Source organism: Schistocerca nitens, unplaced genomic scaffold (genome assembly GCF_023898315.1).
Source record: "Schistocerca nitens isolate TAMUIC-IGC-003100 unplaced genomic scaffold, iqSchNite1.1 HiC_scaffold_153, whole genome shotgun sequence".
Classification (NCBI taxonomy): Eukaryota; Metazoa; Arthropoda; class Insecta; order Orthoptera; family Acrididae; genus Schistocerca; species Schistocerca nitens.
In genome coordinates this window covers 6764-78852 of record NW_026045694.1, presented here as the reverse complement: position 1 = coordinate 78852, position 72089 = coordinate 6764, and the positions used below count along the sequence as shown (strand labels likewise).

The 72089-nt window shown below is 43.0% G+C and overlaps 1 protein-coding gene across 1 annotated transcript; it reads left to right on the top strand.

Moving 5' to 3' along the window:
- The first annotated feature begins 31658 nt into the window (after positions 1-31658).
- On the top strand, positions 31659-32837 carry LOC126219088 (serine protease HtrA-like). The gene has a single exon (XM_049942137.1). It carries the CDS (start codon positions 31659-31661, stop codon positions 32835-32837), a length of 1179 nt encoding a protein of 392 aa, XP_049798094.1.
- Positions 32838-72089: the final 39252 nt, after the last annotated feature.

Below are 72089 nucleotides of genomic sequence, written 5' to 3'. Positions count from 1 at the left end.
TGATAAATGCTCTGATTCGCCCATTTTCGTTTGAATATGGGATAAAATATCCATGGCATCTTCTGTATTCTGACATTCTAGTGCATTATGAACACAGTACTGCCCACCGCTAGTGTACAGAACCTTAGTTTTTATCGATTTGAGACTTTGACCTTTACTTTTTCGCAATACCTACCATGACATGCTGTTTTCCTTAAGAAACTTACAACTTGTTCCGTTCAGAAGGTCGATCTTTGCGTCCCCTCTTCGCAGAAATCCCATGCCTACCAGACAGGAAACAGACAAATTCTTGACAGTGAGAAACGTTGAGCCCGGGCCGAATAACGCTGCGCGAACGGCTGGGCACGTCTGGGGAGAGTGGTGGTGGTGGTGGTGGTGGGGCGGGGGGGGGGGGGGGGTTACGGGCACGCCCTGTAGAGGAACTTTAGAGCGCTGGAGGTGTAGTGCGTTCTAAACTGAAGCGTACGCTCAAAATTTTCGTTTAGTATTAAGTGGAGCCCTCACTTGTATGGTGACCATTCGAAAAGTTCTGCCACCTCTGCTTTCGTTAATATCAAAAAAGAATTCCGCTGAATTGGTTTTCGCCTGGTTTATTAACCATTTGTAATTTTCAGAGAAGCATCATGAGTGCCGAATTTTAATAAAACCTGCACTTTTAACTTGTTGCCCTGTTAAAACTTGCTTCTTTTGCCAGAACACAAGAGTTTACAGTTTCACCTCACAAACCTGTTGTGCAGAGACAATTCCGAAACAGTGGCTTATGAAGTTTAAGTAAGGAACTGGGGAAAGAGTAAGATCGGTAGCTTATGAAAAAGCACATCCGCGGTATAAAAATAAACGTATAATGTCTTTACTTATGTTGTTCCGAAACCTATAGCAAGTTCTTTCTTCAAAAAAAGTCTGTAGTTAGTGGAATAACACGGTAAATGAAGAAGTTCTGCATAATAAACATAAGGAAAAATAGTCTCCTCTTTTCGTTTTATCATTTGCCAAAATCTCATTTCGATATCTCAAACAGTTGAGGAAATATAAGAGATGATGTAGATATTACACTGTGGCTTCATTGATAAGTCAGAGCAGTTTTTTCGAGATCGATGACAGACACAAAGTCCCTAAGTCTAAAGAAAAATTCGGTATGTTAGCTAAATTTAATACATCACTATAATATAATGTAGTATGCACCGAACGTAACATCATAGCGACTCGTGTTTTTCAATGCAAACTTTTTTGAAATTCGTGCAGCGCCTTACTTCCAAGCAAATATGCAACTATGACTATTATGGAAATGATGTGCACATTATCATGCAGATGATACTACTGTTCGGACCTCACATTCCACAGTCACCTAACTACCTAACTGATTGTCCCTTTGCGCCAGTAGCACCGAAGACTACACAGTTTTGGAATGGCATCATCAGTACACGAGTTTTACTAGTTACACTTTTGAAAATTTCACGTCACGGACGTTAACACGTGCTCCTCTGCCCAGTACAACTGTCGTGGGTATGCTATCCACTACAGCATTCACTGCTGCCTCAACTAGTTCTTTAAGTTTCATGCACGATTTAAAATGTCCTCAGAGCTCTTATCGAATATCTGTATCCTCATTATATCGTAGCATATGAATCTTTTTATCAGGTTTGCTCGTAGGTATATATTCTCGGTGTTTACAAATTTTTAAATTCAGATAAATATGTGAGTGCGAAACTAATAGCATCAACTGTAAAGCAGTTATGCTTATCAAGATATTTGTACAACTTCCACTGCTGTCAATAATAATAATAATAATAATAATAATAATAATAATAATGGGGGCCCGGGAAAAGAATAGGCCTCCGGTATGTTCTGCCAGTCGTAAAAGGCGACGAAAAGAACAAACCACTAATAGGGCTAACCCCCCTTTTAGTGTGATTAGTTGGTTCAGGACAGAACTAAAGAAGCCTCGGACAAGCGCCGTCATGGTCGGGGACGACGCTTAAACCCTATGCCCGCCCACAATGGTAACGACACTGCTAGCCAACTGTAAAATGATTTAAATCCAAATAGAGGTGTTTTGCAGGATATGCTTCCTGAAACCACTCTAGAAGGAAAACAAAGACAGAGGATGAGGTGTTCAGATGAAGTTAATCGACACATGTTCTGTTATTACCAAGCAACAAACCTAGGAACCAACACAACTGGATACAGATCACAAGTATACACAACATTTATTACCAGATACCCAGAATTAAAATTTTTAACAGAACAACGACTAGCTGATCAGATCCGTGTAATAATAAAAAATAACAGGATACCCCAGTCAGAATTAGAAAACATCAAACAACAAGTACAACAAATACTGGAACAAAATAATGTGCAATCAGAAGAAGAAGAAAATACAGTTATGGAGTCAAACATCCCAGAGCAAACAAACAAAGAACAACACGCATCAATTAAACAATCAGAGGAAAAAGAAATCTTAAGACAGCCACCAGAACAAGCACAAATTGAACACAAAGTAACACACATGTTAGATATAGAAGAAAAATTTCAGCTGACATATATAGAATACAAAGACACAAATACAGACATTAGACCATTCTTGCATAGACCGCCAAATAACCCACATGCCGAAACAACAATAAAAACTGTCAACACAATCATACACAACAAAATAAATGAAAACACAACTATGGAAGAGTTACATCTACTGGTTTATATAGGAACACTCACTACACTAAATATACACACTAGGCACAGATCAGAACGAACCAACACACAGAAGAAACCCACAAAACCAGCATGGCAACACAGGCTACAGATCAGAATAGAAGAACTAAGAAAAGACATCGGACAGCTAACACAATTTATAAGAAATGAAACGGCAGAAAAAAAACGAAAAAGGTTAGGTAAAATCGAACAACAAGAAGCGATAGAGCAATTAGATGAAAAGAAGTAGAAATTACAAGCATTGGCCAAACGACTTAGGAGATACACAAAAAGTGAAAATAGAAGGAAACAAAACCAAACATTCAACACAAACCAAAAGAAATTTTACCAGACAGCAGATAACACACACATTAGAATAGACAATCCACCAAACACAACAGATATGGAACACTTCTGGAGCAACATATGGTCAAACCCGGTACAACAGAACAGGCATGCATGGTGGATACAAGCAGAAACAGACACATACAAGATGATACCACAAATGCCTGAAGTGATAATTTTGCAACATGAAGTCACCCAAGTAATTAATTCTACTCTCAATTGGAAAGCCCCTGGAAAAGATAAAATAGCAAATTTCTAGCTAAAGAAGTTCACCTCAACACATTCACATCTAACTAAATTATTTAACAGTTACATTGCAGACCCATACACATTCCCTAATACACTTACACATGGAATAACTTATCTGAAACCTAAAGATCAAGCAGACAGCAAACCTAGCAAAATATCGCCCCCTAACATGCCTACCAACAATATACAAAATATTAACTTCAGTCATTATACAGAAATTAATGACACATACAACGCAGAACAAAATTATAAATGAAGAACTGTTGCAAAGGAGCACGAGGATGTAAAGAGCAACTGATAATAGATGTAGAGGTGACATATCAAGCTAAAACTAAACAAAGGTTGAAAATATACAAAGTAGATCCTAAATTGATACAGTTCCTAAACATAGTAATGAAAAATTGGAAAACCACACTTAATATCCAAACAAATTCAAATAATATCACATCACAGCCAATACAGATTAATCGTGGAATATTCCAAGGAGACTCATTAAGTCCTCTCTGGTTCTGCCTTGCTCTGAACCCACTATCAAACATGCTAAATAATACAAATTATGGGTAAAATATTACTGGAACATACCCACACAAAATCATTCGTTCATTCCCATTTGCTGGATTATGTCTAGGGTTGGCCGGCCGAATTTCAACATCATGTGGGGCTCCGCCTACAATCCTACTCCCACCGTGTTCATCGTAGTAACGATGCTGGTTGCCGTACCTGTTGCGTTCACGATCTTGTCCCCATCCTCTATCATTTCTGTTGTTCCACCTGTGTTCGCGACTGTTACCCCAGTTTCTATACGGCCGGTCCCGATTATTGTTTCGTTCGCGTCGCGACGACCAGTCACGCCGTTGATTAGTAATACGGCCACGACTGCGATCGCGCTGCTGTGCCCTGTAATAACTTTGTGCCTGATTAGGCGGGCATTCTGCTGTATTGTATTCCAACTCTTGGAGAAGTGTTTTAAAGGTTTCCACGTCCTCTTTGCATCGTCCCGCAAGAATGACGTGCCGCAAGTGCATCGGCAATTTGGTGATGCATATCCTAATTAGTTCCGCAGGCCCGTATGGGTCGTATAAAAATTGATTTGCCTGCAGCATGTGGTCGAATAGGCGTGCAGGGCTGCCGAAACCAGACTGGTTCAAATTTGGCAGCATAATTATGCCATGTTTGACCCTATTTTGTGCCGCTTCCGACCAATATGCGGAGAGAAAGGCTTGTCGAAACTCCCGAGTGGAGTTGCAGTGACGCGCTGCCGACCTCATGCGACTCGCCGGTTCGCCTTCCAGATAGCCACACATATATTCTATCTTATGTGAACTTGCCCAGTCGGGAGGAAGACAGAACTCAAATTGCTCGAGCCATGCTCGTGGATGTATGCCTTTTTGAGAATTTCGGAATATCTCAAACTTTCTTACCGTAAGGAAATGTTTGAAATCAAATCCCCGCATTTCCTTCCGGCGAGGCCCTTGTATGTTTTTATTCGTCTCATGTCTGCCCCTTAAATTACATTCTTCCCTGTCGTCAAAATCTCCCTCGTGGCCGGAGTCCCTCTCTGCACTGTTCGTACGGCTATTTTTATTGCTATTGGCGAGTTCGAAATCACACGCCATGCGGTTTTCCAGATGCGCCACGCGTTCTTGTAAATCGCCTGTTACAGCTTTGTGCTGTCTGTTCACTTCAAACTGTCCCTTCTGAAATTTAAGAAGCGAACGCACTTCTTCGGTCTCTGCGGCCGCTACCGGTGTAGTATTGTTCTCGCTTTCCGTCAGCCTCATCGCGCCTACAATGTCCGCTAATGCCGCAATCTTCTCATCTATTTGTCTCTTGTCCTCCGCCCCAGTCTGCTTCAATTGTTCAACCTGCTGTTCCAACGCGTGGATCGCTAAACTGTTGTCCGCTATTGTGTTGCTAACGACCGTGGGACAATGCGTTTCCGCCTCTTGGACCCTCGAGAGTACCTGTTGGTGCTTCCTTTGGCATTCTTCTCTCAGCTCTTGGAAATTCCTAAGGAGCCGTTCTTCGCTTTCTTTAGATTCGGCCTCGCCACTCCGCTTACTCTGTTCTAAGGCTTGCAGACGATCATCGATTTGTTCAAATGTACGGCCTAATTCTTTCATAATATCACTTTTTATTTCACTTGCCAGATTGTTTATTCTTTGTGAGATATCATCGGACACTCTCTGCATCGACTTGTAGACTTTATTTGTCTGCTGGATTAGTTTTTCGTCTATTTGTTCGCCTAGCTCTCGGATCGATTTCTCAGATTTTTGCGTCATTTGTTCGCCTAGCTCGCGGATCGATTTTTCGGATGATTCTTTTTGTTCTCGGAACGATTTTTTTGATGCTTCTTTTTGTTCTCGGAACGATTTTTCTGATGCTTCTTTTTGTTCTCGGAACGATTTTTCAAATGATTCTTTATTTTGTTGCAATAAGGCTTTCATGAGTTCCGCCAAATCAATTTGGTTAGTTGGAGGCGAATTAATTTCTGGCTCTGATGTGAGCCCGTTCGTGCTGTTTTGCATTTCGTCTGAAGTATTCCCCATTGCATTTTCGGAACCGCCCGACGCGTTAATATTCGAAATCAAATTATCCCCTTGGTCCATGTTGCTTAAGTTGTCGGACCGCATACTTTTAGCTTGGTTACGTGTCAGCATTAGTGCAATTTACACCCAGTACGCAACACACTAATCACAATAAATGTGTCCCCCAAAAATTCCGACAGTCACACGAAAGATACCCAACCTAGTACGCACTTTTTCACACGCAAAACAAATTTTTATGTTTGATCGAAACAGTGGAATTTACAAGCGAGAGAAAAAAAACACACATATATAGAACAAACAAATATACAAAACAAAACAAGACAAACAACACAACGCCGCTCAACAACGCTGTGAATCTTTTGAACGTCTGCTCAGAAACAACGCAAAAGTTGTTTGAGCGCTGTAGGGAAAAAAAATTAAGATTATACAACGCTTGCAATCTAACGTTTCAGAGATTCCAGAGTCTAGCGGAATCACAGAACAGGGTCGCCATGTGTAATATTTTAGCTTTAAATTTTGGTATGCTGGAAGCGTTACTGCTAGCCAATAGATAATGAAAACGGGTTACAAGCCGTGAGCTGTCTGGGGAGAAGTTAATCTTGCATTACTAAGCAACTGTTTCACGACTGGGTATCTAGTCTAGGTTTACCACATTACCAATCTGACTAACATTGATTATAATCTTTTACAGTCATACAACAACCGGTAATATATATTTATAAAAGGGAGAATTTAAATAAAAAGAAAGAATTCAGTTTATATTTGCAAATTTATTTTAAAGATTGTTCATTGAAATTTCAGCATATTATACGTGAGTTATAACTGAGCTGGTGCCTTATTTACGATTGTGAAAATGTGAGATTGGAATCTTACTGAACACATAAAATATGGAGTCAAGATTGGGAGACTGGATACAAAACTGCATTCATAAAACAACACACAAAGAACATTCAAACACATGCAAGAGAAAGTTAATCACTACAAACAGATTCAAATTTTTACCCAAAGAATTTAAGTTCGTAGCACAATCCTGTCCGTCATGTAATTACCACACACTGGTATACTAAATTCATATTAACTCTTTGTGAAATCTTCCCAAGAAGAATAGCTGAGGGCTACTTTGAATTACACCACATGCTTCACGTGGTCAACTTGGTTTACACAAAGCGTATAACTCCACAGTAATTTTGATAATAAAATAAATTCGATCGAAAAGCAATTGACAAAAGAAAAACCTTGAACTGGTTACTAACGTCTTACTATTAACCTGATGGGTCAAACAGTTATATAAGCACGTGGTACTGGTCTCACAAAGTACACACCACGTGGGTTGAACATAAAGAAAAGTTGCTATATTAAAAATATTGTCAAGACGAGACGTTATAATCACACAAGCATTTGCATTTAAGATTGATCTTACTTAGAGTTACTGATCAACACGTGGTTCCACTTTACTCACAAAGTAGTAACAAAGCAACTCCCGGAAAATAATCTGAACTGGACACGAGAATTACACTCCGCTGCAATTAAAGATAACCTTCGATATTTTAGAGCTAACCCGAAATAAACGTGATTAAATTCTCAGTTAGGCTGAACTTAACAAATCCATTGTCCTATGGACTTAGCAGACACGCGCTTAGCCGGAGATCTTACCATTTCAGACGCTCGCTACCACCAGACTGCAACTGCCTACTACTCGGCTGCAACTCTCCAACTCCCACTACCCAGCGTGCTCCTGAGAGTCGCTCACCAAGACAAGCGGAAGGGGCCAGAGGGGCAGCTTCCTATACCAACATGACAAGGGACGGACCGGACCATACTAAGAATAAAAACCTCTCTGCTTTTAGGAACCGTAGCTACCTGTTCCGACGTTGGTCCTACTGTTCTCTAGCAGACAGCCTTGTCTGCTACCCTCAAGCATGCAACTACAAACACATTTGATCATTCATCCTCTCACACAGAAGGGAAGGGGGATGACAGTATCTTATCATATACAGTATACAAAAGAAAGCGGATGTAGGTTCCGTATGAGACTGTGTGACATGAATTACATATAAGAATTACATATAAACTGTGCTTTAAAGTGTAGTAGTGTGACAGATCGTTCTTGTTTACGTGTAAAAGTAACACGTTCCACTACTCAGTCTCCTCCCAGATAGTCAGAAACGCCACAGTAAATTTAGAAGAGGAATTTATTCCATAAAAGACAACAAATTTGAGAAATTAAACATGAAAGGAATCCAACAGAGACCTTTCACTATCAATAAATAACCATACTATAAAGACGGTGGCAAATTACGTTATTTCTGATGCATTCATCAAGTAAAACGTAAAGCCTCTTCCTCTCCTAATCTCCACTCAATCGTAATGACCGAAGCACATCGATTGTGTGCCTGAAACCCCCCTCCCGCGAATACCATTCATCTTTCTCACTCATCAGTGTAGTGTTTGAATGCTGTACCAGAGATGTTGTAAAATCTGTGGAACCTACACTTGAACGTGAAAAATATTCATTGTTTACTACGAAGTCAAAGATGTGCATTATTTCCAGCATAAAAATTGTTTCAAATTACACAACTAACGTACAGAATGATTGTGTATTTTATAATATACCTCCTTGTGTTTTTCTACCAATCCCAGGGAAGTAATAAAATTCCAAAATGATTGAAATAGATGAGTTTTATGCTTTATGCCCCACACAACGTTCAGTAAATGCTAAACGGTAGACATTAAGCATGTTATGGCAAATAGTAAATTCTACACAGCACAAACTTTGCAATAAATACTAAGTGGTAAACGTCAAACAGTGAACACTGAATGCTAATGGTACATACTAAATGCTAGACGGTAAATACTAAACCCTTAACTCTGACTGCTAAATGGTAGACACTAAATTGTAAATGCTGTATGGTAAACAGTAAACCTTGAACACCTAACGGTAAACACACAACGCTTAATTGTAAACACTAAACGGTAAATGCCCAACAGTAAATACTAAATGATGGACAATAAATGGTGAACTTTAAATGGTGAACATTAAATGCTTAGTGGTAAATGTTAAACACTGTTGAAATATCCGAGTGTAAGTACACATCTCTACGAAATTTATCATGCGTAAAAATTGTGTTTAAATTATTTCTATGAAGTCAGTGCTGTATGTGTACATTAACACACCTCTGGAATAATATTAAAAAGTGACTAGAAGATCAAAGTTACGCATATTTATGTACACACATATATCTGTATCTCTTATATAAAAAATGCTGTACTCTTGTGTCGCCACTATTGCAAAGTAATAATTTCATGTCTCTCTCCGACTGGCTCTCTCCCCATCTCTCTCTCTCTCTCTCTCTCTCTCTCTCTCTCTCTCTCTCTCCCCCTCACACTCTCTCTCTCTGTCTGTCACACACACACACACACACACACACACACACACACACACACACACACAAAGTGTGAGAGAGAGAGAGAGAGAGAGAGAGAGAGAGAGAGAGAGAGAGAGAGAGAGAGATAGGAACATAACTGTATAATAATTACTTTATTATTTAATAACAGATTACTGAGGACGAAAGGGAAAGACAGACAATATACTGAAGAGCTAAGAATTTTTTTAGATAAAAATTTTCTCAGAGAACTGTTACAATCTATAATGTTGGAATATAGGAATTTCATGCACATTATTCATCGTTTTCCACACTTTTTTCGTATTGTCTATGGTAAGCAGCAATTTCTTTCGGTCTGAGATCGTATTTGAATTAACTCGAGTAGGCATCCAGAATTTCACTGCTGGATCTACGTTAACGAAATCGAAACAGTACTGAATAGTATTTTGCGTGCAATCTGCGCACATTACAAATAACATATTTTAAATATCGGTATCAGCTAGCTACTTGTACTGGAACAGAAGCATTACTGTCGTTTGTAAGATCGTACTCTTCTAGAACAGCGCCGTACTTGGAATCAGTAAACCACTGCCCCTGAAGCGATTGTCTTATGTGCTCAGTGACTACTATAAGGGCTTTTAACTCACCAATGACCTTTTCTGTGAGACAGCCTCGTGAATAAAGGAAGGAGTCACGTCGGTCTTATCAGAGATCTAATATTAACATGTCTTATAGAGCGTAGTACTTTGTGAATAGAAACTGATATTTTCTGACAAAAAATTACCTAAAAAAATTTTCAAAATCGACTGCGCCTGTGTTTTTGTCTCTTCTACCATATATTATGCACAGTCTACCACTGTTGAAAAAGTATAGTTTAGTGACACTGATGATCGAAAATTTTGATGGCAGATACACCTTGCAATCCTTCAGATGAACCAGCACCGTTGCTCCAAATTAGTTGGCAACATGTTCTGTGCTCAATATTGTATGGCCCCGCCCTTTCTCCAATGCCGATAGGGCATACCGCACTCCTCAGACTCTTCCTGTTTTGTAATGTGTTACCCCTGTTTTCATGTATTACGATAAGTAGTCGATTAGCAAAGCGTATAAATTCTTATTAGTAGCAGGAAGGTTCAGCATCAGATGAAAACTTCCTAACGAATTTTTCCCGCATTTACCTTACGCCCTCCTCCTGAATCAGCATGAAAAATATGTGATTAAGAGGCATTAATCAGTCAGTTAATCACGATATCAAATAACGTTGCCATAGCTTCCGAACTGTTTGCGTTAGGACGTTAAAACTGCACGGCTGGCAGTGAGGCATGATTGGAATTAGTATGCGCTGTATGGTTTGGGTTAGTGACAAAGCCCGCTTTCATTTGGATGGGTTCGTCAATAAGCAAAAGTTGGCGCACTTGAGGGACTGAGAATCCGCATTTCGCGATCGAGAAATCTCGTCACGCTCAACGGGTGGCTGTGTGGTGTGCAATTTCCTGTCACGGAGTAGTCAGTGCGATATTCCTTGATCGAGCGGTAACTGCCGAAAGGTACGTGAAGGTTTTGGAAGATGATTTTATCTCCATTATACAAAGTGACCATGATTTCGACGAGATGTGTTTCACGCAAGAGGGAACTCGACCCCACCGAAGTAGGAGAGCGTCTGATGTCCTGGAGGAGCACCTTGGGGACCGCGCTCTGCCTCTGGGGTACCCAGAGGCCACTGCGATGGGCCTCGGTTGGCCGCCATATCCTTCGGATTTGAGCACATGCGACCCCTTTTTGTGGTGCTATATTAAAGACAAGGTGTACAGCAATAACCCTAAAACCACTGCTGAGCTGAAAACAGCCTTTCAGGAGGTCGTCGATAGCATCGATTTTCCGGCACTTCAGTGGGTCGTGAAGGATCTCGCTATATGTCTATGACACATCATCGCGAATGATGGTAGGCATATCGAATGTCATAATCTGCTGGTATATCCAAATACCTGTAGTGACGTTTACATGTTGACTAAAGTGTGTACCTGCCGTAGCTTGTAGCTAATTTACGTTTCTTTCATACAGTTCGATAATTGTCTCCCTGTACCATTCCCGGAGACGGAGTCTCTCTCTCTCTCTCTCTCTCTCTCTCTCTCTCTCTCTCTCTCTCTCTCTCTCTCTCTGTGTCTGTCTGTCTGTGTGTGTGTGTGTGTGTGTGTGTGTGTGTGTGTGTGTGTGTGTGTGTGTGTGTGTGTGTTGGAAGGGAAACCTAGTTAAGCAGACGGATTGTGATGGTCCAAAACAAAACCTTTTGTTAAAAAAGGTATTGCTACAAAGCATATTTTTAATTAGTACGCCATAACAATTGAAGTGGCAATGCACGTGTCGTAGGTTCGATGGTAATGTGATCCTACTCAGCATTCACTGCAGCCATGTGGCTGATAATTCTGCGGCGTAATCTCTTGCAATGACTGTAACCTTTTCTTGCTCACATATCTTGCCCTGTACAATGTAAACGTAATCCTGTCTCAACTGTTTGATTAACATTTTCAGTTCATTTGAAGAAGCAAATATGACCTCTCACACATTATCCAATCTAAATCCACACCTTTAATCTGTCTGTGAACCACTTTCAAATGCATGGTAGAGAATACGTCCTATTGCAACATTTATTAGTGTTCGTTCCCATTCCATTCACATACGGAATGTGTTAATAATTATTCTTTAAATAACTCATAATTCCTATTGGAGAGGTATGTGGATATGTAGGTATCATTTAGTTTTTTATTATTTTTAAAATTAAATATCGAGTGTTTTTAGCGAGCTATAATTTTTTCGTTATTTAATGGTTGTGCTCTTTTTATAGATGTGGTAATAACCTCTTTTTTCTATCCAGCACAGTTTAAGTGGTATTTTTGTCAGCTATTACTTCTTTCATTTGCTTTGCCATTGATTCTATAATCTGTGTTGAAAAACTTTCTCTGAAACGATTTTTTCGGTGTCTGTAAAATCCACTGACTTTAATATTTCTTTTCTACTTGCAAATGTTGGAAAGGTTCCTATTTGAGCATCATAATGCTTTGGTAGAGTAGGTAAAAGCCGTTCTAAACTTTTGTTATGCGTGGCAGTAATGTGATCAGATAACTGTTTAATTTTATTCTGCATTATTCGTGGGACTCCTTTAAACTGTTTCTCGGTAACATGGTTTTGAAACTATTTTCTGTTCTAGTTACTTCTACAGTCAGAAGACGATTTTTGTGGAGATTTGTTTTTAGCAATCTGACCCAAATTAATTCTAATTTACTTTTCACCTTTCCTGCAGTGTGAAACGTACTTTTAAGGTAAATTCTTGTTTAATTCGTCGTTAAGTTGCGTTTAGTACATACCTTGTTAAAAATAATGTGTAGGATACACTCCTTTATTTTCTGTTTCGTATCCTGTAATATATAGGGTTCCTACAGTACGTGATGGGGCATAACTTGATTGAATTTTCCTGCTTTGAGAATCCTGAAGGAGTGACTGTTATACTTGCTAAAAGCATACAACATCCTAGATCTCATAAAACACTTCTTTATTTACGACGACCAGTTTCGACAGACTTGCTGTCATCTTCAGGTCTGTAAGAAAGTACACATACATGGAATATGTCTCATAACATGAGTTGAGACGTAATATTTGACATAAAAGATTTAGTTTGGCATTACAGAAAACAGAAGTTGAACTGTACATTTACATACCTAAAACTCTTATTGTTGTGCAACGTTTTCATTTTACGTTGGACCTTACGCCAAGTTGTTATGTGGATAAAAATCAACACCTCAACAAATTAGGAGTCAAACTTAGACATAAAATAGAAGACCATGAGAATAAGTATAACTGCATAGGTGGCTATAAATTAAAATGTGGTAAATGCAAAAGATTTTGTGTCTTTGATATTTTACACAGGTTTGCGGAGCATAGTGGAAATCATAATACCACCAGCTTCAGTGAGCGCGTAAGAGAGTCCAAGCCCAGTATAGATAATATAGAGAATGACATGAAAATTTTACGCTATTCCCCTAAAGCGCGAAAATTAATTCTTTTAAAATTACAAGTATATAGCCGAGGAAAAAGACAAGCAAGTGATGTTCTTAATGAGCAGTTCGAATTTGTAGTTAACAATTTCTTCATCCTGTATAATCATGTATTCTAATACTTCCCATTAACACCAGCAGTTTTATGCCTTTTCTTATATGAGACATTAGTAACAGAGTATGATATAAATGACTAGCCTGAAAGCGACTTTACATTATATGATAATATTTGTCAGCACTTTCGATAATGATTGCTCTACCATCTTCCATATGTTGGAAAAACCCTTATCTTTTATTTTATTCATGTCACGTGGCACACAGAAACATAGTATAACGTAAGTACAGACTTTTAAAACTATGCTGTAATACAGGCATGCTGTATGTTGCTTACTACTTAAACTATATATAACATATCTAAAAATATTAAATACTTCTGGCGCCTATAAAATATGTTGCACTTTCACATTTTTAGCCTACCTTGAAATGTTATTTGTGGTTTTTGTCCACCACCCACCACAACGCACTATTACGTTCAGTAATAGTTTCACACGAATTTCTTTGATATGGTCTCTCCTTACAAATATGTTACATCTTGAAGTCATCTATGTAACTAATTTACAATTGCTGTAAAATCATACTACTGTGTGAACCAGTGAGAAGCAAGATATATCGAAATAATTTTTAGCCTATGTACTAGCTTCATCTAAAAACGGAAACTCCCTCTGACACCCCCTCAGTTTTAGTGATAAGATGGTCCAGTGAAAAGTCCGTCAAAATCTGAAGCCAGATCAAGCATGAAAATAAGAAGAAGGAATACTGAACAGTTAAGAAAAAGCAAAGTAGAAACAATGAGCTGTCCAAGCTTAACAAGTCCAATATTCAGCGAATATTTATAGCTGCGGCGTCGTGGTTAAGTGTTCAAGGGTTGGACTGTGTTCAAACCTCCATCAGCACAATTTTGTTCTCTGTATTCGCTGTATTCAAATTTGTGTACGTCTCGTGGTGTAACATCCATTTGCAACAGCGGGATGTAAGGAAGTGTCCCATAACGTAAGGTGTTATTATTGTATATTTATGTCAGTAATTTGCCATGTTCTAAAAAAATTAAAAAAAAATTTGACTGCACATAGGGAGAAAGCTATGTCAGCTGTTAGATTACACCATCTCCTAGTATCCATAATGTTACTATATGTACATTGATATTATGAGTACACCACATATCTCACAATGTAAAGATCTACCAAGACTCTTTATCTTAAATGAGTGTAATCTTATGTTTTTAATGTATGAGACTTTTTGCACAAATATAATGGCACTTTTTAGTTATACCTTTAATTACACATCTGCAGTTACCCTCTGCAGAAATGATATGCACCCCAAGTTGTCACTATGCTAAGATCATTATTCTTAGAAATATTGTACTCCAAACACAGAAATAGAAAAGCAGCCATGTTGCTACCTGCATAACATAAATAACAGGTACTATTAGTTTTTGTCATGGTTGATCACATACTGCTGTTTATGTGATAATTTCTCTGTCATACATATCCATATACATTTTCCTACATTGCAGTACAACACCTAAGTATGCACAGCCCCACATAGCAAAGTACCACTGGCGCCTGTCTATAGCAACTTTTGTGAAGAAAAACTCTTCCATCTAAAGGACGATTATCTATGTGGCATGCTTGAACTGTGGTTGTTTCTAGTCTCACCAGGCTCACAATATTAGCATTCTACGCTTTTACACATAGCTGTATGTGAATAATTATACCTCAAGGTCACAATAAACTAGTTGGAAAGATTTGTACATATTTTGTAGTTTGAGGGTATTTACTGAAACTATGCACTGCAAGTGCTACTCTATCATTGTTCAGGATATATCCTACCAAACTCACTCTCGCCCCACTCCCTCACCATCACCTGCAGCAATGGACCTGTGCGCTTTCGCGACTGTTGCTTTGCGGTATGGATGCGCGACAACAACAAAAATGAAGTAAACTGTTGCAAAGTAAATACCTTAATTTTTCTATTATGCATGCAGTGGTAATAACATGCGAATTGGAAAATATGAATAAAAATGTGATTCAGTTGTAAGTAAAGTGCAGTTTTATAATTGTTATTATTCTTAAAGGTCACTCATTAAAGTAGTTAAATCTAAAAGAGAAAAGAATATTATTTACAGTCTCTTACACGGTGCTGATGTAAGAGCCACCTAGCGATTGTAGGACGCTTTACAAATGTTATCTTTTGCAATGTTACCGGTCAGGTGTACATTATACGCCGTTTCAAGCGGATTTTCGCTGTTTAGATTACGTCAAGCTTACTTAAATAATGTGCTGCTGTGTTCTGCGTTCATGTGATCTAATATATTTGTTAGATCACATGAACGCAGAACACATCAGCTCATTATTTAAGTAAGCTTGACGTAATCTAAACAGTGAAAATGGCCATGTTGCCATTACTTATATATATATGTATATAAGTAATGGCAACATGGCCATTTGTTAAAGATGCTCTATGTTTTTTTAAAAATATTTTAGTTATGGCAAGCCTTTTATAATGTGCTGATTTTTATAAACATGACTCCTTCGCGTGACACGCAACATAAAATAAGCAAGTTTCAAAACAAAAAAATTTAAGATATGTAAATTTACAGTTCCACTCCCGTTTATGTAATGCCAAACACAAACGTTTATCACAAATGTTGTCTCTTAAATCATATTATGAGACACTTTCCATGTATATGATCTTTCATGCAGACCTGAAAACGATAGCAATGTCCGTCGGAACCGATTGCCTTAAATAAAGCGATGTTTTATATGGTGTGGGCTGTTATGAAGACACACTTGGTTAAAAGCGTTCGTGCATACTTCATCCGATTACTTCCATAATCCGACGCAGCAGAGGTGAGTACAGATTCACGTACTACTATGGGCTTTCACATGTTTTATTTGCTTATGCTTGCGTAGCTTTTCAGTATCACTTAAATAAGTGTGCTGAGTTCCAAAGTGGGTTTTAAACTGCATTATATACAGAATCATTGTGTCTCTTCTCAGGATCTTCTGTGTACGTTGACAATCAAATAGTTGCTGTGCAAGTATTTTGTTCTCACGCAACGTGAAGCTTAATGCAACACTACAATTATTTGTATAATAATATCTCTCTTTTGTGATTTTAGCAATGGAGCTATGTAACGAGATTTCTATATTCTTATAGTATTCGGTCATGTACTTAGTTACTTGGTTTAGTGGATTGATGTTTACATGTGAAATATCTCATAAAATAAAAACGTGTTTCTTTTCGTACAGGGCACCACTATACGACCTTTACTTGCACAGAAATTACGGTGTCTACGAAATAAGCGAAAATTACCAGAGCACAAATTGGGTAAACAAACCGTCCGCCGCGTACGCGAATCAAACATGGGGATCCAAGCATACACAACTAGAGAAATTTTGTGTAACTACGAGATTGACAAGATTCAATAAGCAATTCATTTCCTACATTTTTCTATTAGTACTATCGGCTTGCTTTATTTATGCAGAAAAATTCACTAGAAAAATACTTAATTACTGGTTCCTGCCAAAACTTAACAACTACGTTTGTAAAAATAAGCTAAATATAAGCCATACATATTTACAGGTTTGTGCCTTGCTTGCAAAGCTAACGATTTTTTATTTCTCTTGCTTGCTAGTATATTGTACCCATACTGGCTGTGCTTCCAGTAAAAGTGTGATTTTATAATGCACATTTTAATATTCATTCCCATACCATCTATCTCTGTCATAAATTAGTACTTTCCCAAATTATTTTGAATTAACTATTGTACTGTTCAGGACATATTTCAAATTGCTAGCTTTACACGCCACTGTGGTTAGTCTATGAAACAAAGCTGACTTCTACTGCTTCAAAGCTTGTGTCCAAATCTTCATCAGTTGTTATACAAATATATTTGCATATGTACATAGTCCATGAGATTAGTACAGCTGATGATCTGTCAGACTGTCACGAATTAAACAGAAATATTTACCATCTATAATTACAAGAAGTTTACTAAACTTTGAAGAATCATGCTTTAAAATTACACAGGTTTTTTTCATTTTTAGAAGAGAAATTCGCCGGACTGACTGACTACAAAATGCCATCATAACTATTAATACTATATATGAAGCTAAATTAAGTAGAAATACTAGATATTCTACGTGCATTTTGGCACCGCCACTTCTCAGGCCCAGGGAAAGCAACAGGTCACATGACAGTTCTGTATGTGCAGACGAAGTTGGTAGTCGGCGCAGTGACTGGTGTGAGTGACCTGAAGGCATTTCCCATTTACAGTTGCCACTGTGCGCGGTGTCAATTTAGTTTGCGCCTATAACACATCTGATAAGGGACTACCTGCGCATGATATTCGTACCCCTTGATGATGCCAGACTTATGTGATAAGACATTTTAATATTTATTAAGCAAATCAGTTCAGCCTTTTTTCTGATAAATGCTCTGATTCGCCCATTTTCGTTTGAATATGGGATAAAATATCCATGGCATCTTCTGTATTCTGACATTCTAGTGCATTATGAACACAGTACTGCCCACCGCTAGTGTACAGAACCTTAGTTTTTATCGATTTGAGACTTTGACCTTTACTTTTTCGCAATACCTACCATGACATGCTGTTTTCCTTAAGAAACTTACAACTTGTTCCGTTCAGAAGGTCGATCTTTGCGTCCCCTCTTCGCAGAAATCCCATGCCTACCAGACAGGAAACAGACAAATTCTTGACAGTGAGAAACGTTGAGCCCGGGCCGAATAACGCTGCGCGAACGGCTGGGCACGTCTGGGGAGAGTGGTGGTGGTGGTGGTGGTGGTGGGGCGGGGGGGGGGGGGGGGTTACGGGCACTCCCTGTAGAGGAACTTTAGAGCGCTGGAGGTGTAGTGCGTTCTAAACTGAAGCGTACGCTCAAAATTTTCGTTTAGTATTAAGTGGAGCCCTCACTTGTATGGTGACCATTCGAAAAGTTCTGCCACCTCTGCTTTCGTTAATATCAAAAAAGAATTCCGCTGAATTGGTTTTCGCCTGGTTTATTAACCATTTGTAATTTTCAGAGAAGCATCATGAGTGCCGAATTTTAATAAAACCTGCACTTTTAACTTGTTGCCCTGTTAAAACTTGCTTCTTTTGCCAGAACACAAGAGTTTACAGTTTCACCTCACAAACCTGTTGTGCAGAGACAATTCCGAAACAGTGGCTTATGAAGTTTAAGTAAGGAACTGGGGAAAGAGTAAGATCGGTAGCTTATGAAAAAGCACATCCGCGGTATAAAAATAAACGTATAATGTCTTTACTTATGTTGTTCCGAAACCTATAGCAAGTTCTTTCTTCAAAAAAAGTCTGTAGTTAGTGGAATAACACGGTAAATGAAGAAGTTCTGCATAATAAACATAAGGAAAAATAGTCTCCTCTTTTCGTTTTATCATTTGCCAAAATCTCATTTCGATATCTCAAACAGTTGAGGAAATATAAGAGATGATGTAGATATTACACTGTGGCTTCATTGATAAGTCAGAGCAGTTTTTTCGAGATCGATGACAGACACAAAGTCCCTAAGTCTAAAGAAAAATTCGGTATGTTAGCTAAATTTAATACATCACTATAATATAATGTAGTATGCACCGAACGTAACATCATAGCAACTCGTGTTTTTCAATGCAAACTTTTTTGAAATTCGTGCAGCGCCTTACTTCCAAGCAAATATGCAACTATGACTATTATGGAAATGATGTGCACATTATCATGCAGATGATACTACTGTTCGGACCTCACATTCCACAGTCACCTAACTACCTAACTGATTGTCCCTTTGCGCCAGTAGCACCGAAGACTACACAGTTTTGGAATGGCATCATCAGTACACGAGTTTTACTAGTTACACTTTTGAAAATTTCACGTCACGGACGTTAACACGTGCTCCTCTGCCCAGTACAACTGTCGTGGGTATGCTATCCACTACAGCATTCACTGCTGCCTGAACTAGTTCTTTAAGTTTCATGCACGATTTAAAATGTCCTCAGAGCTCTTATCGAATATCTGTATCCTCATTATATCGTAGCATATGAATCTTTTTATCAGGTTTGCTCGTAGGTATATATTCTCGGTGTTTACAAATTTTTAAATTCAGATAAATATGTGAGTGCGAAACTAATAGCATCAACTGTAAAGCAGTTATGCTTATCAAGATATTTGTACAACTTCCACTGCTGTCAATAATAATAATAATAATAATAATAATAATAATGGGGGCCCGGGAAAAGAATAGGCCTCCGGTATGTTCTGCCAGTCGTAAAAGGCGACGAAAAGAACAAACCACTAATAGGGCTAACCCCCCTTTTAGTGTGATTAGTTGGTTCAGGACAGAACTAAAGAAGCCTCGGACAAGCGCCGTCATGGTCGGGGACGACGCTTGAACCCTATGCCCGCCCACAATGGTAACGACACTGCTAGCCAACTGTAAAATGATTTAAATCCAAATAGAGGTGTTTTGCAGGATATGCTTCCTGAAACCACTCTAGAAGGAAAACAAAGACAGAGGATGAGGTGTTCAGATGAAGTTAATCGACACATGTTCTGTTATTACCAAGCAACAAACCTAGGAACCAACACAACTGGATACAGATCACAAGTATACACAACATTTATTACCAGATACCCAGAATTAAAATTTTTAACAGAACAACGACTAGCTGATCAGATCCGTGTAATAATAAAAAATAACAGGATACCCCAGTCAGAATTAGAAAACATCAAACAACAAGTACAACAAATACTGGAACAAAATAATGTGCAATCAGAAGAAGAAGAAAATACAGTTATGGAGTCAAACATCCCAGAGCAAACAAACAAAGAACAACACGCATCAATTAAACAATCAGAGGAAAAAGAAATCTTAAGACAGCCACCAGAACAAGCACAAATTGAACACAAAGTAACACACATGTTAGATATAGAAGAAAAATTTCAGCTGACATATATAGAATACAAAGACACAAATACAGACATTAGACCATTCTTGCATAGACCGCCAAATAACCCACATGCCGAAACAACAATAAAAACTGTCAACACAATCATACACAACAAAATAAATGAAAACACAACTATGGAAGAGTTACATCTACTGGTTTATATAGGAACACTCACTACACTAAATATACACACTAGGCACAGATCAGAACGAACCAACACACAGAAGAAACCCACAAAACCAGCATGGCAACACAGGCTACAGATCAGAATAGAAGAACTAAGAAAAGACATCGGACAGCTAACACAATTTATAAGAAATGAAACGGCAGAAAAAAAACGAAAAAGGTTAGGTAAAATCGAACAACAAGAAGCGATAGAGCAATTAGATGAAAAGAAGTAGAAATTACAAGCATTGGCCAAACGACTTAGGAGATACACAAAAAGTGAAAATAGAAGGAAACAAAACCAAACATTCAACACAAACCAAAAGAAATTTTACCAGACAGCAGATAACACACACATTAGAATAGACAATCCACCAAACACAACAGATATGGAACACTTCTGGAGCAACATATGGTCAAACCCGGTACAACAGAACAGGCATGCATGGTGGATACAAGCAGAAACAGACACATACAAGATGATACCACAAATGCCTGAAGTGATAATTTTGCAACATGAAGTCACCCAAGTAATTAATTCTACTCTCAATTGGAAAGCCCCTGGAAAAGATAAAATAGCAAATTTCTAGCTAAAGAAGTTCACCTCAACACATTCACATCTAACTAAATTATTTAACAGTTACATTGCAGACCCATACACATTCCCTAATACACTTACACATGGAATAACTTATCTGAAACCTAAAGATCAAGCAGACAGCAAACCTAGCAAAATATCGCCCCCTAACATGCCTACCAACAATATACAAAATATTAACTTCAGTCATTATACAGAAATTAATGACACATACAACGCAGAACAAAATTATAAATGAAGAACTGTTGCAAAGGAGCACGAGGATGTAAAGAGCAACTGATAATAGATGTAGAGGTGACATATCAAGCTAAAACTAAACAAAGGTTGAAAATATACAAAGTAGATCCTAAATTGATACAGTTCCTAAACATAGTAATGAAAAATTGGAAAACCACACTTAATATCCAAACAAATTCAAATAATATCACATCACAGCCAATACAGATTAATCGTGGAATATTCCAAGGAGACTCATTAAGTCCTCTCTGGTTCTGCCTTGCTCTGAACCCACTATCAAACATGCTAAATAATACAAATTATGGGTAAAATATTACTGGAACATACCCACACAAAATCACACATTTGCTATACATGGATGATCTAAAACTACTGGCAGCAACAAATCAACAACTCAACCAATTACTAAAGGTAACAGAAGTATTCAGCAGTGATATAAATATGGCTTTTGGAACAGACAAATGTAAGAAAAATAGCATAGTCAAGGGAAAACACACTAAACAGGAAGTTTACATATTGGATAACCACAGCGACTGCGTAGAAGCGATGGAAAAAACAGATGCCTATAAATATGTAGGATACAGACAAAAAATAGGAATAGATAATACAAATATTAAAGAAAAACTAAAAGAAAATTATAGAGAAAGACTAACAAAAATACTGAAAACAGAACTGACAGCAAGAAACAAGACAAAAGCTATAAATAATTATGCTATACCAATATTGACCTACTCATTTGGAATAGTGAAATTGAGTAACACAGACCTAGAAGCACTCAATACAATTACACTATCACAATGCCACAAATATAGAATACACCACATACATTCAGCAACAGAAAGATTCACATTAAGCAGAAAGGAAGGAGGTAGGGGATTGATCGACATAAAAAACCTACATTATGGTCATGTAGACAATTTAAGAAAATTCTTTCTAGAACGAGCAGAAACTAGCAAAATACACAAAGCAATCACTCATATAAATACATCGGCTACACCATTGCAATTTCATATCCACTCCTACAACCCTTTAGATCACATAACATCAACAGATACGAAGAATGTAAATCGGAAAAAGAAAATACTACATGGCAAGCACCCGTATCATCTAACACAGCCACACGTAGATCAAGACGCATCCAACACATGGCTAAGAAAAGGCAATATATACAGTGAGACGGAAGGATTCATGATTGCAATACAGGATCAAGCAATAAACACCAGATATTTCAGCAAGCATATTATTAAAGATCCCAACACCACAACAGATAAATGCAGACTTTGCAAACAACAAATAGAGACAGTAGATCACATCACAAGCGGATGGACAATACTAGCAAATACAGAATACACCAGAAGACATGACAATGTAGCAAAAATAATACATCAACAACTTGCCATACAACATAAACTAATAAAACAACACGTTCCCACATACAAGTATGCAGCACAAAATGTACTGGAGAATGATGAATACGAATTATACTGGAACAGAACCATTATAACAGATAAAACAAACAATACCACATAACAAACCTGACATCATACTCACCAATAAAAAGAAGAAATCAACACAACTAATCGAAAGATCCATACCCAATACAACAAATATACAGAAGAAAACAGGAGAAAAAATTGAAAAATACATCCAACTGGCTGAGGAAGTCAAGGACATGTGGCATCAAGTCAAAGTTGACATTATACCAATTATACTATCAACTACAGGAGTCATACCTCACAATATCCACCAGTACATCACCGCAATACAGCTACATCCAAACTTATATATACAACTACAGAAATCCGTAATTATTGATACATGTTCAATTACCCGAAAGTTCCTAAATGCAATAGAACATATACCGTACAGTTAAAAGGAAGTCACACTTGATCAAGGTCCATGTCACTTTGCATTTTTGACCAGACATAACGTCTGAGAAAAAGAAACAATAATATTCTCAACTTGTCTGAAAAAGGTTGTGTATGTGGAATTTTGTTGTTTTGTACATAATTTAGTGCAGTTGATGGCAGTTTTCGCGCCGTTCTTAGTTTTTCGGAAAAATGTACAAGATCATGTATGTACAATTCATGTATTAGTTAATGAATTGACTTCCAGGCCGATAATCTGGAATTATTACGTTGACCCCACACAACGTACGCTTATTATACACTTCTTTGTTAACTGTTCTCTTCTAGTCACGCTTATTTGATTTCCTCACTTTCTCAGACAACAGATGTGTTCTGAGAGGCCCTGCTTCCTTTGCGGCTAACTTTTCCTGGTGACTATTTTCTGTTAGCGCTTAATACAGGTGCAAGGGGCCCGGGTTGGGTTCCCAGCTGGAGCAGAAGATTTTCCTCCATTTAGGGACTGGGTACTGTGTTATCATTTCATCCCCATCTCCGACGCGCAAGTCGCCCAGTGTGGCGTCGAATGCAGTAAGTACTCGCCCTCGGCTGCCGAACTTCACGAATGGGGGACTCCCGGCTCACAATGCTGTACGCTCATTACGACAAGTTCAACAGAACCCATGTTGACACTGCACAAGAAAGCCGATTCTTGCGCAGTAAACAGCCAACTCCAAACACACATTGCCTTTCATGGAAATTATTATACTCAAATAGTGCCATCTACTAACGAGGTCACTTGACCAGAACACGAATGAGGCGCTGAGAGCCACGAGGGCCAAAAGCACACTGTCCTTGACCCCTAAATTTATGTGAATATTAGAGAAATCAGTGAGACAGCTTTCTTGAATGTTCAGATATACATGTAAAGTGGGCCTACAGTGCCGATGAACATGACTCACCGTAAGGTCAACAGACTTCAGAAGCATTGAATAAATGCTCCACTCTCACAATTGACAATCATGTGCTTTATGGTTCTGAGTGCCTCAAATGGATTACTGTTGGATAAAATCCAAAACTTATTGTACTATATCTCATTCAGAATCTCACAAAATAGGTGTTTTTGTCAGTATATCTATAAAATAAACTAATATCCGATCTAATGTTACCATATGGCGAGTGAATTGGCGTATCTGTGCAGTGTGCTAACTGCCTAGTGGGATTTATGCCACGCAAACGACTGCTGCAGTGCGCCGTCACCTGGTGGCATTGATGTAAACTTTTAGTCGAGTGCTGTGAACCGTGCACATTGCTTATCAAATCCGTGTGTATTTGGCCCGTGAATGTGCGCCCGTTATCGTGATCCAAAGTTTCAGTTTCACTGAGTCAGGGGAACAATGTAGCGCAGCGCGGTAGGTGCCATTTATTTCGGGTTACCCCATCTACATTATGTTTAAAGCGTTCAAAGAAAAATAACCAATAAAACTGCAAGGTGTCAGAAGTTACGGTATTCATGTACTCTTACCCAACAGCTGCCACTGCTCTTCATGCCGTCTATCACTTCCACTCCCCCCTTTTCAGACCGTCGCAGTGAGTACGATGGGGCGGTTTTAGTACGACCCGCCGGCGTTGCTTGAGGACCATTCCTGGGACACCTCTAAAGTGCTCACGGTATGATTTTGCGGGGGTGGCGTCCAGTTAGGCGCAGGCCCCGTGTTTTGTGCCGACATACTGCGTCCATTATTTCTGCAGTTATTCAGCGACGGTTTCCTAACATGTGATTGCCACCTATGAATTCAGTTCCGAGAGCAATTATACCCTGGAGTAAATCAACGTCCAATACTTTGGTTACGATGTTGGTCGTCTGCATGCAACGGTTGGTGTATATTTTTTTGTCTGTTGTGGCGTTCATTCGCGTGATATGGCACTGCGCCGTTGCCACACTCACTCTAACAGTATTTACAGTTAGTCCAGCAGAACTAGCATTCCAACCGGAAATAATTGCTACAAAAGATTTTATTGTTTTAGTGGCTTCGTTTGTGTCCCAGTATGACTATCCTAGCTTTTCCCCCGCGGCACAGTTGTGGAAAAGTGCTGGGGGCAAATACGTACCCGAGAAAGACATTTTTTCGGTTTGTGATTATCTAGTAAATGACTCACAAATCGAAAACATAGTGCAATTACAAATTGTAGAGCATGAAATTCTGCATTGAATGAGACCATCCGCATATTTTTTAGACCACCCGTTTCCATTTTAGTGCTCTTCAAAATTGGACAAATTTCACATGTTCATAAAAAATTTTCGTTTTAACCTCTGTTTTTTGGTAATATCGTTGAAACTAAGCCACCTATCAATAATGTCGTTCATAAAAAAGATATGGAGAGATAAATTTGGCATTCGATGAAACCAAAAGTGAATTTATTGAATCACCCATTTGTGTACTGCTCCTCATTACATTTGGACCATCTCTCATCAATTTCAAATGTAGATCTTCAGTAATTCTTATCTACACTCTTTTAAACACAGAACTATAGCAACCCATTGTCTTGTACTTATTTAATACAATAATAGAATAAAATATTAAAATTTTGTAAAATTTGGAAAATATTAAAAAGTGTTTCATATATCGAGGGCAAAAAAAATTAGACCTCGTATCTGACAGATGTCAGAGAAAGTCCTGACTGAAACTCTTAAGTGGAAAAATGTATGTTATAACAAAATGATGCAAAAAAGACAATGCACAACCTGTGAGTAGTAAGTGATTGTTCTTTAAATAAAAAATCAATACAGTCAAAATTTTTATTAAAAGTTATGTTTTTCAGCTCCGTCGTGAAATTTGCCTTTTGTCAGATGCGTGATCTCCGTTCATAACCCTCAATATAGTATAGTGATACCCATTCAACTAGTATGAAGGACGCAGGAAGAGACAGACACTCCTTGAAATTAAGTAGTGGTTATTATATTTCGCAATTACACAATTTTACATAAATGTATGAGATGAAAAGGGTAAAAGTGGGTATGTACACAAATTTCACATACGTCAACGTTTGACTGTCATTGCACCACTCAGCTCCTCAAAGTCTGAATTTTCCGAGTCAGATGCCCCGTCACTCGGCTCCTCAAAGTCAGTAATTTTCGTCACCTCATATATACAATCCAGGTCTTCGTTAACATCTTGTTAGTCGGTTTCATCTGGTTGGAGGGAGCTAGTGCATGAGTTCCCTTTGCTGTTTACACAAATTAATGAGCACTTAATACCAGCTTCCGACACCCACAACTACCTGCAGAGCCCTTGTTGCATTTGCAGGAAATTGTTGAGAGTAGAGACTGTGGAGCTGGTTCTTTGGAGGTAGGAATGGGGCCAAGACCAAACTCTGAAGCCTGCCATCCCCAGAGGAGCGGATCCATCTGCTGTCCTATCCACATTTGTACTTTTAAGTAGGTCCTTAAGTAATGCTGGCGAGCTGCTTCCGACGTTGGTGGCAGGGATGCTAGGGTGAATCTGAATTTCACAATCACTTTGGAAAACAGGTCGAATCGCAAGTTGTCTGAAGTGTCTCCTGCCGTACCTCCGTAGAGGGTTGTTAAAAATCGGAGGCCAGCTTCGACAGTAGCTTCAGCTTGAGTGTCATGCTCTAAGAAAGATTTGATACCTTCCAGAAGACATTTATTTTTGACAACTTTCTTCTTGCCCTGACCGAAGAGTGCTGAAGTTGTGTCACATCCACTTATGGCGTAAAGAAATATGAGTGACCTGATGTTTGCCAGTTTGAAGCAGCTGGAATCAAATACTTTTGATGAGGTCTTTCCTCTCCCAGGTTTCAAGAAATATATATTCGCTGATGGTGTGGCTAGGGCATTTGGCACGATGAGAAGGTCCGTATCCTCACCAACAATCACAACCTTCTCATGTTCCTGTGATACCTCAAGCGCTGTGGCAACAGTTAGGTGGTCTGCGTCTTCAGTAGCTTGCCTTACTGAGAAGCCTTCATCTTCAAGCCTCGAAATAAGCAAGCTAATGATACGCGCTTTATTTCTGGAAAGTAATTGCTCCTCAGTCATCGTCACCATCATTAACTTGGTAAATTAGGTAAATTTGACCTCAGTAGTAGCGTGTCTTTTGCTTCGGCGGAGGTGCTCAGCATATTTGATGCTCTTGGTGGGCAGGTCTTTTGGGTAGCCACCACACTTGTCGCACTTCCGCTGTAGTGTCTTCTTAAGTATTCAACGTATTTGGTTAGCATTAACTGAAGTGTTTCACAGAGACAGAGACAGACAGACAGACAGACAGACAGACAGAGACACTTATTTATTTAGCGTACGGCAAGTACAAATCACGTATGAAAAATCTAAAAGTACATAACACACAAAACAGTTACAATATCACAAACAAACATCTAGGTTAGAAATATAATCGATTGCACTGTTAGTCGCATCCATGAAGTCCCTTGTTGGCCCAGGGTAGGCCCTCAGAGGGCACTCTACCACGATATGGTGAATTGTCTGCATGTCAGCGCCGCAGTCGCACTGTGGTGATGGCACTATGCTCCATTTGTACAAGGAGTCCGCACAACGGCCGTGGCTCGTCCTGATCCTGTTAAGGGTAGACCAGATTTTGCGGGGCAAATCAAAGCCCCGAGGTCTGTTAGATGTTCCCAATAAGGTGTTAACCTGAGGCGGTGTCTTTTCCTCCCATTCTTCTCTCCAGCGGTCCTCAAGAATAAAAGCGTTCTTTACCAGATCTTTGCCACTTGCGAGAGGGGGTGTCTGGATTTCAATCTATTTTGCTCAATTCCATTACTCAGGGTGTGGATAGGAAGATCTGGGCTATTTTGGATTTTTCGACACTCCCTGACAAGTGCGTGTTCTCTGCGCAAATGTGGCGGCGGGATATGGCTCAATACAGGCAGCCATTGGACAGGAGTTGACCTGATCGTTCCAGAGATAATCCTCATCGTTTGGTTCAAGACTGCATCCACCTTCTTGATGTGAGCACTATTTAACCATATTGGGGAACAGTACTCTGCTACAGAATAGACAAGTCCTAGTGCAGAGCTACGCAGAACGGAGGCAGTGGACCCCCAACTAGTGCCACAAAGCTTTTGGACAATGTTGTTTCTAGTTCTGACTTTTTCAGCAGTGTTTACAAGGTGTTGTTTATAGCTCAATGTTCTATCGAGTGTCACGCCCTATTATATGGAAGAATGCCGCCATCAAAGCGGATCTTGAGCTCTTTGTTTGCTAATTTGTTATTCAGGTGGAAACAAGTGGCCTCTGTTTTGGATGGGTTGGGTTGGAGCCTCCAGCCACGGAAGTATTTTCCTAGAGTGGTCAAATCGCTGGATAGTGTGGTCTCAGTTTCCTCCATCACTCTGTGTTGTGTGGCCAAGGCCCAGTCGTCCGCATATCCGAACATTTTGGATCTCGTCCTAGGCATATCGGCTATATACATGCTGAAAAGCAGTGGAGCCAGTACTGAACCTTGGGGCAGGCCATTATTAAGTTTCATGAATTTACTTCTGTTGTTACCGATGACAACCTGGAATGGTCTATTGCAGAGCATTTCGTTGATAAAGTTAGCCGTTTTTAGACATGGCACGATGCGGAGGAGCTTATAAATCAGGCCCTGTCTCCAGACAGTGTCGAACGCCGCCGTCAGGTCGACAAATACCACTGATGTTTTTTGCTGTCTTTGGAAGGCCGCCTCGATGTAGGTTGTTAAAGCGAGGACCTGATCCGTGCAGCTTCTTTTCGGCCGGAAGCCCGCCTGTTCTACCGGTACAGCCTCCAGGATGACTTCGCTCATTCTGTTTTACATAAGTCTCTCCAGTAATTTATAGATCATGCTGAGTAAGGCGATTGGGCGGTAGCTCTGAGGTTGGTCACTCGGTTGCCCGGTTTTAATATGGCACAATTTTAGCCTTTTTGAGAGTGTGCGGAATTTTTCCAGTTTGCAACACGTTAGAGAAGAATCGCGCAAGCCATAATCTCGCAAATTTACCACAGTGGAGCAGAAATTCTGGGTGAATCCCATCAAACCCTGGGGCCTTTCCTGGTTTTATATCGTTCAGGGCCATATTTAACTCTTCGACTGAAAAGGGTTGGGAATAAGATGTATTGTTCTCTGCTGTCGATTTTAACTCTTTAAGCTCCTTTTTAATTTTTATAGTATGGGCTCGTTCCTTTGGGGCCCTGGACGTCTTGCTGATGTGAACCGCAACTGTATTTGGGGACATAGCGCTGGTCATTCGCAGACTTTTACCTCCACCTCCAAGTCTCCCAAGCAAAGACCACGCCCTTCTGCTTGATCTTGTAAAATCCATTTGTTCCACGGTCTCCATCCACTTAGCACGCCTGGCCGCGTCTAGGCTATGTAATAGATCGTCTGCAGTTTCTTTATCCCCATTGTCCAGAAACTGTCTATAAAGCCGTTCACTTTCCTCGCTCCATCCTGGCACATATTCGTTTTTGAATCCTCTGGGCATACTAACTTTAGCTGAGCTGATGACGGCTCCAACAAATCTTTCGTAGTTCTTATACGTTGGGGGTATCCATCCAAGGCATTTATCAAGTTTCTCCGAGAAAGCAGCCCAATCTGCCCTCCCAAAGTTCCATCTAGGACGAGGATAAGAGGATATCAGGGGAATAGTAAGACCTATTTCTAAGAGCACTGGACGATGCTGAGAGTGGGGGAAATCCTCAAGTACCCTGCGAGAGACCGGCAGGGGTTTGTTGTTCTTGTCAGTTGTAACAAAACTGACGTCAGGGCAGGTCCCAGCCAAGCGGCTGATTTAAATGTACCTCGGTCTTTGGCGTCAAAGATTAGTTGAGTATTATGATCTTCTGTCCATTTCACCAGGTCTTCGCTGTTTTGGTCAGATATTCGATATTTCCACAGTTCATGGTGGCTATTAAAGTCACCTACGTATATTGCTGGGTGAGGCAGGATTTGAAGGGCTTGTGGGGGGCCACGATTGCCCTGGAGGCTTTTATATATTATTTATTGTGACTTCACCCACTTTTATAACGACTTCGTGAATCTCGTTTGTGGTAGATGTTGATATGAGAGCCACTTCTTCGATATTTCTCCTGTCGTATGTTGCCGTGCCATAATGTCTGTGGTGTGTGGCGCCTATTAGGTCATAGCCAGATATTATGCCCCTTGATCTTAGCTGCTCGTCATCTTCAGTATGGGTCTCCTGAATTGCGACTACGTCAATGTCGTTCTTTGTTAAAACTTTATGCAAGTACATGCATTTGGCTCTACTTATGCCTTCGATATTCAGGTGGCAACTCGAATCAGCGATCCGAGTTCTCTAGTCAAAGGGTTCGTTTTGCTAGAATTCATCGTGATTTGCCGTGACCAGGAGATCAACTAAAGATTATCTGGTCGCCTGTACTTTGCTAGTTCATTTAGCGTTACCCAGGGTGCACGTGTAGTATTCTACTACGGACGCGAACTAGCTTTACACACCAGAGACAGAGACACAGAGACAGAGACAGACAGACAGACAGACAATGAGACAGAGAAAGTACGGTGCCATTTCATATTGGAAGAATTCTTTAAGCTGTTCATCATATTTCTTGATAAGTGCTATCCGGTGGAATATGGTCTCAGGGTTCACTAGTACATCCTCCCCATGAATGGTCACCTTAGATTTAAATCCCTGTATACTTATCACTCTTTTATTTTGGACAAACTTGATGTCAAACGTTTGACCGATTAGGGCGAGCACTGAGGATTTGCCCATTTCAAAGGCTCTGTGACAGTTGATTGAGTGATCTCCGACGATTTTTGTGCTGATGGACATATTAGATTTAGTAACAGGAAAAGGATCATGTGACTGAATGCACTGAATAAATTTCTGAAGGTCTGCATTGTCAAGCTGAACTCTAGCATCCCTCGCATCAACAAGTTGCTCTGAGGTAGTGAGTGACACCCCAAAAAAAAAAATCTTCAAGCCTCTGGGTCACTAGTAACAGTTGGTATGGTCAGAATCCATCTACTCAGAGTACTGTCTGAAATGCCACGACCATGACTGAGCCCTCCGGTACTTTTCAACGAGCGCATTACTGTGTGCTCAGTCCTCATGTCAGACCATATCCCACTCCAAAACTTATCAGACCTTCTGATAGTAAACCAGCCTTTGAGTGCAAACTGTGTATAGTCTTCTGATATTTTCTTTTCAAGGCCCAACATGTCTTGTAAATACAGCCATGCAGATTTAGCATACAGAAAATGTCCACTGGCAGGAAAATAAGGTAACATTTTCTTAACAGTGGTGAGGTGCAGTTCCCAGTCGCCACTCCTCTCAGCCTGAATGAACTGCTTCATCAAAGTAATCATGATGAAGTCGAGAATCCATAACTTGGCAGTGGGACCCTTTAGCTCCAGCTCTTAAAGTTTTTGTGCAAACATGTGTTGCAAAGTTTCATAATCAAGGGCTTCCAAAGAACTTGATGAGGTAGACGCCTCTTCAAGGTACTGAACAGTTCTCTCACTGTCACTCATTCTTGTGAGGATGACATGTGCGATAGCCAAATTGCAAAAGATATGAGCAATAAGCTAGAGAGCAATAAGCTAGAGAGCAATAAGCTAGAGAGCAATAAGCTAGAGAGCAATAAGCTAGAGAGCAATAAGCTAGAGAGCAATAAGCTAGAGAGCAATAAGCTAGAGAGCAATAAGCTAGAGAGCAATAAGCTAGAGAGCAATAAGCTAGAGAGCAATAAGCTAGAGAGCAATAAGCTAGAGAGCAATAAGCTAGAGAGCAATAAGCTAGAGAGCAATAAGCTAGAGAGCAATAAGCTAGAGAGCAATAAGCTAGAGAGCAATAAGCTAGAGAGCAATAAGCTAGAGAGCAATAAGCTAGAGAGCAATAAGCTAGAGAGCAATAAGCTAGAGAGCAATAAGCTAGAGAGCAATAAGCTAGAGAGCAATAAGCTAGAGAGCAATAAGCTAGAGAGCAATAAGCTAGAGAGCAATAAGCTAGAGAGCAATAAGCTAGAGAGCAATAAGCTAGAGAGCAATAAGCTAGAGAGCAATAAGCTAGAGAGCAATAAGCTAGAGAGCAATAAGCTAGAGAGCAATAAGCTAGAGAGCAATAAGCTAGAGAGCAATAAGCTAGAGAGCAATAAGCTAGAGAGCAATAAGCTAGAGAGCAATAAGCTAGAGAGCAATAAGCTAGAGAGCAATAAGCTAGAGAGCAATAAGCTAGAGAGCAATAAGCTAGAGAGCAATAAGCTAGAGAGCAATAAGCTAGAGAGCAATAAGCTAGAGAGCAATAAGCTAGAGAGCAATAAGCTAGAGAGCAATAAGCTAGAGAGCAATAAGCTAGAGAGCAATAAGCTAGAGAGCAATAAGCTAGAGAGCAATAAGCTAGAGAGCAATAAGCTAGAGAGCAATAAGCTAGAGAGCAATAAGCTAGAGAGCAATAAGCTAGAGAGCAATAAGCTAGAGAGCAATAAGCTAGAGAGCAATAAGCTAGAGAGCAATAAGCTAGAGAGCAATAAGCTAGAGAGCAATAAGCTAGAGAGCAATAAACTAGAGAGCAATAAACTAGAGAGCAATAAACTAGAGAGCAATAAACTAGAGAGCAATAAACTAGAGAGCAATAAGCTAGAGAGCAATAAACTGTGTCGCCTAGTGGGTGGATGCAGGATACTCCCGCCTGGTATCTGCACACTCACATTATGCACAATATTCTAGTGAAGCAAAAGCTGCTCTTCCAAATGGTGCATTGTCAATTAAATCAGATGTGACCTATATAAATGTATTTGCCTCCAAATTTGGTCAAATGTAGGGTTATGATTTTTTGAAGGTAACTTTCCGGACGATTACCTTAGAAATTACGTAATATACACTTTTTTCATTATTACACTGGGTTGCCAGGCAGAACAGAACAGATTTTTAATTTTTTTTCAATCTTTACTCATGATAATGTTATTTTTAAGTTTTCTGCATAAAACTGATCTAGAGACCTTGTTTTGTAAATGTGAAGTACCTTACATGAATAGCAATGAAAGTACAAACTTAGCCGTACAGAAACGGGTGGTCTATTTCACTTTTGGTCTCATCAAACGCAGAATTTATTCCTCAATATCGTTTGTATGAACCACTTTACTGTAGGGGGGTTAGTTTCAACGATATTACCAAAAAATAGAGGTTAAAACGAAAATTTTTCATGAGCATGTAAAATTGGTCCAATTTTGAAGAGCAGTAGTATGGAAACGGGGGGCCAAAAAAGTATGCAGATGGTCTCATTCAATGCAGAATTTCATGCTCTACAATTTTTAATTCCATTGTGCTTTCGATATTGTGGGTCATGTGGGTCACTTACGAGATATCACAAAACTGAAAAAATACCCATTTTTAGGGTACATTTTTGCCCCCACCACTATTCCAGAACTCCGCCGAGGGGGAAAACCTAGGATAGGGCTACAAATGAAAACTTTTGTAGCGATTTTTCCTATTTGTCTAATTTTTAGGTTTATCACAACTGGACTAAATGTGGTTCTGTGTACTCTCCGTGAATCACAACCTTGCGGTATCCGCTAACAAAAATTTGATGCGTGGCAACATTCTACTGTATTTCTAGTGAGGTAATAGTGATACACTCGAGTTTACTATTGTCTTATGTTTTCCTCGACGAAAGATGACTATCTGCTGCTAAACTTATTTCCATCTGTGAAGGATGACAAAGTGGATGGAGTGATCGGTTGAGATGGGGTTGTAACGAAGTGTCATATAATGGTAGATGCATTCTAGAGAGGAAGATCTTGCTTCAGATCATTTAACAATTTTTTTCTGTTGTTCTGTTGGGGTGCATCAGTTGTGTGGCATAACCTGTGTTCGACTCATATACAACCGCATGTTATGTCTGTGGCTTAGAGCACTATCTACTCGCGATCGTTAACAGCAGGTCTCTGTCATCAGAGGAGTTCCACCTCGTGTGTGTGATTATGACGACGATGATGATGAAACATGCCCATCTTGTCTCGGCACTTTCCTCTAGTCGAACGAGGATATTTGCAAGGTACTCCATTAACATGTCGCATCTTTGGCATAAAATCGAGTCTTCAGTTTCATAACTACATTGATTTTATGTTAGTGGCAGTTGTTTGTGAGATATTGAATCCCCATGCATACATCTGCTTGACAGATGTTGTATTTACGGATTTAGTGACGGCATTTCTTGTCATTTCACATGTCAAACATCGTTGCTATGCATTGTTCAGTTTCCTTGTGTGAGGCATTCTCCGTTACTAACGATCATTTTGTATCGGACTGATGCAGTCATAGTATAATTTCTAAACCGTGCTCTGATATGAACAGTGGATGCCATACACCTCTGCAAAGCTATATTGTGCATCTATCACAGGGAATCGATGTTTTAAGGAAGAGTTTTTTTCGTTTTACGGTTTTTCTTGTTACAGTTTTAGGGCGCAAAATTGGTACGATCATTAGCGCCCAGTCCGTGGGATAGGGAGGGGTAAAAAACCGAATGGGAAATCCGCAGCAATGGGAGCTAAACTCAAAAAGAGGGGAAACAAAGTCAGAGGAAAGCTTAGAAAACGTCTCGGTTGTTTTCCCCACAAAGAGCTTCAAATGACCGACATGATCTCATTGACACTGAAACTAGAGGACGCGATCAGCTGAGCGCATGTCATCATCTAAAATGGAAGATATATCAGGTGACAACTGTAGATGGGCTTGTCGCGAAGTAAAATAGGGGCACTCAAGAAAAAGGTGTCTCACCATCCACAGTTGAGAGCAGTGGGGATAAAGCGGGGGAGGATCACCACTTAAAAGATGTCAATGTCTAAAAAGACAGTGCCCTATCCAGAACTAGTTGAAATTACCTCCTCCCGATGACAAGTTCAGGAGTAAAAGGTCCGAGCACAGGGAAGAGGTTTCACGTCCCGCAATTTATTATCAGGAAGTGTAGACCAATGTGCGTGCCATAAAAGAGCAACACAACGACATAAGACACTCTGCAGATCAGTGAAGGGAACTATGCGAACAGCGGCCCGAGGAAGGGAGACTGTAGCATTGGCTGCTATATCAGCTGCCTCATTTACATGGATACCAACAGTAGGGGGACAAGCTTTGTTCTGTCCCACAATCCACTGTTGCCAAATTTATTCAAAATGGCGGCGATGACATCATCCTAGATGGCGGCGATGACATCATCCTAGATGGCGGCCTGTAGACTTAGCAACAGTGCATGACATCATCTAAAATGGTGGAATTTGGTGGGAAGTTTGAATTTTGGCGGGAAGATAGGTCAATTGGGCTACCTCTACTAACCTAACCCTCCAGAAAAAAAAATTAGTGGGAAATTCAAATTCCAGGACATCTTCATGCTCATGCGCATGCGCAAACTGCCGAGATATTCATCGCGAAGCATTCACTCTCCCAAAATGGAAGAGACGTCCAGTTGATGCCAATTCGCTTCAGTCTAAGCATATTCGTATACTTCGTTTATACCATTGAATATCAGCTGCTCACCCCCTTCCACACCCCATCTTCATGGCCGTACTGAATGTGCATTATCGATGAGTTATTGGTGTTTAAGTGGGATGAGTTTAACAGCTATGTTGTTTGTAAGCATACAGTCGAGGACTGCCCCCATAGCCTCCTACATACGGAATGGAAGCGCGCATTTATGCTCGAACATATAAAGAGGAAGAATACGGTCCTGCAAATAAATGCATTGCAGTGAGACGCTTTAAAGATGCATTACCCATCTCATGGGAACATGTGCTATTGTTGGAACTGTCTGCCTTTTCTAAAAGCACCATACAAGCTCCCAGCACACAAGAGACGACTGCCTCTGATTCAGCAGACCGGAGAACTGGCAATTCAATAGGTCATGGGATGACATGATTCAGCCAATATGAACATGGCATCATGACGACATAGGCGGATGGTATATAAGGAGGGCTCAGCAGCTGCTTGATCTCTGTTCAGGTCAGTCAGTCAAAATGAAGCGTCAGTCACCACAGCAGCAGCAGCACCAGAATAGGAGGAAGCAGCAGATAAGTATCTATTTCGCAAAATTACTATTACTATTGCTACTATTATTACTATTATTATTTCTGTAGCAGCAGCATATTATGCTTATGAATTTCCTTCTTTGTCCGCTAGCTACGCCTGTGACTGTCATCGGCAGGTTCCAACCTGTCAGGGCCCACACACGTGGTGACCTTGGACTGTTCCACACAGGATCCTGTAGTACAGCTTCTCAGCATGCTGGAGCAGGATAGCGGGGTGCTAACTTCAGTGCCAGAGGCTGCTGTGCTTGATGGGGCTTCACAGTACTGGATTCCTTCTTACATGCCGTCCATTGATCATCATCAACCAAGACACGTACAATCATCAGTGCAAGAACAGCAGGCTAACTGCGCTGGTGTAGATGAGAAGATACCGACCTCCAGAGCACCACAGCCTTTACTGTTCGCCTCATGCTGTGTATTAACAGTTAGTGGTTCAAAGAGTCTTCATGTAGGGCTTTGAAGTTTCACATGACAGTAGCCTGTCAACTGTGTTAGTGCTCGAAAATGAACCCAAAAAATATTAAACTTACATTTTCTGACTGCGAGTGGGATGAACTCCGTCTTCTAAAAACATACATCAAGAACCATATGACTACTGAATACACTCCAACTCCTACCAGGACATGTACTGCAGCAGTCTAACAGTGACTATTCTATCAATGTATGATGATGCTACACTAAGAATTAAAAGTGCTGGGGGTCATAGAATTTTCATGCAGCACTCGACTGTTGATAACTTATTCAATCTAGACATGGCAGTAACTAGTACAATAGAGAGACTAAATAGATGGCGCCCATGTGTTCAAGCTGTATACAGTATCATTAACTGGCTTCAGACCTGTAGCATTCACATAGAAGATATAGACAATTCTCTTAGCACCTGTATAACCGCAGTGCCAAAGTCTTGTGCTATTCCTCAAATAAGTGTTGAGAATGTTGAACTCAAATTTACTGATGGGATACCCAACTATTTCAATGGGTCTATAACATTATGAGATATACGTGCTGAATTTGAGGGATATAAGAAACAGCTATTTTCGAAATACTGTACTTCTGCCGCACCATTTGAAAAAGAATGAACTTATTGTCTTCCATGCTGATCATATTTGTATGTTTCGAATAAATAAATATATTTTTAATATTAAAGTTCTCTTTGTCTTTTTTATTTCTGTAGACAAAAATGTCACGTATGTTAATGCACGTTAGTATACCTTTATGTACGTTAATGTATGTGACACTTCCCTTTAAATATACCACGTGGAATTCATTCTATCGTGTAGCTGTTTTAGCTCAGTTGGTAAGGTGACTGCACTATAGTGGCTACACACACATTTATCACATAAAAGCCTATTGCACGCCAGTACCTAGCGCTATAGGTATCTTGGCAGGCCGGATGATGCATACGTGTTGCAAGGACTTTGTTGTCGGTGACTGGTCCTGTAATGATGACCAAGACCAGAAGACCTAGAAGAAGAAGAAGAAGAAGAAGAAGAAGAAGAAGAAGAAGAAAAATGGAGCACTCCTTCCCGACAGCATACGAGCTATAATTGTAGGTCCTTCCACCTGTGGTTATACAAATATCTTCATGGCTCTATTAACGCAGATAGAGTCCGCTTCAAGCACCTTTTCGTCTTCTCTGAAACACTCCTTCAACCCAAGTACCAGTTACTGTAGAAAATATTAGATGGGGTAGATGGTGTAAGGTACAGAGCATTCAGTGAAAGCGACGACATCCCCCCACCTGTAAAGGTAAAGCCTTACACTATCTTCATATTTGACTATGTGGCTGTTGAAAAGCAGGATCAAACTTACATATTTTTGCTTTGGTCGTCATATGGGTGTTGACATATTTTATCTGAGACGTATTGCAGGATCCCAAAACAGTTGGTGAGGGATAACGCCAACCTCATTATAGCCTTCAAACAAGACAATCTCAATTAAAAAAAAAACATTTACCAGGCTCATGTAGGGACTGACGTGTCATACAATGACTTTGTAAAGATATGTGCTGATTGTTGGAATCACTCACAATACGGTTTTCTCGTTATTGATAGAAGTCGGAAACTGAAGGATGGTAGCTATAGCCGGAACTTCCAGGAGTTTCTCCATATATAAATGTACAAAATAGCTGAGTGCGTCAATAGACACTACATCATGGACAAACTCGCACGCTTGGCAGACGCTCAGTCTGAGAGGTTAGGTGTGCATAGAATGCTCGCATGTATACCGATATGAAATTTAAGAATCTTGAGGGAAGACTCGATAAGCTTGTAAGGGAATTAAAGGACACTCAAACTTCTTGCACTTAACCAAAATCGGATAGAGAATAGATTAAGCGCAATTAGGGGGAAGATAGAAGCTGAGGTGGTGGTTATTGAAGGAGGTGGTGTAGGGAAGAAGAAGGACAAAGCATATATAAAACCACATGATATGCAGAGCTCTGATTAGTATGCTCCGAGATGTCGACAAAGCATGAAGTCATTCAGGCATGCAGAGCAGTTCCAGAGAAATTACGTTTGCTGAGGTTGGGACATATGGATTGCGAGAAAACATTAAGAGAAACTTTTAAAGCTGTTACCGAATCAGTAAGATGGCTTCTCGTGATAAAGATTCAATTGCAGAATTCATCAACCAGGATGGGGCGGGTAAGATAGATAGAACATTTGGTGTCAGCAGGGAGAGAACGTACATGCTAGGCTCTAAAAATAAGTTTATCCGATGGCACGATACGCATCGGGGATACAGAGTTTAAAGGAACACCTGGTATAATGAATCTAATCCTGTTAAGGCCCTCAAAAAACTTAAAATTAGCAATAATCACAAAGTGTATAGTGAAATACTGCAATTGACTGAGCTGTATAAAAATCCTGACGGAACACAGAGAAACCTGCAAAACTCGAAATACCCAGCCATTATACAACCTTTACTGAATGAGCAACCTAAAAGCATTGGTAAGGGTGTAGACTTTCAGCATAAAGGTGCGAGCAATCAACTCCCGCAGTATATATATTACGATGAGCCGGATGGACTAATAGATTTAGACTGTAGATGGCTTCGGCTGCTGCAGGCAGTACAGCTCATTCGTATGAGGTTGTTTCGCTAATCTCCGAGTTCGAGAGAGAGGTATTATTGAATAAGTATGGAGACGGTAGTTCGAGAATTGCAGAAGCCACCATGCAAAACATATCCTCGGAGGCATGTTATGATTAAGGGGCTGGATGATTTGTGGCAGGCCGATCTTGTAGATATGAGTCAATATTCACATGAGAATAATGGATTCAAATACATTTTAATGGTTATTGATACATACTCTAAATTCGCATGGGCCATTACCTGTCAAAACTAAAACCGGTAGAGATGTTGCTGTAGTGCTTGAGCGTTTGTTGCAGACAGGATCGAATCGATGCCCAGAATCTTCAAACCGATCATGGTGGTGAGTTTTACAATGAACATTTCAAGACTGTGATGGAGTGGTATGGGATACTACTCCACGTTTACCCACCTGAAATCTAGCTTCGTGGAGCGTTTGAACAGAACGGTCAAAGCTCAAATGTGAATACGTTTTATTCTTCGCGGTCCTTACAAGTGGTTAGATATCATCCGACAAATAACCGCGCGGTATAATCGAACCAAACATACTACAATAAAAATGAGACCGATCAATGTTCGCTATAATTCACTCGTGGACAAATTTCCGCATTAAAATGCTGGACCAACGCAAACAGAGGTTCAATGTAGGCGACTTAGTACATATTTCGAAACACAAGACAGCGTTCGAGAAATCGTACTTACCAAACTGGTCGGCGGAAATATTCACAGCATCCGAAGTGCACAGAACGAACCCTAGGACCTATATCTTAAAGGATGGCAAGGGTGAAGAAATTGCTGGATGCTTTTACACAGAGGAATCGCAGAAGAGTTATGAGGCAGATATATTTCTCATCGAACGCGTGATAAGACGTCGCAGGAATAGAGCGCTAGTTAAATGGTTGGGATTTCCATAGTCAGAAAGCAGTTGGATGACGGTGACGAGTTAGTACATAACAGGGAGGGCAGACCTCTGTCTCATCAGTAGCGTACCCCGCATGATAGGAGGCAGGCACACCATAGTAACAGGTGGTATTCTCGAAACATTTCCTGTTGAATTACACATTCCGCGATACAGCTTCCGTGGGCCTGAGACAAAGCATCAGAAACGCATGGCACGCGGTGATAGCGGTATTATTCTAGTACACGAAGCCTGCCTTGAACACGAACTCGCATTCGCTGCAAATAAAGATCTCCCAGCACGCCACGTTGCCGACCGAATATTAGCAGACAGACCTTAGCAAATAAGACGACGAAAAGATCTTGGAATAGGTCAGCGTGTTTCTGCATTCGTAGTTGATAAAACCACGTGTGGATAAACTAAGTTGGACATGCGGGTGATGAATTTCAAACGAATTATGAATGCAGCGCGAACAGCTTTGGGGGCTAAGAAGAAGAAGCAACCAGTTTCTTTGAAAAACTGTATTCTCACTTCGATGTGTGCAGCTAAACGTGTGTTGAATTGGGGGTGGGAAGACGGGAGGCGGGAGGCCGAAGACTGCAATTAAGCCACCTAGAGTCCTACCACTACCAAACATATCAGGGGGAATTTTTCCGTTCCTCGTTCCAGCCCTTGCAGCACTGTTGGCGGTAGGTTCACTTGCAGGTGGGGCTGTAGCTGTAGCCAACACGTAAAAAACGCACAGAATGCACAGGCGCATCTACAGGAAGCCAGAAGATATAATCGGGCCCCGGAAGCAGCGGCTATCGGAAAGGGTCTCTACTTGAAACCCTACAGAAGAGGACTAGGTCTCTTCATAAATGAAAAACAAGTTCGTTAGTTGTCCTACGTGATCGAGCGCTCACGATTAAAGATCTCGTTAATATTGTTAAAGAAAAATTTCACGTTCCTCGATTCCGTGGCGTCTTTATGCAGGATACATTGGTTGGTTGGTTGGTTGTTTCGGGGAAGGAGACCAGACAGCGAGGTCATCGGTCTCATCGGATTAGGGAAGGACGGGGAAGGAAGTCGGCCGTGCCCTTTGAAAGGAACCATCCCGGCATTTGCCTGGAGCGATTTAGGGAAATCACGGAAAACCTAAATCAGGATGGCCGGACGCGGGATTGAACCGTCGTCCTCCCGAATGCGAGTCCAGTGTCTAACCACTGCGCCACCTCGCTCGGTCAGGATACATTACCGAAGACTATGTGGCGGACTAATGAGTGCGGAATTGTAAATTTACGATGTTGGTGGGGGTCCAGGGATCCATTCGGTGGTGTATGTTAAGAAAAGTGCAATTACAATACAATATTTCGATTCATTTGGGGATTTACAGCCGTCTGATGAAGATTTACAACGCTACTTCACCAGCAAAAGACGTGTTTTCTACAATTTACGGCGATGTCAGGACTTTAACACATACCTGTGCAGGCATCTCCGCATTATGTTCCTCATCACAGCCGTGGCAAATTAGCCTTCGCCTGAATCAACGAACTTCTGGAATGCGCGCTATATTTAGAGCGAGCTGTGAGAAGTCTGGAATGCGCATTCCTCCTCTCCTCGTCCGAGCAGGTGTGCGAACATCCACACATATAAAAGAGCCATAATTGAACGCACACCCATCATTTGAAGTTTAGATGCAATGTCATACACTCTGACTTTAAAAGAGCGAGGATCAGTATTACATGCAAATTACTTTCCGCCGATTGGTATAAGTGCAGGGGACTGGAGTATTGCGCTGACTGGTCTGGAGGCGTATAACAGCATTCCAAATATCACGAAGAGCAACAATAAACTGCATCTGGAAATTGACGGCCGGAAGGAGATTCTACAAATACAACCTGGTGCCTATGATATTGATGATTTAGACAAAGCCTTAAAACTGCCAGGAAAAGGTACTGAAATACGGGCAAACATTAACATCCTTAAGTCAAATACGGGCAGAGGGGGCTACGATCGACTTTACACAGAGATTCAATAGGTCCACTGCTAGGTTTTGCAAATGTTCGTGTTTTGGTGAGGGACGCCAGTAAATTTTATGCATCGGATCAAGCTGTAGATATACTACTGGTCAGCACAATCCACGTTGAGTGCAACACTGCCACAAACTCATACCCGAACGATAAGTTGATTCACTCGATTTACGGATTCTTCCCTACAGTCGATACTGGGTATAAAATAGTTCAAGCCCCCACAAACTCTACATATCTCTCTCGGTAACAGTTCAGACATTGGATTACCTAGAACTGCGTGTTGTTGACCAGAGTAATTAACTTGTTAGCTTTCGAGGAGAAGAGATCGTTGTACGCTTGCATCTAAGGCGAGACACGGAAGCGCAAGGTGATAACATGCCTTAATTACGAATTCCTTATTTCAGCAGGTTTCAAACTTGATATGATTTCGCTCAACGTAACTCAGTAGATTTTTTTTTAGGGCGCAAAACTGCTATGGTCATTAGCACCCGGTCCGTGACTTAGGAAAAGTAAAAAACCGAATTTGAAAACCAGCAGCAATGGGAACGTAAGTCATAAAATTGGAGAAACTAAAAGCAGAAGGAAGGCTTAAAAATCCACTACAGAAAGGGGTTGGTTGTCCCCAAAAAAAGATTCAAATGACTGACGTAATTTCACTGGCACTAAAACTTGAGAACGCGGTCGCCTGAGCGCGTGTCATCTGCTAAAATCGACGATATATCAGGCGATAGCTGTAGATGGGAGCGTAACGGATTGAAATAGGGGCACTCAATTAAAAGGTGTTTTACCGTCCACAGCTGAGAGCAGTGGGGACAGAGTAGGGGAGGATCGCCGCTTAAAAGATGTCGATGGCTAAAAAGACAGTGCCCTATCCGGAGTCTAGCTAAAATTACCTCCTCCCAACGACGCGTTCGGAAGGAAGAGGTCCAAGCACAAGGAAGAGCTTTCACGTCCCGCAATTTATTATGGGGAGGTGTCGACCAATGCGTGTGCCATAAATGAACAACACGAAATAAAACGCTCCGTAGATCGGCGAAGGGAATCGATTGAATAGCTGGCCGAAAAAGAGAGACTGCAGCCTTGGCTGCAATATCGGCCGCCTCATTTCCACAGATACCAACGTGTCCCGGGAGCCAGAGGAACGCCACTGAGACGCCCCTCAGGTGGAGCAAGCGCAGACAGTCCTGAATCCGGTGGACCAGATGGTGCACAGGGTAAAGAGCTTGGAGACTGAGGAGAGAGCTGATAGAATCTGAGCAGATAACGTGCTGTATCCGCTGATGGCGGCGGATGTAGTGGACAGCCTGGAGAACAGCGTAAAGCTCCGCAGTATAAACCGAACACTGATCGGGAAGCCGAAAGTGATTTGGGGTGTCTCCAACAATATAGGCACTCCCTACACCTAACGATGTTTTCGAGCCGTCGGTGTCAATAAATGTGGCGTCCGTCATTTGTGCGCATAGAGCAGCAAATGCCCGACGATAAACAAGTGTAGGGGTACCATCCTTGGGAAATCGACAAAGGTCACGGAGCAGGCAGATCCGGGGACGGAGCCAAGGCAGTGCTGTACCCCAAGTTGTTAAGAAGGGTTTAGGAAAGCGGAAGGAAAGAGAATGGAGCAGTTGATGGAAGCGGACTCCCGGTGGTAGTAGGGAGGAGGGACGATCTGCATACCCTACATCAAAGGAGGCGTCGAAAAAAGGTCATGGGCTGGGTTAGCAGGCATGGAAGACAGATGGCTAGCATAACGACTCAGAAGGACTGCTCGCCGATTGGACAGCGGAGGTTCAGCAGTCTCAGCATAAAGGCTTTCCACAGGGCTGTTGTATAAAGCTACAGACACTAAACGTAATCCACGGTGGTGGATAGAGTCGAGACGCCGAAGAATAGACGGCCGAGCAGAGGAGTAGACTATACTTCCATAGTCTAATTTCGAGCGCACTAAGGCGCGATAGAGGCGGAGAAGGACCACTCGGTCCGCTACCCAGGAGGTACCATTCAGGACACGGAGGGTGTTAAGGGATCGCAGACAGCGAGCCGAAAGATAGGAAACGTGGGAGGACCAGCACAGTTTTCTGTCAAACATAAGACCCAAGAATTTAGCGACGTTTGAAAACGGAAGGTTTACAGGACCTAGATGTAAGGAGGGCGGGAGAAACTCCTTACGTCGGCAAAAATTAACACAAACGGTCTTACTGGGAGAAAAACGGAAGCCGGTTTCGATGCTCCATGAGTGGAGGCGATCGAGACATCCTTGAAGACGTCGTTCAAGAAGGCTGGTCCGTTGAGAGCTGTAGTAGATAGCAAAATCATCCACAAAGAGGGAGCCAGAGACATCGGAAGGAGACAATCCATAATTGGATTTATGGCAATGGTAAACAGTAAAACACTCAGCACGGAGCCCTGGTGTACCCCGTTTTCTTGGGAGAAAGTACAGGAGAGAGTAGTGTTCACCAGCACCCTAAATGTGCGCTCTGCCATAAATTCGCGAAGAAAAAGGGGCAGCCGACCTCGAAAGCCCCAAGAGAACAGTGTGCGGAGGATGCCTGTCCTCCAACAGGTATCGTATGCTCTCTCCAGATCAAAAAATATTGCTACCGTTTGGCGTTTCCGGAGAAAATTGTTCATGATATAAGTGGAGAGAGCAACAAGATGGTCAACTGCAGAGCGATGCTTTCGGAATCCGCATTGGGTAGGTGTTAAAAGACTACGTGATTCCAGCCACCAAGCTAAACGGTAATTCACCATACGCTCCAAAATCTTACAGACACTACTCGTGAGAGAAATGGGGCGATAGCTAGAGGGGAGATGTTTGTCCTTTCCAGGTTTCGGAATGGGAACGACGATAGCTTCCCGCCATCGTCTGGGAAAGGTACTGTCGGTCCAAATTCGATTATAAAGGCGAAGGAGGTAACGCAGACTATGGGTTGATAAATGCAGCAACATTTGGACATGGATACCATCCGATCCAGGGGCGGAAGAGCGAGAAGAAGAGAGGGCATGTTGGAGTTCCCGCATGGAGAAAACAGTATTGTAGCTTTCGCGATTTTGAGAGGAGAAAGCAAGAGGTCGCACTTCCGCTGTACGTTTCTTCGGGAGAAACGCTGGCGGGTAATTTGAAGAGCTCGAAATCTCAGCAAAGTGCTGACCCAATGAGTTAGAAATTGCGACGAGGTCCACTAAGGTATCATGCGCGACAGTGAGCCCAGAGACCGGGGAGAAACTAGGCGCGCCTGAGAACCGTCGAAGCCGACTCCAAACTTCAGAGGAGGGAGTGAAGGTGTTAAAGGAGCTAATAAAGAATTGCCAGCTTGCCTTCTTGCTATCGCGGATGACGCGACGGCATCGCGCACGGAGTTGCTTATAGCGGATACAGTTGGCCAAAGTAGGATGGTGACGGAAAATGCGAAGAGCACGTCGCCGCTCACGTATTGCATCACGGCATGCCTCGTTCCACCAAGGAACTAGGGGGCGCCGGGGCAATTCGGCAGTGCGTGGGATTGAATGTTCCGCAGCTGTAAGAATAACGTCGGTAATATGTGTGACCTCATCGTCGACGCTGGGAAAGCGACGGTCATCGAATGTCGCTAGAGACGAAAAAAGTGTCCAATCGGCTTGGGCAAACTTCCAGCGTCGCGGGCGCATGTATGGCAGTTAAGGCTGCAGTCTAAGGACACATGGAAATTGGTCACTCGAGTGTGTATCATCAAGGGCGAACCATTCGAAACGCCGAGCTAGCGGAACAGTACCGACCGCAAGGTCCAAATGAGATAAATTTGTCGTGGAGGCAGACAAAAATGTAGGGACCCCAGTGTTGAGGCAAACTAGATCCGCTTAGTGGAAGACGTCTAGCAATAGTGAGCCACGTGGACAAGGATGTGGAGATCCCCAACGCGGGTGGTGGGCATTTAATTCCCCAACCAGCAAATAGGGGGGTGGAAGCTGACCAAGAAGATGAAAGAGATCAGCTCGTGCCATTGGTGTGGACGATGGAATGTATACAGTACAAAGAGAGAACGTGTATCCGGAAAGGGAAAGACTGACGGCGACAGCTTGGAAGGAAGTGTTTAAATGGATTGGGTGATAATGGAGAGTTTCATGGAGAAGAATCGTGAGTCCTCCATGTGCTGGAGTGCCTTCAACAGAGGGGAGATCATATCGGACGGACTGAAAATGAGGGAGAACAAAGCGGTCATGGGGACGCAGCTTTGTTCCCTGAAGACAAAAGATGACCGGCGAGTAGGATCGTAAGAGGATCGACAAATCATCCCGATTGGCTCGAATACCGCGGATACCGCGGATATCCAGTGGATAATGGACATAGGGTGAACAGTAAATGGAAGAATGTGACCAAGGTCGCTGTCAACTCAACGACTGCTCAGAGCTTGCGACCGACAGCATGGAATGGCATTCAGCCGAAGGCAGAAGATCCTGATCCATAGGTTGGTCAGGAGCAGCTCCTGCCACCAGCGATCGGCCGGCAGCAGTGCGCCTCGGCGACACAGAAGACGGCCGAGGGCGATTTCCGCCAGGTGGTGCTGTAGATGGGACACGCCTTGGCGGAGAAGGAGAGGAACTGGGTTTCTTTGTAGCCTTCTTGGAAGTATGATGTTTAGATGAAGGAGGAACCGATGGTTGTGAAGTTGCGGTACGTAAAAGCTCTTCACGAGTATGCTCTTTTTTCGAAGTCTTGGTGTCTGACTTTTGGGCTCGAGATTTAGCAGAACCCGACGAAGGGTGAGCCAGAGAGTGGGCAGGCGAAAGTGGTGAGGTTGAACGGGCGATCGTTGCGCTGGGCGATCTGACGACTGTGGCACTAAAGGTGAGGTTCCAAGTCTATGTGGCCGCCTCCTTTGTTGGCCGAGGAGAAGCAAGGACAGTGCTGTATTTTCCTGTCTGAGGCACGGTGGGCTGTCGACTGGCGAATAATATTCGAGCAGCAAAGGTCGACACCTTTTCCTTTACTCTTATTTCCTGGATGAGCTTTTCGTCCTTAAAAACGGGGCAATCTCGAGAGGAAGCAGCGTGGTCACCCATACAGTTGATGCAGCGAGGGGATGGAGGTGGACAAGCACCCTCATGGGCATCCTTGCCACACGTAACACATTTGGCTGGATTGGAACAGGACTAGCTGGTGTGATTGAACCGCTGACACCGATAGCAACGCGTAGGGTTTGCGACGTAAGGACGAACGGAAATTATCTCATAGCCTGCTTTGATTTTCGATGGGAGTTGAACTTTCTCAAATGTCAAGAAGACAGTGTGGGTTGGAATGGTGTTCCTGTCAACCCTTTTCATAACCCTAGGGACAGCCGTTACGCCTTGTGCTGAATTTCTTCGTCAGACAATCCATCGAGGGAGCATGTATAAACGACTCCACGCGAGGAATTTAAGGTACGGTGCGGTTCCACCCGGACAGGGAGGGTGTGGAGCAGAGAAGTACGCAGCAATTTTTGTGCCTGGAGGGCACTTTGTGTTTCTAACAACAGACTTTACAGGACCTACCATTGCGTAGACACCTTTCTGAATAATGAAAGGGTTGACTGTGGAGAAGTCGTGACCTTCGTCAGACCGAGAAACAACAAGGAACTGTGGCAACGATGGAAGAACTGTCTGTGGCTGAGACTCAGTGAACTTACGTTTGTGAGCAGACATAGTGGAAGGTGAGGAAACCATTGCGGAAAAATCCCCATGATTACCGGCGTCTCCGATGGCGCGCTTCTCCCTTTTGGGGGCCCTCTCTGAGGGCACTCCCACCTTAGGTGATTGTTCACACCTCAGGTCACACCTCCCGACAAACGGACGGAGGGACCAATCGGCACTTTCGGAAGGTATCAGCTCGGGTAATCACCCCTCCCTGGGCCTGGCCGTTACCAGGGGGTACGTACGTGTCCTACCTGTCTACCCGGGGTGGGGAATTACGCGTTACCCCGTCACTGGCTACGCATGGAAGTGCGTGGGTCGGCCTTCAGACACGCACAGGGAGGAATAAAGAGAAAGGGAAAGGAAAGAAGAGGGGTCTCAAACGCCACAGCGGAGAAAACGGCAAAGAGAAGAGGGAAGGAAAAGAGAAGGACAGAGGAAGGACGAAGACTTGCAAGTGTAGAAAGCAAGGAATTTGTAACAGTTTCGAGTGTCCGTCTCCGGACGTTGGCACAAACCATACTCCCAGAGTGGGAGAAAGGGAAAGAAAGAGCCAGAGGGGGGGGGGGCGAAGATGGGGGACGGGGAAGGATGCAGAAAGGGAGGGTATGCAGCCCAGAAAGGAAGGAGGGCCACATTAGCTCGGGGTCCCGTGTTCGCTACGCATGTATCCACAAAAGAGTTGTGGACCCCCTGGGGGGTAACTCAGTAGAGTATGATGATCGGATTATACGTCACGAATACCCCTCACACAAACCCTACAGTTCAAGCACATTTAATAAAAATGGTGAAATCAGGACGCCATAATATACCTTGCAAGAGCTTCCTGTATATGGACTGTACATTTAAGAAAGCTGATGGCACTGTGGTAACACTATCGAAGCTCACGCGAAATTCTCTAGCATCCCTGTTTCAAGAGATACATATATCGAAACAGATCGCACGCACAATGTCAGGATAACATCAACCCTTAAGACGTACGTTTCAGCCTCAGCCTCTGATTCAAACAACTTGGAAAATGCAGGATGGTTCATAGATGCACCGGATGGTGAGGGGTGGTACAGCCAATTTACCGCGTGCGTGCCACTAAAAATGTTTATGGGTTATTTTGAGGACATGCAGCGAATTATTGTGAATGCTAAACAGGAGTTTATTCTGGTGCGGAGTACAAGTGACGCGAATTCATTCTTTCAAACAGCTGCAGGGAATGTTCAAATCAAGATTAATAGTATAGTATGGAAAATGCCTCACATCACTGTTGCTGACGAGAAATGCTTGAAGCTCTTAAAAGATCTGAATGCCGGCATCTACCTACCACTAACAATCCAATCATGGGAGCTTTTTGAATACCCAGTCCTACCTACAGCATCCAAACATACTTGGGCTATTAAAACGTCAGTGCAGTTGGAAGCACCTCGATTCATCATAATCGCATTTAAAAACTCAAAGGCGAGGGAATGTATAAAAGGACTCAATTGAATTTGACCACTGCAAGTTAAGTAACGCCTGAGAGTACCTGAATTCCGAATACTACCCATATACGAATCTACATCTCCAGTGGGACAGCAATGTATACAGTCTGGCATTTGACATGTATGCGAGATTCCGAGCATCTTACTATGAAGGCGTTTAAAATGAACGATACCTACTCAGTCAACAGAATTTCAAGAAGCTAGCACCAATAATCGTGATTGACTGTTCAAAACAGTATGAGGTAATTAAAACAGGGCCTGTAGATGTAGGGATTGAATTTGAATCTTAAACTTCCCATATCACATTGCAGTATATGCTCTAGTTCTGCATCATGATGATAACTACTGCCCGTTCACTGGTGTAGTGCAACGAGTTGTACAAATCAATAGGTGCTCTGCTAGCTCTAAGGCAGTCACCATGTTACCCCAAGGTGTGAGGATCGTAGCTGACATTCAAGGATTTTACTATGATGAAAGCAAACGATTCATAATTTACGACTGTGCATTAATAGCATTCACACAAAGTGATGGAATAATAGGAACATTTGCATCCAGAGTTGCATAGCCGAAACCATTCAAGGAAGTGCATTAAAACATGAAGTGAACACACTTCTATCATGGATTTCATCTCTTATAAAGATTTGGTGCGAGTGCTCCGAGTATTTCATCACAAGGAGACAATCTGCGTTAAAGGCGTTGCGAAGATTATCTGGGTGCGTCGAATATTTTAGTTTGCTTCTATTCAAGATAGTGAAGGGTGACGAAAATTTAATAGTCATGGGTGATTGGAATTCGGTAGTAGGAAAAGGGAGAGAAGGAAATGTAGTAGGTGAATATGGATTGGACCTAAGAAATAAAAGAGGAAGCCGCCTGGTAGAATTTTGCACAGAGCATAACTTAATCATAGTTAACACTTGGTTCAAGTATCATAAAAGAATGTTTTATACATAGAAGAATCCTGGGGATACTAAAAGGTATCAGATAGATTATATAATGGTAAGACAGATTTAGGAACCAGGTTTTAAATTGTAAGACATTTCCAGGAGCAGATGTGGACTGACCACAATCTATTGGTTATGATCTGTAGATTAAAACTGGAGAAACGGCAAAATCGTGGGAATATAAGGAGATGGGACCTGGATAAACTGACTAAACCAGAGGTTGTACAGAGTTTCAGGGAGAGCATAAGGGAACAATTGGCAGGAATGGGGGAAAGAAATACAGCAGAAGAAGAGTGGGTAGCTTTGAGAGATGAAGTAGTGAAGGCAGCAGTGATCGAGTAGGTAAAAAGACGAGGACTAGTAGAAATCCTTGGGTAACAGAAGAAATATTGAATTTAATTGATGAAAGGAGAAAATATAAAAATGCAGTAAATGAAGCAGGCAAAAGGGAACACAAACGTCTCAAAAACGAGAGCGACAGGAAGTGCAAAATTGCTAAGCGGGGATGGCTAGAGGACAAATGTAAGGATGTAGAGGCTTGTCTCACTAGGGGTAAGATAGATACTGCCTACAGGAAAATTAAAGAGACCTTTGGAGAATAGAGAACCACTTGTATGAATATCAAGAGCTCAGATGGAAACCCAGTTCTAAGCAAAGAAGGGAAAGCTGAAAGGTGGAAGGAGTATATAGAAAGTCTATAGAAGGGCGATGTACTTGAGGACAATATTATGGAAACGGATGAGGATGTAGATGAAGATGAAATGGGAAATATAATTATGCGTGAAGAGTTTGACAGAGCACTGAAAGACCTGAGACGAAACAAGGCCCCCGGAGTAGACAACATTCCATTAGAACTACTGACGGCCTTGGGAGAGCCAGTCCTGACAAAACTCTACCATCTGGTGAGCAAGATGTATGAAACGGGCGGAATACCCTCAGACTTCAAGAAGAATATAATAATTCCAATCCCAAAGAAAGCAGGTGTTGACAGATGTGAAAATTACCGAACTATCAGTTTAATAAGTCACAGCTGCAAAATACCAACACGAATTCTTTACAGACGAATGGAAAAACTAGTAGAAGCCGACCTTGGGGAAGATCAGTTTGGATTCCGTAGAAATGTTGGAACACGTGAGGCAATACTGACCCTACGACTTATCTTAGAAGCTAGACCAAGGAACGACAAACCCACGTTTCTAGCATTTGTAGACTTATAGAAAGCTTTTGACAATGTTGACTGGAATACTCTTTCAAATTCTGAAGGTGGCAGGGGTAAAATACAGGGAGCGAAAGGCTATTTACAATTTGTACAGAAACCAGATGGCAGTTACAAGAGTCGAGGGACATGAAAGGGAAGCAGCGGTTGGGAAGGGAGTGAGACAGGGTTGTATTCTCTCCCCGATGTTATTGATCTGTACATTGAGCAAGCAGTGAAGGAAACGAAAGAAAAATTCGGAGTAGGTATTAAAATCCATGGAGAAGAAATAAAAACTGAGGTTCGCCGATGACATTGTAATTCTGTCAGAGATAGCAAAGGACTTTGAAGAGCAGTTCAACGGAATGGATAGTGTCTTGAAAGGAGGATATAAGATGATCAACAACAAAAGCAAAACGAGGGTAATGGAATGTAGTCGAATAAAATCGGGTGATGCTGAGGGGATTAGATTAGGAAATGAGACACTTAAAGTAGTAAAGGAGTTTTGCTATTTGGGGAGCAACATAACTGATGATGGTCGAAGTAGAGAGGATATAAAATGTAGACTGACAATGGCAAGGAAAGCGTTTCTGAAGAAGAGAAATTTGTTAACATCGAGTATAGATTTAAGTGTCAGGAAGTCATTTTTGTAAGTTTTTGTATGGAGTGTAGCCATGTATGGAAGTGAAACATGGACGGTAAATAGTTTGGACAAGAAGAGAATAGAAGCTTTTGAAATGTGGTGCTACAGAAGAATGCTGAAGATAAGGTGGGTAGATCACATAACTGTTGAGGAAGTATTGAATAGGATTGGGGAGAAGTGAAGTTTGTGGCACAACTTGACTAGAAGAAGGGATCGGTTGGTAGGACATGTTCTGAGGCATCAAGGGATCACCAATTTAGCATTGGAGGGCAGCGTGGAGTGTAAAAATCGTATAGGGAGACCAAGAGATGAATACACTAAGCAGATTCAGAAGGATGTAGGTTGTGGTAGGTACTGGGAGATGATGAAGCTTGCACGAGAGAGAGAGTAGCATGGAGAGCTGCATCAAACCAGTCTCAGGACTGAAGGCCACAACAACAACCATTGAAGACCTGGAATTGTACGGATGTTCACCTATCCATCGACTGAAGAACATTTACGAAAAAAAGCGCTTTTGTATCTGCATATGAGTATGTAAAATTACTTTTAACTTGGATTACAAATAATTAATAATTTATAAAATTTGTTCTTTTTCTTTCTTTCTGTGACACCCAACATCTGTAGTATTTCTTTTCACGTAATATATGAAAGTTCTGCTCTTTCCAGATACGTGTTTTACATTATTCGTAAACGTAAGCATTGTGCTGAGAGAACTATATATATACATAATTTTACAAGTAAAGCAGAGGTACTACAAGCTAATTATACTATCTTACAAGGTAAACAATATTGCTAATGAAGTTGCACCAGAAACACTTAACTAAAGGCAAAAGTATTTTTACTTATAGCGAGTGGCTCTAAAACATTTTCCACTACTGTGACCAATTCAGGTAAGTTCAAGTAAGTGGGTCTAAACATTTTTTCCACTACAACAAGCACGTGAACATAGATGTATTTGCCTCAAGTAAGTCGTTATAAACATTTTCTCCACTACAATGAGCAAGTGAACACACACAATATATATAATATATATATATATATATATATATATATATATATATATATATAACTTATTTACTTTATCTCTTTCTTCTACAGTGGTCGCACCTGAACAAGGCGTCACACATGTACCGGTGGCTGCCAAGGTCACGAAGCCCGTGCCCAGCTGTTCACACTGGGGGACGCTGCAGCCACCATGTGTGTCTCCTCTGCCAGCACCATCATACGAGGTACACCGCGTACCAGCTAGCTGCACTAGCTCCAGTTATAGCAGTAGTATTACTGATGATCCTGTGGTTAGTGGCAATTTTCTCGCCCATCCTTTTAGTCAAGTACATCAGGTCAGTGACAATACTGCAGTTGCAGTACTCAGTGATTGCTGACGCCTTTGAGGAGCGAATCTCATTCACTAGGATCGAAAACCCGGCAGGGGTTGGTTGGTTGGTTGTTTGAGGTTTAAGGGACCAAACATCGAGGTCATCAGTCCCTTGTTTCAAATATACACCATTCTGCTAACGGGACATCTCAGAAAAGTCTGAACAATAAAACGGAAAACAGGGAAAAACGTAAAAGGACAGTCACGTTGTCATTGGTAAAAACAAATGAGGGAAGTCGGCAAGAGAACGAACCCAACACTATGCTGAAGCAGCATAGGCAAGACCACCGGTGACTTAAAAGGTACAACTGCTATAATGCAGAAAATACGTATGGGAATAGAAAGACTAACCAAGCCTTAAAAAAAAGGGTAATAACATAGTAAAAGGGGAAGAAAAGAGGATTCCGGTCAGGGAGGTGAATCGGGAATCTCTGAACACTGCCTACAGTGGGAGACACCCAAACACTCACCACCCTGCCCCAACACCAGAGAGAGTAAAAACCTTAAAACTGAGAATAAAAATCACTTTCCCAGAGGAAACCGAGAACCAGAGAGACCATCCGGGAATCGTCAGCCAACATCAAGGGTAAAGTGTGGGGGAGACTGTACTTAGCACGCAGAGCCAAAAGAAGGGGGCATTCAACCAAAATGTGGGCCACTGACTGGAAGGCTCCACAACCACATAGCGGGGGTGGCTCATCACGCAAAAGAAAACCATGGGTCAGCCTGGTATGGCCAATGCGGAGACGACACAGTGTGGTCGAGTCCTTTCTGGAGAGGCGAAAGGAAGAACGCCATGGGCCTGGTGTCACCTTAATTGCACGAAGTTTATTAGACAGTGGAGTAGCCTCCCAAGAATTGGCCCATGACTGTGCGAAGTGGGATTTGATGTGAAGCCGTAAATCCGCTGCAGGAGGGGTTACAGAAAACGGGGGGTAAGTAACTGCTCCCCCAGCCAAACGATCAGCGAGCTCATTTCCCAGGATACCCACATGGCGAGGGACCCATAGGAAGTCAATGGAACAAGCAGCACGGTGAATATCAGCGAGATGGTCATGGATGGCAGAGACCAAGGGATGGCGCGAAAAACACCGGTCAATAGCAATAAGGCCACTCATCGAGTCCGTACATAACAAAACGCGGTTGTGTTGGGATTGTTTAATAAAGATAAGGGCCCGGGAAATTGCCATCAATTCCGCAGTAAACACCCCACGTGTAGGTGGCAGCAGATGATTTTCCGTTCCAACAGAGGACGTGAAGGCATACCCAACACGATCAGCAGATTTAGAGCCATCAGTGTAAAAAACAACAGCATCCCGAAACTCCCATAAAATTTGGCGGAAAAAGGAACGGAACACCACCGGGGGGATGGAATCTTTCGGACCGCGGCGGAGATCCATCCGAATTCGAGGCCGAGGAACTAACCAAGGAGTGGTGGAGGGGAGGGAGCGAGGAAGACAGGACAAAGAAGGAAGCTGAAAATCGCGGTAAAGAGACGCAAGGCGCAGCCCAACCGATAAACCCGCCCGAGGGCGGGAGTCGGGTGGGCGACGTCCATGGTCTGGGAACAGGATAGAATAGGAGGGGTGAGTGGGAGAAGAACGGATAGTGAGGGCGTAAGACACCAGAAGCTGGGACCGCCGAACAGAAAGGGGTGGGATCCCAGCTTCAACCAGGAGACTATCAACAGGGCTAGTAGGGAAGGCACCGGTGGCCAAACGGATACCACGATGGTGGACTGGATCCAGCACGTGCAGTGTGGAAGGAGCAGCTGAACCATAAACTTGACAACCATAGTCCAAACGAGACAGAACTAGAGCACGATAAAGACGGAGGAGGAGGGAACGGTCCGCACCCCAAGAGGAGTGGGCAAGGAAGCGAAGGACATTGAGTTTACGGAAACATCCTACCTTCAGGAGTCTGATATGGGGCAACCAAGTGAGCTTGTTGTCGAAAAGAAGACCCAGGAAACGAAACTGTGAAACCACAGGCAATCGTTGTGCAGCGAGATAGAGCTCTGGATCAGGGTGGACCGTAGTACGGCGACAGAAGTGGACCACCCGCGATTTTAAAGGAGAGAATTGAAACCCGTGTGAGAGGGTCCATGCAGAGGCACGCCGTATAGCCACCTGGAGCTGCCGTTCTGCAGATGCCATCGAGGAGGAACTAACCCAAATGCAGAAATCATCCACATACAGGGCAGGGGCGACCAAGGGACCGACAGAGGCCACAAGTCCATTGATAGCAATGAGGAAAAGAAGGACACTCAAGACAGAACCCTGTGGGATGCCCGTCTCCTGGGTCCGTGGAGAACTAAAAGCAGTACCAACTCGAACTCTGAATGACCGATGGATCAGGAACTGGCGGATAAAAGTCGGGAGTGGGCCCCGAAGACCCCACTGATGAAGGGTTAGTAAGATGTGATAGCGCCAGGCCGTGTCATAGGCCTTGCGAAGGTCAAAAAACACTGCAACCAAATGGCGGCGCTGGGAAAAAGCCTGCCGAACTGCGGATTCCAAGCGAAGTAAATGATCGATTGGAGATCGTCCCTCTCGAAAGCCACACTGGTAAGGGGACAATAGATCCCGAGATTCGAGGACCCAAGTGAGCCGACGGGCTACCATCCGTTCAAGTAACTTACAAACAACATTGGTCAAACTAATTGGCCGATAGCTGTCAATAGATAGGGGGTTCTTACTAGGCTTAAGGACAGGAACCACAATGCTATCCCTCCACTGAGAAGGGAAGTCACCCTGGAGCCAGATACGGTTAAACACCCGAAGAAGATGTTGCCGTTGTGGAGCACAGAGATGTTGAAGCAGTTAGTTATGAATGGAATCTGGGCCAGGGGCCGTATCATGAGAAGAAGATAGAGCAGAAAGAAATTCCCATTCAGTAAAAGGTTCGTTATAAGATTCTGACTCACAAGTGGTGAAACATAAGGTGAGAGCTTCAGCCTGCTGTTTTTGATGAAGGAAAGCAGCGGGATACGAGGCTGACGCCGATGCCACTGCAAAATGGGTCGCAAGATGTTCGGCGATAACTAAAGGGTCCGTACAAATGCCATCTGGGAGGTGAAGGCCTGGTAGGGTGGACTGCCGATGGCAACCTTGGAGAGAACGAAGTGTAGCCCATACCCGTGACAGAGGGACAGTGGAAGCAAGGGAAGAAACGAATCGTTCCCAACATATCCGCTTGCTCCGTTTGATTAAATAACGGGCTTTAGCGCGAAGGCGTTTAAAAGTAGTAAGGCTGGCTACGGATGGGTGCCTCTTGAAGTGTTGCAAAGCTCGACGGCGATCACGGATGGCAATGGCAATGGCCGGACTCCACCACGGGACTTGCCGGTGACGAAATAGTCCAGATGAGCGCGGGACAGCAACATTAGCAGCGCGAACAATCGCGTCAGACACGTCACCGAGGACGTCATCAATACAACCCGACAAAGAGGGAGAAAACTCGACCTGTGCAGTGTATAGAGGCCAATCGGCGCGGTGGAAAGACCAACGAGGTAACCTGTCCATCGGGGAGCGGGAAGGGAGCGTGATAATCAACGGGAAATGGTCACTATCACAAAGGTCGTCGTGTGGCGACCAGTGTAATGAAGGGAGGACAGAGGGAGAAGAAAGAGAAAGATCAATGGCAGAAAAGGTACCATGACCGGCACTGAAATGAGTAGCGGAGCCATCATTAAGAAGGCACAGGTCGTGGTCTGCAATGAATTGGTCTATAAGAAGACCTCGTCTAGATGGAAAGGCACTGCCCCACAAAGGATGATGAGCATTAAAATCCCCAAGGAGGAGGAAGGGAGGAGGAAGTTGCTGAAGAAGGGTGGTTAAGGCAGCAGGTGTAAGAGCCCTGTCAGGAGGGAGATAAAGATTGCAAACGGTGACTGAAGAGTCTAAGTGGACCCTAACAGCAACCGCTTCCAATGTAGTTTGGAGAGGAATCCACGTGCAAGCAATGTCGGTACGGACCAACGTACAAACGCCACCAGAAGCCCGCAAGGGTCCGACCCGATTTCGACAGAAAACACGGAACCCACGGAGGGTCGGTGAGTGAGCATCAGTAAAATGAGATTCCTGGAGAACCACACAAGCTGCAGAGTAGGACGAAAGAAGGGATTTCAATTCCGGAAGGTGACGATAGTATCCATTACAATCCCATTGGAGAACCACAGAACGATGGTTTAAATGAGGGCTGAACACGCTAAATCCAGTCATACTGCCGGGTCCCCACCCGTCACAGACAAGGAGGGGGCGACATCCATAAACGACAGGTCAGAATCCAGTTGTGAAGTCGGGGAAGGGACCTCCGGTGACACCAGAGGCTCTTTGTCCCGGGACTTATGTTTCTTCTTCTTTTCAGGCTGAGATCGAGGAGGGCTGTGTGGCATAAAGGAGCCAGCTGCAGCAAGATCAGGAACAGAAAGAGACCGGGCGACCTGGGGGCCGACAGACCGCGGCTCTCGCGGTCGCCGCGCGGCAGCAGACCTTTGACCTGGAAGGTGCCGGGAAGGGGCATCCCGGGAGAGGCGCCCTTGACCGGCAGACGCCGAAGGAGTGGGACACTTCTCCGGCTGGGGAGGGGGAGCAGCACCCAGAGGAGAAGGTGTGGGAGCCGCAGGGGAGGGGGGGAGGAGTGGGGTCCAGGATGGGGGTAAGGAAGGGGGGGGAAGGGGGGAAGATGTAACCAAGGCGTAACTTGATGTCATGGACACAGGGTGCAGTCGTGCATATTTCTTACGGGCCTCTGTGTAGCTTAAACGATCGAGGGACTTATACTCTTGTATCTTTTTTTCTTTCTTATATACTGGGCAATCTGGTGAACGTGGAGAATGACTACCACGACAATTTACACATACAGGAGGGGGAACACAGGGACTCCCCTCATGGAGTGGACGTCCACAGTCACCACAGAGAGGGTCCTGGGAACAGCGAGAAGACATGTGGCCAAAACGCAAGCATTTAAAACACTGCATAGGAGGTGGGATGTACGGCTTCACATCACAGCGATAGACCATAATCTTAACTTTCTCAGGAAGGGTATCCCCTTCAAAGGCCAGGATAAAGGCACCAGTATCAATACGGTTATCCTTAGGACCCTTCTGAACACGCCGAACAAAGTGAACACCCCGCCGTGCGAGATTGTCCCGAAGTTCCTCATCAGTTTGAAGGATGAGGTCCCTGTGGAAAATCACACCTTGTACCATATTGAGAGACTGGTGAGGGGTAATAGACACAGGAATTGTGCCAAGATGGGTACAGGCACGAAGGGCCGCAGATTGGGCAGCTGAAGTAGTTTTAATCAGCAACGAACCCGACCGCATCTTGCTCAGGGAGTCCACTTCGCCAAACTTGTCTTCAATGTGTTCCACAAAGAATAAAGGCTTGACACTGGTGAAAGTATCTCCATCAGTCCTGGTGCAAACTAGATAACGGGGGAAAGGTTTTGCCCCTAGACGACGGGCCTGACCCTCTTCCCAGGGGGTAGCCATGGAAGGGAAGGCCGAAGGGGCAAGAGAAGCAGCACTTGAGGAATCAGTACCACGCAGAGAGACGGCCGCAGAACGGCCAGAGTTTTGGACCCGTATGCGTTTCATCTGCATAGCGTCCGCCCTGATACCACCCACTCCGATCAGGGGCTCTCCTCACGGGCGCCACCCAGCCACAGCAAGGGCCGTCTGGCACGGCGGCCATTGCCGGGAGTTCCGATGCTCCAGGATGACGAGCAACCACTCCAAGGCATGCATGAGGAGGTCACAGCTCAGGTATCAGAAGTGTGATCCCTGTGTGTTCAGGGGGCTCAACCAAAAGGGTACATAGCGACCCCACCACACGGGCTGGCTACCGTGCTGGCTATGCACCCTAGCATCAGACAACGACGTGAAAGAAAAGGTGGAATGTACTAGGAGGGCGCACGTCGGAGACACTAGGTAGGGTGCTCTTCCCCAAATGGCTCACACTACGGAAGAGAAATTTTGGAATGGAGGTCAAACCCCAGAGGGGGACCAAGGAATGCCAAAAAGAGGAGATAAGTACGCAACAAAGCCGGAGAGTAAAACCAACAGAACCAGGAGGATAGCGGGGCCAACATAAGCAAGGACACCAATAGAGAGAGAGGAGAGGGCGAGGGGAAAGGAGTATGGAGGGGAAAGGAGGGGAAGGGAAAGGAAATGCAGCCCGGGAGAGAAAGAAGGCTGCAATGGCTCGGGGCCCCGTGCTCGCCACGCACGTATCCACAAAAGAGTTGTGGACCCCCTGGGGGGCCCGGCAGGGGGGTACCACGATCCTGTAAGGTTTCTAAATGCATTCCTTCCTATCGTGGAAACAGAGCTGCTCAAGGTAGTCAATGATCCGCGGTATCCCGCCATTAAATGCAGCGTATTGCTATGCATTGAATTAACGCACCCTCCCCAAAGTTGAGTCTGGTGACGGAGAGGTTAGTATCCATTATCTTTGGGGGGATAATGGCGTGATAACAATGAGTACATCAATCGCCAAGTGGTTTCATAAATCTACCTTGAGTGCAATATTAGGTCAGTTTTCCGAGATGGAAGTCAACGGCTCAGCGAAAGCACTCAGCAGAATTCTACACTTGGGCATCCATATTCATGTCTATGATCCGGTAAATAGAGGGTCTAGCTATATCAAGCTCCCTATAGCTAATAAGCATGCATGCATTAATGTCGAAAATAGAAAAGATCAGGCTTGTTTTGCATGGTCAATCCTGGCTTGCGAAAGAATGATTGAAGGGATCATCCTAAGAATCCCAGTACATACCGTTGAGGTGATAATATTCATTCGTGTTATAACTTTGATGGTTTAGAGTTCCCTGTCAAGATCCAGGACATACCTAAATTTGAGGCGCAGAATACCAGCGTATCAGTTCATGTTTATGGCCTGGAGAAGTAGAAAAGGAAGTCAGATGAGTAAGACAAGCATATCGTCGTCGTCGTCGTCGTCGTCGTCGTCCCCCCATTTCTCAAAATTTGCTGTTTTTTTATTCGTGTCAGAAGCACCATGGATACAGGAATATAAAAAAATTAATAGCACACAGAAAGAAATTAATTACGGGCATATGAAAATATATATAAATATATATACAAATATGTGTGCACAGAAACAAAATGTTGTAGGCATTTGGCCCATAAGCGGGCTACGTCGACAGCATTTGGGGTTGCCAACATCAGATCCTCTAAAGTGCAGTTTGAAGGACATTCAGGGCAGTTATACATGTGCTGGGTCGTCTGCACCTCTCCACAGTCGCAGAGATTAGATGTAGTAGAATATCCCCTCTTCAGAAGGTTATCTCTTGACCGTGGAGTGTTGGTGCGTAGCCTGTTTAGTGATCTCCAGACCACCCAGTCCTCATCGTAACCTGGTGCCAATTCTTCCTTTGGTTCCACCCAGTGCCCTTCTCCCGACCGCTTCCATCTCTCCACCCTAGATTCAGGTTGGTCGCTAAAATCTTCGGTTGCTCTGAGAAAACTGCGTCTAGATTTCAAGCGTTTGGTGGCTGGCTGAGTTTTGTGGAGGGGGTGCCATCTCAACCCTCGCTCTTTCACTATAGGCTGCCGCTTCTCTTCGCACTGCAGGAGGTGCAATCCCAGCACGATGGTAGAGCTTGTCTGTTGGCGTCGGTTTCAGACATCCAGTGACGAGCCTGCAGGTCTCGTTCAGAGCAATGTCGACCTGTTTAGAGTGAGTAGATTTGTACCAGACACTGCTTGCATATTCGCCTGCAGGAAAGCAGACTGCTAGTGCTGTGGTCCTCACTACCTCTGGCTTTGCGCCCCAGGAGGAGTTCGTTTTTTCCGAAGAATATTATTTCTGCCGCTCACCTTCATTTTGGTGTTAATACAGTGGTGTTTATACGTCAGAGCCCTGTCTAGGGTTGCTCCTAGGTATTTGGGGTTAACGCAGTGTTCGAAGAGTGCGTCCTTCCAGAAGACACGCAGCTTACGGGATGCCTGCTTGTTATGGAGATGGAAGGCGCAAACTTGTGTTTTGCTAGGGTTCGGCTTGAGTTGATTGTCGGCATAGTACTGACAGAGCATGTCTAGCGCATCCGTGAGCTTTGTCTCAACATCCTCAAAGGAGTCACCCTGTACGGCCATAGCACGCTCATCGGCGTAGATATAGTTTTCCGTACCAGCTGGCAGTGGTTGATCGTTGGGGGATTAGGTAGGGTTCTATGGCACTGGAGAGGCGATCCTGGAATATTCTTTCAAATATTTTAAAGATATTGCAGAGAAGTGATACGGGTCGGAAATTTCTGGGGTCATCAGCATTTTTGCCTGGTTTTAAAATGGCAATAACTTTAGTCTTCCTCGAGATTGTGGGAATCTGACCTGTTTCCATGCAATTGTTAAACAGTTTCAGTAGCCATTGTTTAACGTTGGGACCAAAGTGTTTAATCTGTTCAACAAAAATCCCGTCCAGGCCCGGGGCCTTCCTTAGCTTGCATTTCGCTATGGCTTTGTCCAGATCTGCCATTGTGAGAGGGGTGGCCACAGTTGAATTTTCTTGGTGTTCAATCCTGTCTATTTTGGTCTCAGACTTCCTGATTTTGGTGTCGTGTTTCCCATTCTTGAGAAGCTGGTGGGCTATTTGGTCGGCTGTGACGGGAGCATGTCCTGGAGAGAAAGTCGGGTCATTGTTAAGACGTTTAAGGAGTGTCCACGCTTTCTGATTGCTCCTTTTCATGTCCAATTCCTCTATTGTCCTCAGCCATTTCTCTCTCCTGGTTTTAGCTAGTGACTCGGTTAGCTCCTCGCCCGCAGTGATAGTTTCCGCGGATAGAGTTTGCGTCGAACAGTGTCAGGTATTGCTGCAACTGATCCTCTAATTCTGGCGTAAGGCCTTGAACATAATTGCTTCTGCATCCTCTAGGGATCGATTGCTTGGAACACCACTACACAGCCTTCACGAAATTGTCATAGAATCTTGGTTCAGGTGGTAGGTTTTTTACAGAATCTTCCATGAGGTTTTGAAAGGTTGACCATTCTGTTTTCTTAAAATTGTACGTACGGCGAAAAGGTACGCTATGGGGTTTAACAACTGATTTGATCTGACATTATTGGACGGTGCTGGGTGTTTGGTATTGGTGAGCAAACTCCTTTTGAGCATTGGGACGTTACTTGATGGCTAACGAAGATGAGGTCCGGGTTATAACCTCTCCCCCATCTGCCACTGTTGTAGGAAGCAGGCAGTTTTTTGTCATGTATCAGTTTTAGGTTGTTTAGCTCGGTCCAGCAGATCACATCCGTGCCATTGTCGTCGTCTTCTTGGTAGCCCCACGGCGTACTGAGGCTGTTGAAATCACCGATTACAAAATTAATTCTGTCTTTATTAAAATTGTTTACGTTGGAGCTGGAAAAGTCCACAGTTGGTGGTTTGTACACTAATGTAACAGAGCAGTCACTAAGTTCAATGGTTAGCACTTCAGTATCATTGATGTTTATACTGCTTGAAAGGATCTGTATGTTTGGCCTGGTAAAGATTGCGCTGCCATACTGTCGGTGCGGCCTTTCAGCTACTAGTCGCATGCCGTTTATCTTGGGTCTTTTGAGTGTGTTATCTCTGTGAGTTTCTTGTAGACACAGGACGTCAGATTTCTCTTTCTGACAGAGGTCTTGTAGTAGACGTTCTTTGCATGCAGACAGGCCTTCAATATTTACCGAGATAATCGTCAGTGCTGGGCCTGATAAGGTCCTTTGCTGTAGGATTGTCATGTTGCTACTGGAGTGAAAGGACAGCCGGTATACAACCGCCCAGGGGACGCCCGAGTATGTGTATTGCATTCGCATACTCTTCGTGGAGGCTCCTTTCTTGTCCCCCAAAAGGTGAGCAAGAGTTGCATGTAAACATGCTACTCTTGTCTGAAGGTTTTCTTTTTTTGTTATGGTTTCATGGCGCAAAACTGCTACGGTCATTAGAGCCTGGTCTGTGACTTAGGAAAAGCTAAAAAAACGAAACTGGAAACCAGCAGCAATGGGAGCAAAACTTAAAAAGTGGAGAAATTAAAAACAGAAGAAAAACTTAAAATACCACTATAGAAGGTGGGTTGTTTGTCCCCAAAAAGAGCTTCAAATGACTGAAATCATCTCACTGGCACTAATGAACTCGAGAACGCGATCGGCTGAGCGTGTGTCATCTGCTGAAATGGAAGATATATCAGGCGACAGCTGTAGACGGGCTCGTAACTGAGTAAAATAGGGACACTCAAGTAAAACGTGTCCCACCGTCCAGAGTTGAGAGCAGTGGGGACAAAGCAGGGGATGATCGCCATTGAAAAGCTGTCGATGGCTAAGAAGACAATGCCCCATCCGGTGTCTAGTTAAAAGTACCTCCTCCTGACGACGTTTTCGGGAGGAAGAGGTCCAAGCACAGGGAAGAGCTTTCACGTCCCGCAATTTATTACTGTGAAGTGTCGACCAATGTGCGTGCCATGAAAGAGCAACACGACGACATAAAACACTCAGTAGATCGGCGAAGGGAACCATGCGAACAGCAGGCTGAAGAAGAGAGACTGCAGCCTTGGCCGCTATCTCTTCGCCTTGTTTTCACAGATACCAACGTGTCCTGGGATCCAGAGGAAAGCCACAGAGACACCCCCCCAAGTGGAGCAAGTGGAGGCAATCAATGCGGTGGACCAGACGGTGGACAGGGCAGAGAGCTTGGAGACTGAGGAGAGATCTGAGCGAATCTGAGCATATAATATACGGTATCCGCCGATGGCGACGGATGTATTGAACACCATGGAGAACAGTGTAAAGCTCCGCAGTAAAATCCAAACACTGGCCGGGAAGCTGAAATCGATTAGGGATGTTGCCAACAATATAGGCACTTCCAACACCGAATGATGTTTTTGAGACATCAGTGTAAATAAATGTGGCATCCTTCATTTGTGCGTATAGAGCAGCAAATGCCCAACGATAAACAAGGGAAGGGTACCATCCTTGGGAAACAGTCAAAGGTCACAGAGGAAGCAGGCCGGAGCCAAGGTGGTGCTGTACCGAGAGTTGTAAAGAAAGTTTTATGAAAGTGGAAGGAAAGAGAACGTAGCAGTTGACAAAAGTGGACTCCCAGTGGTAGAGAAATATAGGAACTGTGGCACTGATGGGAGAATTGGCCGTGGCTGAGACTCATGTAACTTTCGCTTGTGAGCAGACATAGTAGATGAGGAAACCAATGCGAAAGTATCCCACACGATTACCGGCATCTCCGATGGCGCGCTCTTTCCTTGTGGGGGCCCTCTCTGAGGGCACCCCGCCTGGGGTGATTGTTCACACCTCAGGTCACACCTCCAAAGAAAGTGATGGAGGGACCAATCGGCACTTCTGGAAGGTACCAGCTCGGGTAATCAGCCCTTACCAGGGCGGGGCGGGGCATTACGCGTTACCGCGTTACCACGTCACCGGCTATGTTTGGGAATGCGTGGGCCAGCCTTCAGACACGCACAGGGAGTAAAACAGAGAAAGGGAGAAACAAAGAAAAGAAAAGGAGAGGAAAGAAGAGAGGTCTCAAACGCCGCAGTCTACAAGAGGGTAAAGAGAATAGGTATGGAAAAGACGACGACAAAGGAAGGGCAAAGACTTGCCAGCACAGAAAGCGAAGAAAAGTGACTGTTTTACAGTTTCAAGCATCCATCTCCGGACGTAGGCACTAAACATACTCCCAGAGGGGGAGAAAGGGAAGGGAGGAGGTGGAGATGAGGGGAAGATAGGGGATGGGGAAGGATGTGGAAAGGGAAGGTATGCAGCCCGGAAAGGGAAGAGGGCTACACTAGCTCGGAGTCCCGTGCTTGCTACGCACGAGTCCACAAAAGAGTTGTCGACTCCATGGGGGGGTATCGGTCTCATGAAGGACGAGTCGAATGGATTGCCGATTGTAGAGTTTGTAGTTCTTTGGTCAAAAATGTATGCATATCGCACATTGGAAGGTGCAACTGTTCCGCAGCCACCGCATATGGTAAGGCAAACCAGTATTCGATCGATAGCGCATGAGGTGCATACTGAGCTACAGTTTAAAATCGGTCTGTGGCCTCATAACAATAAAACGGTCATCTGTGATGGTGGGATTGAAACTCGCCCGTACTCACACTACTCACTTTTAGCGAGGGAGGAAAGGTGGGGTACTCAGAGAGGGGAAGGAAAACGAATTCTATCACACACTTCCCTTATATAAGGAGAATGAGTAATTACCTTTCTGGCTCCGAGTTCACGGCATAAACAATTCATCGAGACAGTTTTGCGCCCTCAAAAAAATCATCCAGCTGATCATCTAATAAAGACTTATCTGAAACAAGATATATATAAATGGAATTGTTAGAGAAAAAAGAAATAATTATATTAATAATATTAGAGATTGTAATTTTTTTGAACTTACAAGTAGGCTGTTGACGCATCTGCTGTTGAATGGCCTACACCTGCCTGTCTATTGATAGGGGGTCATGAATGCAGTTTCCTGTAATAGAATGAGATATAATTTCAGTTATTTTGAAAGATTAGCTAGAGTGAAAGACGATAGAGATTTATTTTTGTATATACTTATGTGAGTGGTGGTGGTGGTGGTGTTCTGGGCTATTTGGAGCTGGTGGCTGATCACAATTATGTAGTGTGCTACGTGGGACACCCCCAAGCTCTACTTCGAACTCTAGCTGGATTTCCATTAAGTGATCTAGAAACAAAGAAAAAATAAGTATGAAATAAGAAAAAAAAATTTTAGTACTTAATATGAAATGGAGAACAGATTAGAATTAAAATTATACTCACAAGGTAATTCCGACTGTCCATGGAGTACGGGGGCTGGGGTTGGGGAGCCTGTTGAGCTCCAGTCAGTTCCTCAGTCTCAAGGATAAAGTCGAAGAGGTCCACTATAACAACGAGATACTTAATTAATAAGGAGAATATATAAGACAGAGGAGAATTGATAACGAAAAATAGAAATTTACTTATTTGGAATGGCGTATAATGGACTCTAGGTCTCTTCCCATTGGACCCTGTGGTGGTGTTGTCAAAGGTAACACACTTCACTTCATATTCGTAATGAACAAAGAAATAACAAGCACAAACAAATGAACGATGCGGCAGAGAATGGACAAGTGAGGAAGATGACCAGGGGGTGACTGCCACGCACACTGCCATGTTAACCACATTCGGAGTGCACTGAACCCCGCGCGTAGTGACTGTAGAGGAACTGTTGTCGGGCGGCTTGCACGACAGACTGACCAGGGAGTGACTCCTTACATAAGCGTGATGATAGAGTGTCAGGTGATCTTAGGATGAAACAATTGGTGTTGAGAATTTTGTGGGGGTGGTGGTTGAGTTCACTAGCAACCCTGGTAGCTGAAAGCTGAACTAGTCAAATGCTTCCAGGACATGGTGGAGAGCTAAGGGTTTTATAATTTATAAAATTAAACAAATTGTTCATACTAGCAGTGAAGATGCTATTTAGAATAGATACTGGATGATATTAGATTCGGGATTTGAGATCATTATTTGTGTACAGTAGGGGCTATCGTGTTAGGATGAATGACTTAGATACATTCCTGATGATGGATTTATTGGAAGTATGTGTGGGGAATGTTATATATGCAAGTAATTAGAAGTTGATGGTATTAAGAATAGTAAGCACTGAAGGAAACGGTTTTAGTAAGTCTGGCGATGAGTATTGTTAGCTATTTTTCTTGGTAAAGAGTTTATCGTTGGGAGCTAATTTTTGTATGAATAAAGAGGTTAACTATTTGTGGGACAATATAGAAATTGAGTGAGTTATCTTTTGTAGATAGGGATGTGAGTTGCAAACTTTGCTGGATTCAGTTGTGGCACTACGTAGGTAGGAGCGTGTGATGGCTCACGCATACGTGCATGTGTTTTCGCAACGATCTTGGATTAGGTAATCAGACCATGTTGGTTGAATAATGAGACGTGTGTGATCAGTTAACTTAGCGAGAGCGTTATTTGTCGAGCAAACCACGTGGTGGACCGGCGGTTGTGTGATGTCAAGGTGGATTCCACAGTCCAGCAAACAACTTTGGCGCCAAGCGACCTAAGGCTGTGATGTGAGCGGTCGGACGGTCGTGGGCCAGTGAGGCAGTGAGAGAGAAAGCAGATCTTGCGTCATCACCCGACGTCATGGTGGCGTCCTCTGGTGTCGGTGATATGAAAAAGACACTGAACCTCGTGGTAGTGGATACACTGGGTGCAGCCATCTTCAATAATGGTAGTTGCATGATGATCTGACATAAGGGTGGCACCCTCTGATGACGAGAATATGAACTAAGCCCGTTGGAGTCCGGACCTCATGACGGACACACCTGCATGATATTGTTTAAATAATAATAACAACAATAGTAATAAAGACTAGTCCAGTTTTCCCGCTATTATCGCGCTGGAATTTGAACTTATCGCCACTTTCTAGGGGGTTGGGGGTTAGGTTAGTGGACGTAGCCCAATTGGTGTATTCTCCCCTCCATTTTCGTGGTGTGACATTATCCTGCTGGAAATTGAATTTCCAACCTTTTTTTTTTTTTTTGGAGGGTTAGGTTAGTGGAGGTAGTCCAATTGCTCTATCTTCACGCCGAAATTCTAACTTCCGCCAAAATCCACCATCTTAGATGACGTCAAGCGCTGTCCCAAAGTCTACAGGCCGCCATCCTGGATGACGTCATCGCCACCATCTTGAATAAATTTCACAACAATGGAATGTGGGGCAGAACATACCTTGTCTCCTTACTACCAACGTGTCCTGGGATCCAGAGGAATGCCACAGACACCCCCCAAGTGGAGGCAGTACTGAATCTGGTGGACAAGAGGGTGGACAGGATATAGAGCTTGGAGGCTGAGGAGGGAGCTGAGCGAATCTGATCATATTATATACTGTGTCCGCTTATGGCGGCAGATGTATTGGACAGCCTGGAGAACAGTGTAAAGCTATGCAGTAAAAACGGAACATTGGTCGGGAAGCCAAAATTTGTAATGGATGTCGCCAATAATATAGGCAATCGCAACACCAAATGATCGTTTTTGAGCCGTCAGTGTCAATAAATGTGGCATCCTCCATTTGTGCACATCGAGCAGCAAATGCCCAACGATAAACGAGAGAAGGGGTTCCATCCTTGGGAAGCTGGCAAAGGTCACAGAGCAGGCAGGTCCAGAGGTGACTCCAAGGGTGGTACTGTACCCCCAGTTGTCAAGAATGTTCTAGGAAAGTTGAAGGAAAGAGAATGTAGCAGTTGATGGTATTAGAGAGGAAGGGTGGCCTGCATACACTAAATGCAATGAGGTGTGGAAAAATAGGTCATGGGCTGGACGAGCAGGCAGATGGCTAGTGTAACGGCTCAGGACAGCTCGCTGATTGTACAGCAGAAGTTCAGCTGTCTCAGCACAAAGGCTTTCCACGGGGCTGGTGTAAAAAGCTCCAGATGCTAAAAGCAATCCACGGTGGTGGACAGAGTCTAGACGCCGAAGAATAGACGGCCGAGCAGAGGAGTAAACTATGCTTCCATAGTCCAATTTCGAGCGCACTAAGGCTCGATAAAGGCTGCAATGTTGTTGCACTAATTTATTCTGAAAGCGGTGCTGATAGACAACAAAAGCGGTTTAAAAGCTGTAAGCTGCCTGGGGAAGTTAACCTTGCATTACTGTGCAACTGTTTCACCAGGTATCCAGTCTAGCTTACCACATTCCCAACCAGACTAACATCATAATCTTTTAATAGTCATACGACAACCAGTGATAAAAAGAAATAAATCAGTTTATATTTGGAAATTTATTTTAACATTGATCACTGAAATTTCAGCATCTTAAACTTGATTCATAACTAAACTGGTGCCTTATTTAGGATTGTGAAATGTGAGATTGTAATCTTATGGAACACATCAAGTATGGAGCCAAGATTGGGAGACTGCATACAACACTGCATTCATAAAATAACACACAAAGAACGTTGAAACATATCCAAGAGGAAATCAGCCACAACCAACTTATTCAATTTTCACCCAAAGAAGTTACGTTCGTAGCGCAATCCTGTCCGTCGTGAAATTACCACACAGTGGTATACTAAATTCATACTAACTCTGTGAAATCTTCCCAAAAAGAATAGCTGAGGGCTACTTTGATGCTTACACCACATGCTTCACGTGGTCAACTTTGTTTACACAAAGAGTGTAACTCCACAATAATTTTGATAACTAAAATAAATTTCATCGAAACGCAATTTCCTAAAGAAAAACTTCGAACTGGTTACTAACGTCTTATTATTAACCTGATGGGTCAAACTATTGTATAAGCACGTGGTACTGGTCTCTCAAAGTACACCCCACGTGGGTTGAACATAAAGAAAAGTTGCTATATTGAAAAATATTGTCAAGACGAGACGTTATAATCTCACGCACATTCGCATTTAAGACTGATGATCTTAGAGTTACTGATCAACATGTGGTTCCACTTTACTAACAAAGTAGTGACAAAGCAACTACTGGAAGATATTCTGAACTGTACACTCGAATCACACTGCGTTGCAATTTAAGATAACATTAGATATTTTAGAACTAAACCTGAAATAAAGGTGATTAAATTTTCAGTTACGCTGAACTTAAGAAATCCATTGTCCTATGGACTTAGCAGACATGCGCTTAGCCGGAGATCTTACCACTTCAGACGCTCGCCGCGGACAGCCTGACCTGGGCTCCTACCTGAGGGGTGCCTCACAAATACAAACGGAAGTGACCAGAGAGGCAGCTTCCTATACCAACATGACAAGGGACGGACAGGACCATACTAAGAATAGAAACTTCTCTGCTTTTAGAAAGCGTAGCTACCTGTTCCGACGTTGGTCCTACTGTTCTCTAGCAGACAGGCTTGTCTGGTACCCTGAAGCATGCAACTAGAAATACATTTGCTCATTCATCCTCTGACACAGAAAGGAAGGGGGATGACAGTATCTTATCATGTACAGTATATAAAAGGAAACGGATGTAGGTTCCGTATGAGACCGTGTGACATGAATTACATATAAACTGTTTTAAAATGTAGTAGTGTGACAGATCGTTCTTGTTTATGTGTAAAAGTAACACGTTCCGCTACTCAGTCTCCTCCCAGATAGTCAGAAACGCCACAGTAAATTTAGAAGAGGAATTTATGCCGTAAATGACGAACAGATTTAAGAAATCAACATGAAAGGAAGCCAACAGAGACCTTTCAAGGCAAAGAAGGACCACTCGGTCCGCTCCCCAGGATGTACCATTCAGCACACGGAGGGTGTTCAGGGATCGCAGACAGCGAGCCGAAAGATAGGAAATGTGGGAGGACCAGCACAGTTTTCTGTCAAACGTAAGTCCCAAGTTTAGCGACGTCTGCGAACGGAAAGTCGACAGGACCTAGATGTAGGGAAGGTGGAAGAAACTCCGTACAACACCAAAAATTAATACAGACGATATGACTGGAAGAAAATCGGAAGCCAGTTTCGATGCTCCAAGAGTGGAGGTTGTCGAGACATCCTTGAAGATGTCGTACAAGAATGCTGGTCCAGTGAGAGCTGTAGTAGATCGCAAAATCGTCGACGAAGAAGGAGCTCGAGACATCGGGAAGGAAACAATCCATCATTGGATTTATGGCGATGGCAAACAGTACAACAGCACGAAGCCCTGGGGCACCTTGTTTTCTTGGGAGAAAATATGGGAGAGAGTAGTGTCCACCCGCACTCTAAATGCGCGCGCTGTCAAATTCACGAATAAAAGGGGTAGCCCACCTCGAAAACCCCGAAAGAACAATGTGCGGAGGTTGCTTGTCCTCCAACAGGTATCGTATGCTCTCTCCAGATCAAAAAATATTGCTACTGTTTGGTGTTTCCTGGGAAAATTGTCCATGACTTACGTGGAGAGAGGAACAAGATCGTCAACCGCAGAATGATGCTTTCGGAAACCGCATTGGCTAGGTGTTTAAAGACTTTGGGACTCCAGCCTCCAGGCTAAATGACAATTGACCATACTGTCCAAAACCTCACATACACTACTCGTGAGAGAAATGGGGCGATGGCTGGAGGGGAGATGTTTGTCCTTTCCAGGTTTTGGAACAGGAACGACGATAGCCTCCCTCCATCTTCTGGAAAAAAACTGTCGGTCCAAATTCGATTATAAAGGCTAAGGAGGTAGCGCAGACCTAGGTATGATAAATGCAACAACAGTTTCATATGGATACTATCCGGTCCTGTGGCGGAAGAGCAAGAAAAATAGAGTGCGTGTTGGAGATCCTGCATGGAGAAAACAGTATCATAGCTTTCTCGATTTTGAGAGGAGAAAGCGAGAGGTCGCACTTCCGCAGCACGTTTCTTCAGGGGAAAGGCTGGCAGGTAATTTGAAGGGCTCAAAATCTGTTGACCCAGTGAGTTAGAAATTACGGCTCGGTCCACTAACGTATCATGCGCAATAGTGAGCCCAGGGATCGGGGAGAAGCTAGATGCGCCAGTTAACTAGAATTCTACTCCAAACTACTAGGAGGGAGTGAAGGTCGTGCAGGAACTAGTAAAGGAGTCCCTGCTTGCCTTCTTGCTATCGCGGAAGATGAGACGGCATCATCGCACACATAATTGCTTATAGTGGCTACTGTTTGCCAAAGTAGGATGGTGG

Coding starts and splice junctions, on each gene's coding strand:
- LOC126219088 (XM_049942137.1), top strand. CDS start 31,659: ATGTGCGATAGCCAAATTGCAAAAGATATGAGCAATAAGCTAGAGAGC.